This window comes from Mercurialis annua, linkage group LG3 (genome assembly GCF_937616625.2).
Source record: "Mercurialis annua linkage group LG3, ddMerAnnu1.2, whole genome shotgun sequence".
Classification (NCBI taxonomy): Eukaryota; Viridiplantae; Streptophyta; class Magnoliopsida; order Malpighiales; family Euphorbiaceae; genus Mercurialis; species Mercurialis annua.
In genome coordinates, this window is record NC_065572.1 from 11,389,158 (window position 1) to 11,461,246 (window position 72,089).

General features: G+C 32.7%; 3 protein-coding genes across 4 annotated transcripts; 1 reads left to right on the forward strand and 2 right to left on the reverse strand.

Moving 5' to 3' along the window:
- Nucleotides 1-1,401: 1,401 nt before the first annotated feature.
- Nucleotides 1,402-6,316, reverse strand: LOC126671640 (uncharacterized). Of its 2 annotated transcripts, none has more exons than XM_050365425.2 (10): nucleotides 6,172-6,316; nucleotides 5,906-6,022; nucleotides 5,334-5,492; nucleotides 5,106-5,183; nucleotides 4,180-4,275; nucleotides 3,436-3,528; nucleotides 3,214-3,357; nucleotides 2,478-2,585; nucleotides 1,617-1,668; nucleotides 1,402-1,535 (listed from the first exon to the last, which is right to left on the reverse strand). In XM_050365425.2, the coding sequence occupies exons 2-10, from the start codon at nucleotides 6,002-6,004 to the stop codon at nucleotides 1,501-1,503; spliced, it is 864 nt and encodes a 287-aa protein (XP_050221382.1). In that variant the 5' UTR covers nucleotides 6,005-6,022; nucleotides 6,172-6,316; the 3' UTR covers nucleotides 1,402-1,500. The 2 variants fall into 2 exon arrangements, with proteins under 2 accessions (XP_050221382.1, XP_050221381.1); XM_050365424.2 differs by having other exon boundaries at nucleotides 4,180-4,278; nucleotides 6,172-6,314.
- Nucleotides 6,317-32,731: 26,415 nt separating this feature from the next.
- LOC126672259 (uncharacterized) lies at nucleotides 32,732-34,404 on the reverse strand. The gene is made up of 4 exons (XM_050366208.1): nucleotides 34,365-34,404; nucleotides 33,919-34,218; nucleotides 33,528-33,795; nucleotides 32,732-33,464 (listed from the first exon to the last, which is right to left on the reverse strand). Exons 1-4 carry the CDS (start codon nucleotides 34,402-34,404, stop codon nucleotides 32,732-32,734), a joined length of 1,341 nt encoding a protein of 446 aa, XP_050222165.1.
- A 5,149-nt stretch (nucleotides 34,405-39,553) lies between these two features.
- LOC126673769 (protein NRT1/ PTR FAMILY 2.10-like) lies at nucleotides 39,554-49,013 on the forward strand. Its single transcript, XM_050368028.2, has 4 exons — nucleotides 39,554-39,746; nucleotides 39,830-40,047; nucleotides 43,113-44,513; nucleotides 48,974-49,013. Exons 1-4 carry the CDS (start codon nucleotides 39,668-39,670, stop codon nucleotides 48,989-48,991), a joined length of 1,716 nt encoding a protein of 571 aa, XP_050223985.1. The 5' UTR covers nucleotides 39,554-39,667; the 3' UTR covers nucleotides 48,992-49,013.
- Nucleotides 49,014-72,089: the final 23,076 nt, after the last annotated feature.

Sequence of the window (72,089 nt, forward strand, 5' to 3'; positions counted from 1 at the left end):
CTTTTCTTATTTAATTTTATCAATTAATAGGATTAAAATTTTTTCGAATTCATTTCAACTTGGAATAAAAAATTAAATCACCCTCTCAATTTGGCACGAATATCTTTTTTTTTTTAAATGTGCACAAAATATTAAATAAGTCATTTTCGCTGCTTTGTTACAAGCATATCCAAAACTTGCGTATTCGTACTCCCTTTGTGCTAAAATTTGATAATTTTACTTTTATATTCTCATATTACATTAAATGCTTCACCATTTTTTAAAAAATACATTTTTAAAATGTATTAATTAATAAATATAGTGTGAAAAATATTTTATAAATAGAGGTTGTTAAATAGAATGAGCACCCAAAATAGAAAATTTGTTCAATTAGAATGGAATAGAAGGAGTTATAAAAGTCCTCCCCCACCCTTACCCAAACAAATGCGCTACACTCTCCATATTTAATATTAAAAAAGTTTTATAAGATGCTCAATATTTATCTCTTAAATTAATTTTTATAATTTTAATTTTCAATTATATCTTTTAATTTTCAAAAATTCAATAATTAATTTATTTTTTGATAAAAAGTAATGGATTTTTCAAACATTTTTTCCTCCTTCCTTTCCCCTTTCTTCTCTTCTTCTTTCCTTTTTTTTTCCGACCACTGTTCGCCTCCTTCCCCGCCACCTCCTCAGGCGAGGAGCCGCTGTTCCTCGCTTGAGGAGCAGAACTGCCTTTTAGGCGAGGAGATGCTGCTCCTTGTCTGAGCGGTTTGCGATGGAATGAAGATCCGGAGGGAGGTTTTCGGCGGCGGTTTTCGGCGGTTTAGATTTAGGTATTTAATTAAAATAATTAGGCTAATTTGAGCAAAAAACACAAGTTTTAGATCTCTTTATACCAAAAGCGACGAAAGCGACGATATTGACTCATTTGCTATTTCGTTTGAGGAGGTGAATTGATCCTTTGTTCTTTCAACTTGAATGGTAAAGTTTAATAAATTTACAGCATTCATTACTAAATAAATGATGTAGATTAAAAAGGCATAATTTTAATTAGTTTAAGGTTTAATTATTTTTTAAATTCAAACATTTACATTTTTTTATCAACTACGACTAAAACTTTTAATTTTTACAATTATGTCCAATTTGAAAGCTTTTTTTGTAATTATGACCAAAACTTTAAATTTTATTTTTTAAATCGAAAAAAAAACAGAGGTTCGATTTGCCAAAGGGTGAGAGTTGATATCTAACATTGTCAAATTTTAAAGTTGATGATGTAATTGCAAATCACGCTAAATTTTGTGATTTAATTTGCAATTAACCCTCATAATAATTAGTATTTGGCTTTTGGTTTAGTATGCAAATACTTAACTTAAGCATAAATTTGCAGCTGAAACAAATATCAAATTACTCCAGCATGTAAGGAACCAAAAGCTTGTATTTTCTAAATCAGCAAATTCACAAGTTTATAGCAGTGAAAACCATACATATTTACTGCTACCTCCTAGTACTTAAGAATTTACTTTCTACTACATTCTTCTTCAATTTGGCCATCTGCATAAAAATAGAATATCTTTTGTTATGATAAACAATGATATAAAACCACAGTAATGAAACAATTCTGAACATCTTCACCTCTGAGATTAACAGCCAGATTTGCTTGCATGTCAGCTTCAGTGTTCAGTTCCTGAAAAATTACAAACATAATGTAGCCGGCAAGCAAGTGTAGCAGAAACTATATTACTCGGATTATATAATTTAAGCAAGAAAACTGCTAGTAAGAAGCAGAGTTTTAACAGCTTCGGGTGTAACCGAAAAAGGTCAAGTCAAAACAATCAATTTCGAACTCAATTCGACCCACATTTTCCGAACTCGGCAGGATAATAAGATATTTGAACTCGACTCGATCATTTGTAAAAAGAAAATTCAGATGTAATTTTTACCAAAAATGAAATAATCCTAATATACTAGGACTTGACTCACCTCTGACTTAAATCAAACATTTTTGTTTCTATATTTAGGGTATAAATGTAAATATGTATTAAGAATTGAAGATAAAATAGTAAATTATCTTAAACTAAATACTGAAACTCAGCTTGAAAATTAACTCGAGTAGCTCGAGGTCGAGCTCTACATGATTGACATGGAGTAATTTTGAATATTTTTCTATTCAAACTGGAGTAGCTCACATGTTGTCTCGACAAATTATCCCTAGTTATGTAAACAATACATAGTATAAAAAGACCTTTAAGATCATAGGTACAATCCTAGAAGAAGTACTGAATATCATCATGATCAGTGTAGATGCAATGCATAACAGACCCCCACATACACAAAATGAAACTTTAAAAATCCAAGTAAAAGAAAAAGGTCAATGGTGGATTATGACAACGTCGAGTTCAAAAGACCAGTTACGTCAAAACCGATACAAATAAAAATAAAATTGTACTGTAGCAATAAAAGAAGTGAAGTAAAAAAGTGATTATCTGCCTGTACCCTAACAATATGTTCAATCTGGAATGACAAAAACTTATCCTTGAGGTCCTTGGCTTCTATACACAAGTCGGTTATATTCTGACTTTTGATTTTCCATTGACCCTTTATCTGTAAATAAGAATAAATGCATAACCACAATACATGAAACCAAGATATTAAATAAGAATAAAAACTTACACTATGAGAAAGCCATCATAGCAAAATGATTAATTATTGATCGTATCATTTAATTGGAAATATGAATAAAATCTAGCGGTATTGATTTCGAGGCACATACTGATCATGTTCTCACATATCATAAGAATGTGTGAATAAACATAACTAAGGAGCCTGACCTAGAGCCTTTAGTTTGTTCGAATTTCGCCTTTCTAAATCTTATTCGAGCATGTACATGTTAAGGGAGCTCAGTTGGGAAAAGATTGTAATTGAAGTGCAGATAAATCCCATATGATACCAAGGTATTTTAGTAAACTAAGATTTAAAAGAAGGCGCGTACTATGTTTCATTCACAAGTTTATCTAGTCTAAAGGAAAAGGGTCAGGAATGGTGGGGTAAACGACTTTCCAAATACAATTCTATAGCTTACTGCTGGCCTATTTTCATTCATAAGTTTTTCTAGTCCAGGTCTATAATTGTTTGTCTCAATAAATTTTCCCAAAATAATAACCACCAAGAAACTATTGAATCAAGTTTAATTTCCGTTCTTAAACAAATTCAATATTAATTATTATCAAACCTGCATGCAGACAAGATTTGAGTCTCCTCGGACGCGAATATGCTTGAAACCTTTCTTTAGTGCATGCTTCAGTCCCAAAATTACAGCTCGATATTCAGCAACATTGTTTGTTGCATAGCCCAACCCCTCACGAAGTCGAAAGACCTGCCAAACCGTAGTCAGAAAGAGTAACATTTTAAAGATTCTCAACCTTAATAATTACACATAAAATTAACTGTTTACCATGCTTCCATCTTCAGCACGCAGCACGGCTCCAGCACCAGCTGGACCGGGATTTCCTTTTGAAGCACCATCAAACTCAAGAATGCAAGAGGACTGAACACAAAAACAATTGAACTGTATATTCATCACAAATGGCAAGCTATTGGCAGAGGAAGTACTAATTAGAAATCAGTTCAAAAAAAAAATCTACTAACATAATACTATGGATAATCAACAAAAGATCCATATAAACAAAGAAGATGAAAAAACTGTCATCCAACCAAAAATAGATCAAAAGAGATCATCTAATGTATTCCTGAGATTGGAGATGAACTACCTCTACATACCTTTACTGTCTCATTAACACACACTCATGTGCAAGGGAAAACATGTAATATCCTAAATTGTATTAAAGATAATAAAATTATAATTGGACCCTCATCTAACAGCTGAAACTTTTGGGTTGATTGGTTATTTGACATTATATTAGAGCCTCTATCTAGAGTTAAATTCTTGGCAAGCCTCATTTAGTTAACTAAATATTTGAGCACAAGGTAAGGCAAACTTGTGTTAATTCACGCTTCAAAGTTCAAACTTAATGTAGCATTTCCGTGCCACGGTGTATTAGAAACAAGTCTATAGTTGGAGTCTCAACTAACAACTTTTGGGTTGATTGTTTTTTGACAAATAGAAAGCTGATTAAGGCATAAGGTTAGATATGCACACAAGGAAGTAAACGTTTTATGTAACAGAACAAAAACTCACACAACGAGAAGACATCACTTTAGTTGCAGCACTATTATCCCATTTCAGATGCTCTTTCTGAGTATTTGTTGAAATTGAAGTTGATCCACTTATTCCCTGCTGCATAACATCGTACAAACAAAACAACATATTGAGCAGAAATGTAGGTCCTGGTGCTCAAGTGTCAAATACTTGGATCATCCTTCCAAAATCCAAGCAACAAAGTATTTTAAGGTTGTAACTCATAATTAGAAGCAATCACTTCAGTTTCAAGAATAATGTCAAGTAATACAAGAAATAAAGTAAACAATGTCTATGACAACACATGTAGAGCAGAAGTGTATGTCCAAGTTCACCACTGTTAAATTATTATATCATCCCTCAAAAATTTGTACAAGTATCTTAAGATAGTAACTCACAACTAGAAACAATTTTTAGTCTGAAAGTCATCCAATTTCAAATGCATTCTGTGACAACCTTTTATAAAGAAGACTGGTTCGCAACAGCAACTAATCAATGGCTGAAAAGAGCAAAAAGAAGAGATCTAGATGTGCAAGTTCTAGTGTCAAACAAAGCTAATCCCCTTAAAACGATTAAGGCAAGACCTTCCACATGCATCATATGCCTAATCTCACTTCATCCAAGGAAACAAAGATGGTACAGTAACCAAAATCCAAAAACATTCATAAAAAAAATAACCAAAATCCAAAAACAAGCTAATGAAATAGAAATGATGAAGCAGTAATAATTAAAACAATCAATTTTTAGTTCAATCTACTTCCAACTGAACCAGAAATTGGATTTGGATATCAATATAGTTTTACAGGGTTGAACTTTATGAATTTGTTAAGCATTAAAGATCCTTCAAATGACTCTCATCTAACTGCGCTATGTTCTCGTATAAAATAGGTAGTTAATAATGATCCAAGCATATAGTTCTAGCATACCACTAATCCAGGCATTCCTTGGAATCTCTTCAGTGGAAAATCCTTCTCTATTGCTTTGACCCCATAAAAAGCCGGTTGCTGAAAGCATTTAAAAATCACAAAACATACTAAAAACAGAAATTCCGCCATAAAATAAGAAATACGGTTGTGTTAAATTGAATTATTTATAACAACATCAAATCAAGACATTTATAACCACGGATGCAAAAAAAACTCAGAAAAACGAACCTGGAAAGGGCAAGGAACAAGTTTTCCAAAAAGTTCAGTTTGAACATCAGCAGCATGGACACAATAGGCAGCATTCTTAAGGCCGCGCGAGACTAGGTACTCCTCAGCTTCTTTAGGCAAACCATAAGCCTTGAACACACTTACAGAAGGATCACATACCTACAAGAATTACAAAACACAGCAGTTAACCATTATACAACATTCACATATCTGATTTTTCAAGTAAATAGGCAATAAATCCATATATTTTCATGATAAAAAGTCCAAAAGAAAAAAAACCGGCACAAGTTTGATCTAGTGGTCTAAGCCTCAGCCATTTGGGCGCCAAGGTTGCGGATTTAAACCCCGGATTTACCAGGCATGTGGGCTTGCGGACAGTCCACATCCCGGGGTTTGATAATGATATTGAGCCAAGAATAAACATAACACAGCAAGAACTTGTACATTAACGGACCAGAACCAACATGCAAATTAACTAAATAATTAATATTTAAAGCAAAAGAAATAAACTTTAAATCAAATTTACAAAACAATTAATGAAACTAAAGAAAAGAGAAAGAATTGATAATTACCGAAGATCCAACTTGAGCTTGACAATCAGCTAGGCTTTTATAAATGCCAACAACATCTCCTTTCCGTACAACATAATAAACATCATTTTCTTCCTCCATTTCTTTGATAATTAAGACCTGCATCACATAATATTCAAGAAAATACCAACTTAACAACAAAAAATTGAAAAAAAAACGGCATAAACACGATCATTTCCATCATTATGATCACATGATTCTGGTAATTCATAATAAGCTAAAGAAAAATCATTACATAAAAGAAATACCTAACAAAAATTTGAACAAACTGAAGCGTACAGGCAGCGGCAGATAGAGGGAGAAAAGCACGCTTTGGCGGGAAACAGTAGAAATCTTCTAAAGAACGCTTCGTCTTAAAATTCGGGCCCCTATATTATTATTAATAAAATACTTTCAAAAAATTTATTTATTTATTTTTACTCTTCTTCTGTCAAAAATTTGTATTCTTAGTCTAATTATAGGAATGTTTTTTTTTTTTTAAAAAAAAGAAATTAACCGTATATCTTTCTACACTTATTTTGAGGAAATGTTTTAGAGTATACTTTTTAAAATGTTATTTTCAATTTTATATTGTTTTCAATAATATATTAGGTCGTATTTTTTTTACTTTTTTTACTGATTTATGCTTATTTTTATAAAAAAATTCTGATTTTTTTATCGTATTTTTTTGTATGGTGTTTTTATAATGTACCAATAACGTTTTTAGTGTAATTATAGTATTTTATAGTGTATTTATGGTGTGTATATAGTGTAATTATAATATTTTTGTAGTTTATACCACAAAACACTGTAAATATACCAGAAAAATATAGACACAACAGAAAAATATCACAAATACACTATAAATACACCAGAAATACACTATAACATAAATACATCATAAAAACAATGCAAATACACTATAATTAAATTCATTTTACTAAATTAATAACATCAAAATAAAAAAACAAATTCATTAACAAGAAAAATACATAACAATTATATGAACAATATAAATTTTTTATATAAAAATAATAATAGGTATACAACAATTTCTTTATAAAAATCTAAATTATCATAAAAAAACCTAAAAATTATAAAAAAAATCTAAAAACATACAAAAAACTCCAAAAAAAAAGCGACAACGAGAAAATCAATGAATGAATCGCGGCGATGATAAATCACTGAAAAATCGTCAACGAGAAAACCACAATGAAAAATTTACCGAAAAACGTGCAACGATGAGATAAAAAAAAGCGATGTGTGGCAGAAGTAGACGAACGGAAGAGAAGAAGAAAAGAAGAGAGAAGAAGAAAGGAAGAGATAATTTCGAGAGAAAAAAAGTCAAGAGAGAAAAGTGCGGCTGTGTGTTATACATAACCTAAAATGAGTATAAGACTTCTATATAATATGGTATTTTTGTAATTAGGATAGTGAGGGTAATTATGAAAAGATGAGTGAAAAAGATGTAAATAAATTTAAAAATTAGGTATTTTAAAAATAATCCCTTTAATTTTTGTTTCTCATAACATAAAATATTTTTCCCATTAAAAACGTTATTTCTAACTTGCATTTTGATTAAAACAATTTTTATTTAGTTTTGAAAAAGTTTCTTTTAACTCGCAATTTGATTACAACACTTTTGATTTAATTTTAGAAAAATCCGCTTAACTTGTTGTTTGATTTAACTATTTTTTTAGCTTTAGATTAAAAAAATTAAAGCAAAACTTATTTATGCATTTTTCTTTTTTTTTCCTCTCGAAACTGTTTATATCTAACTCGTAATATGAAAAAAGTCAATAAAATTTAATTTGATTCAATTCTAGGATGTTTGTTTCATTTTATCATTAATTATGAATTATCATTTTAGTTTGATATATAAAAATTTGTAGAAAAAATAATTTTCCGCAAGAAAAACAGTATTCAACTTCCTAATAATAATATAAGAAAATCAAAAACTCAGATCTGAGATAGGTTTATTAGATTTTATTTTAAACAATCAATAATCTTTCTTACATCTTGAATTTTTTGATCTAGTGGTTCCTTTAAAAGTTTTGAGAAAAAGGTCATTTATACTCCTAATGTTTGTTTATAAGATCAAGTGAGCCCCTAACATCCGAAAAGGTTTAAATATGCCCCACGTCTTAAAAAATGAACAACCAGACCTCTATTTTGACTTATAAATGAGACGTTGGTGGCCTAATTATCAATATTGAAGGGCATATGTTTGTTCAATTTTTAAAACATTAGGGGTATTATTTAAATTTTTCTGTATAATAAGCGTTTACTTGATCCTAAAATCAAACCTTAAGAATATAAATGACCCTTTTTTAAAAAGTTTTTGATATATCACATTTTCTAGCAGTCTAGCGACCTTAGCTTTGTTGTATTTACTAGCTAGCATTTAGGGTGCAGTAAATCATGCCGATGGATTTGTGATTAGTTTGAACTATCTTCCAATTGACTTCTTGTATTTTTTTCATACTTAACTACGGGTGAGCAGCGGTCAGTTTGGTCACCAAACCACACCAAAATTACAAACCGATCGAACCGAATTAATTAAAATTATACTGAAACCACATTTGACCGAACCGAAATATTTTGATTCGGCTTGGTTCGGTCGGTTACGAATTTTTCTTTAATAAGCCAAATTCTCAACAATCCATATTAAAGGAGTAAACTGATTTAGCACATCAATTGTATTCCCCATCTCAAATTCCAAAATCAGACACAAAAATAACATGAATTAGAATTCTCTCAAGTTCAAAATAAACTTGAGGGGGTCATGTTCACGATCTACACCGTTCATTGTAATATGAACGGTGCAGATCAAAAAGGTACAATTTTAATCAAATTAATCTACACCATTCATTTTACAATGAACGGTGCAAATCGTGAACATGACCCCCTCAAGTTCATTTGAATTTGAGAGAATCCCAATCCAAATAACATTCATAATTCAATATTCCAAAACATTAAAAAAAGACATAATGCTTTAAAAAATCTCGACCTCTTAGCCTCTTTACAATCCTATCCTGTCAATGTTGAAAACTTGTCAATTTTACCCTATTTCATATTTTCTCGTTTCAACTGTATCCCAATTTTTCAATTTTAACATTTTTTTTACTTAAAGGGTAAAATCATTCAATTAACTAAGTTTAAAGATAAAATTAGATTCATTTCCATTCAAAAAAGTACAAATAAGTCCTTTATTTTGAAATCTAACTAAAAACCATAGTCAAATTAAAACTAATTCAAATTTTTAATTGATTTAACTAAATCTAAATAAATTTTAAACATATACAATTAATATATGCTAGACATGGAGAACGTTTTTGAACTTTTTTTAAATGAAAAAGACGCGAATTTAACATTTCAGAGTACAATTGAAACGAAAAAAATACGAAATAGGGTAAAATTGACAAGTTTTCAAGGTCAGGGTAGGATCGAAAAGGGTTTAATAAGTCGAGGTTTTTTTTAAGGCATTAGGCCTTAGAAAAACTAATAATACAAACTGTCAGTTTTTGAACAAAACTAATAAAATCAAAACCAACAAAAAATACGGCAAATAGCAGAAACAGGCAACAGACGACGACATCAACAAAGAAAGACGGTAAAAGGCGGCAGCGACAGACTACAACGGCGAGAGGCGGCAGTAGAATCGGCATAAGATATGGAGAGCAAGGTTTCAAAAGATATGAAGATGAGATTATTGATTAAAGAAATTGATAGAAATATTTATATTGAACTTTTAATAGGAAAGTAGAATTACACTATATATTGAACAGTACTTTCTCCTTCCTTTTTAGCCCCTCCTCCTTTTTATTTTTACAACTCTCAATGCATGGCATTTCTATTAATTAGCTTATTCTATGCAGGACTCTCTTGTTTTAACACAGCAAGCAACTATATTTTCTACTTTTTATAGTCACGTGCATAAAAAGAAAGCCACCTAATATGTGCTATCCTTTCAAAAACACCCTTGCATAATCTCATACAAAAACTAATAATACATTGCCATTTTATAGGCTTAATACATATACGTGTCTCTGCACTTTGAACTTTTTACACATAAGGTCCCTACACTTCAATATCCCTATTATAAAGCCCTACACTACTTAAATCAGTAGCCCGTGATCCCTCAGTACAAGCGAGTGTTAACGCCGCTAGAGATTCCATCCAATCTATTTTGAAGTCAAATACATCTCCAATATGGCATATGACTTGGCAAGTTTTAAAGTAATTATTAGGTAAATTTAAATTTTAAATTTAACTTGAACTTCTTCTTCTTCTTCTTCTTATCATCATGTTCATTCATTTTTCACCAGCAACCTTTACTGCTTCCATTATATTTTTGTTCTCAGTTGTTCTCAGCAAGTATACCAACTCTTCGTTCTTTAGAAGAGGAAAAATCATAATTAAAAATCACACACAACACCTTATGATTAAAAAAAAAGCAAAAAGCTTGGTTCACTTTCTATAAGCAAAGCCAGAAAATCATTTTCTTATCATCATGCGATTTTTATGAAACCGGATTAGCAAGAAACTGATAACTTTTTCATTCTCTTTTTTCATATTCTAAATTGAACCCATTTCCAATTCTGATTTTTTTATCAGATTTTCTACATATATTTCTTCTGTATGAATGAAACGCAAACCTTTTGTCTTCGAGGGAACTTAAGTCAAACTCTCATTAACAAGATAATAGTAGGGACTTCTCATTGTACTTAATAAGACTTTTAGCAGGTAAACTTGAAAGAAAAACAAAAGACTATCATTTTCTATGCAGTTGGCATCTATAATTTGAAGATAGTAAGTTGATCAAATAGAAAAGTTGTTAGCTAAAAGTTGTTGCTTTTGGTAAGGCAAAACCGATAAAGAAGATTAAGATTATGAAAATAATAAAATCTAATTGTTAACAAAATGCGAGTTTTGAAAAATAAAGCTCAATATCTTTATTGATAGATAAGTTAGTAACTAACTAGTATCTGTGAATCAACAAGAATTACGGCTGGAAATTTAAAATACATAAAGCATAGATGGTGATAAATAAGTTGGTTATTCTGTTAATTTTCCTAAAGTTTGTCCAACTTGAACAATTGAAGATTAAAAAACAAATGTAGGAAAAGGTTTGATGAAGCAATTTGCTCATTGGTTGAATGTTACACGGGGCTTTTTTTGTCAGAAATAGTCTATTTTAATATAATCTCTTTGGGTAGGAATCTGGTAAATGGTTGTTGAAAGTTACAGAGAAAAATGAAGCAGGCTTTCTTGACTTTTTTGTGAGATCAAGTGATAGTATATTTTAATTTGTTTGTTCATTCATTGGATGATTGAGTTTTCTGCAATTATAATGGCAAAAAATTATCACAGTAAAGCAATGTTGTGAAGAGGAGAATTGCATGTCTTTTAAATGGTGGTCGGGCAATCAAAAAACTTATAAAAGAAAGATGAGTCCTTGTGAGTTGCGCGTGGGACTGTTTCCTCCACTTAGGTTTTGGTTGAAAGTTGGGCGTGGGACTGTTCATCAACTCCACATGCCTCAATGGTATATAAAGGCTGTAGATGAGAAGGTTATTGAAGTTTTTCAAAAGGCTATAGATTTGAAGGCTGGTCACGTTGATGCTTTGTATAATTTGGGAGATAAGTGCATGAGAAGTAGTGGAGAAGAAGTAGTGGAGAAGAAAAGATGAGGTGGCATTTTTATTTGGCAAAATAATAATGATGTGACTGAAGTTTATATTTATTATTCGCACTAATAAAATGTGTATTACACGCGTTAACAGAAGATAATAGAAGGACATCAGGTTAACAGATATTTAAAATGTAGGGCTTTATAATAGGGATAATAAAATGTCAAACCTTATGTGCAAAAAGTTAAAGTTCAGGGACACGCCTATGTATTAAACCCCATATAAAGACCACAATAGTTCTAAATTCATATGGTTGTGCAATTATAATAAATGACTGGTAGGACATTCTAAACAATAAGAGTTGCCTTTCACCCATGATTAGGCATGGAAACTTTTATCATAGTTAGCTCTCTGTGAATTGAATTCAATGTCTTCACTTCTTGGATTGGTCTTCATTTTTCTTCTAACGGGCTGGTTTGGTTATATTATCAATTCAGTTAGAGTAGTTGGGATTGGCCAAAAGGGAAAGGAGGTGGTTTTATTTTGAAATGAGAGTTCCTTGATTAGTTGGATTAAAGACATATGGTAGGATCTATGCACAACTTCTTCATGAAGGAATAATGATACTATAGTAAACACTGTAGTTCAAGGGAGCCCATACCTCTTGGGGCACATGTTCTTCTTCTATTTGATAATTTTTGAAACTTGTGGTGAAATGGCGTGGTCATTTTCAAACCACATCTTTGATTTGCAAGGTTACTCCTCTGCCCTTGAAAAAGGGACATAAAAAGCAGTCACTATAAGAGACAATATTCAGCTTTTAGTCTAAATTCTTGTTCTTGGTAGGGTTTCAGTTATTTCTTTCCTATTTATGTATAAATTTACAATTAAAGCTTAAGCTGCCATTATTGTTACTGACATAAAGTTCTTAAAATATTTCAAGAAAAATAAGAAATAAATATTGCAATAACAGCCTTTAAAAGGCCAGTCTGCCATTTTTGATTCATCTTTAATATGCAAAACTATGTGTCCTTTACTAATTCATGTTCTCCTTTTTAGGATTCCAAACTGAACAAGGAGAGCTAAGCTTCAAGGTGAGCTCTTCTCTCACTATTTTATAATACTTACTACCTCTTTCTAACCTCAGAATATGCTGTTTATTTCATTAGATGCCTATTGTTCCCATTAGTTTCGACTACCTTTTAGGTCAGACCCTTTCTTTCTTAGGCTTGCTAGAGCACCATTAAAAGAATATTCAGTAAACATGCACCCATAACTACCAGGACATCATTGTTTTCACCTATGATGACCCTATGGTTGGTCTTACAACATTTGCGTATGTTGGACAGTCCTACGAATTTTCCTAATGCTAAGGAGATAGTTGTACTATATGCAGTGGAGCTTATAAAGAACCGTTACGGTCTCCATAATGATGACTGTAACAAGTCTAGACTCGACCAATTAACTGTTGCACTAGCCACCATGATGCATGAAAATGGAATTGCTAATGCTGACAATGTAGAGCTCATGTTAAAGTACATGGTTATGAAGGAAAAGTTAGAGAAACTTGATAACCAGATGGCAAAAATCGCCAACTATGATAATCCAGTGGAAGGCAGATGAGTGATCCTATTAGTCTGAAATTAATGTATAGTAGGTTTAGGTTCTTGATCAGACAACTTACACTATCTCAACTTGCTATGTATTAGTTGATTTAGTGTTAGTGAGACATCAGTTGGGGGGAAATTAGATTTCAGTGGGACTTTTGTGTGATTACAGATCTGTTGTAATATGCTGTCATTATTAAAAAAGCTAATATAACTTACTCACTTATTTATATCTAACCCATGTCTTGATGTGTTTATAGAATTGATTTTATACTTAGCTTATATGTGTCTCTTTACAAGCTTCATATACTCCTCTATGTGTTCAATTATAGAAGGAACTTAATTAAAGAATCCTATATAAAAGGATAGTGTTTAATTTAGCTAACTGACCCTTGCTAACTTATAAATGGCTTATCCAAGTCACACCTCTTTCGCTACGTGTTTTATTATTTTTACCTCAAGCAGTTTAAGTCATTCAAAATTTTCAGTATATGTGCCTAGAAGAGGATTTTGTAATTTTCGGCACAAAGCTTTGTGGTTAGTGAAAAAGGAGGATTGTGTCTGCCCTTAGCTTCTACTCAAGGTATTAACGCCTAAAAAATACACCTTCTACATGTGCTTACTAAGGCATCCAATAGGACAGCCATGTACGATAGTTTAGTTGTACAATTAATCGTTACTCTTGTAATATTACTACAACTTAACCAAATAAATGTCGCCACAACTACAACAGGTAGAATAGTTCACTTGCCATTGCTATATTTTACATTTGATAACTTGTTGACTTTGCAATACATATATTACATGAACATACCATGATAGTTGCAGCACCTACTGGACATGAACACCAACAGTTACAATTAAATCAGATTACCAGTAACACAAATTCGACAATTTTCATAGTATAAACATTCCTTACATGATGCAATCAAAAGTAAATGGACTTATGTTGTAGTCCACAGTTACCTAATAGAGTTAGGATACTAATTTTTTAAAGACTTAGTTTGACAATTAATTTTGTATTACTAAATAAATAGGAATGTGTTCACTCATTACACCAGAGGCACATACGTATCAAACAACAGGGAAGCGGATTTTTTTAAGCAACTACTTATCATTGAAAAGTGCACTTAGAGCTTCAATCACATATGGACTAGCTTAAGTATATGACCTATTAATGCAGGTAATAAAGGAGGTGTACAAAACTTATATAGTAGCATGTCATAGATTCTCCACTTTTTTATATTTCTTGTGATTTTTTTTAATCACAAAATTAAGCTTCAGCGTTCCTAAACATTTTTTCCTGGTCATCTCATCCTTGTGTGCTTCTTGAGACGGACACCCCTTGCTTGTGACATGATTAAAATAACTCAGATTGTGGTTGCATGTGTTCCACATTAGGCTTTTTATTGTGTGCCACCGCAGTCTTTGAGTTGCATATATGCTTTCATGTATATCTACACTTTATTTGTTTCAAATTCATCTGCCTGCCTCGCCATTCTACCGTAACACTAGGTTAGGTAATGCAATTTTTTGATGACATGCAGTCTGAATAATCATAAATAATTTTATTTAAACACATTGACTCTGAGAATAATAAAATACCCAAACATAATCACCCTTAATAAATAAGCCCAAATTGTTTTTTTTCATTACAGCAAAATAAAAATTGCCAAGCTGCTTTTTATAAGCTATTATCAATTCAAATATTTTATGGCGTGTTGTGTATACGCATCCCTACTTGATTCAACTTATTAAAGTTTTTTTTTACAAAAACAATGAATTGTCTTTTTTGCAATTCAAATTTTTAATTTTTTTTTCTAAATATAAATATGTCTTTAATTTTTACAAGTATGTTTACTCATAACACGGCTCATAATAGTAATGGCATATTTTTTTTTTCTTCTTTTAAACTCAAAACATAAAATTTACAAATTTTTTTAAAATATTTTTTTATAAAAAATACTTGTAAAAACGATTGTGCAAATATTTTAAAATAAATCCACTGTTTGTACAAAAAATTAAAATATTCCACCCGAAGCATTGAGAGAGTCCCATACTAGTATAACAGTGAAAAGGAAGAAGAGAAGAGAGCATGAATGATGAATATACTGGCGGCGAAAAAGGAAGAGAAATGAGAGGCTTAGGAACTAGTTTAGTAATAAGGTTAAATGTGTTTATATATGTGCAAACAAATCTACGTAGTTATATCGGTTATTTTTTTTTATCATAACCATAAACTGAACCGAATAATCAAATTTTTATTTTTAATGACAATAGCCGAACCAAATTTTCAGTTTATAAATTCGATTTGGTTAATTCGGTTCGATTCAGCTCGGTTATGATAAAAGAAAGTTACGAGTTCACATAAATGCAAAAGCAGAGTTAGATCAACCTAAAAGTTAATAGTAGTAATAAATAGTTTATTAAGTTGATAATTAGCCTTTGTTTTTGTCCTTTTTATCTACCCTTTACCTTAGCCACGTTACAATCCAAATAAAAGACCATATGATTTTTGTTGATTACCGAATCAAGTAGCGGAGTCCGAGACTATGAGCAAGCTTATGGTGAGTATTCATGTTCTCAATTGTGAGTCTTTCTTCGTTATATACCTTATTGATATATTGATGCCATTAGCTCGGTTTTTACTAATTTGTGCTATGATTCGCCTAAATTAGAAATCGATTATTTTCCATGTCCCGCAAAAGATAGTGAAGCTTGAAGTGTGATTCAATTTGACCTTAGGCTAATGAATTAATAACCGTTGTTATATTGAATTATGTCATGAAACGATTGTTGTTATTTGATTGCATCATTATTTAGCTGTCGGGTTTGGAAGCTTTGATTGTTCATATTGTTCATAGGTTGGGGATTTCTTTTATTGATTCATTGTTAAGTTATGTTCTAAGAATTTCTAACATATTTTGTAGAGTAAGATTTATTTCTTGTTTATGGACAAGCAAAGGTTAAGTGTGAGGAGGTTTGATAGGAGTATTTTACTCATATAATTAGGGTCGATTATACTCGGTTTTATCACGTTGAGTAGTAATTACATACATTATTTGGCGTTTTATGTGCTTGATAGCGTTTGTTAGTGTTTCAGTGAAAATTAGGTGATTATCGAGTATTTGGAGCTAAATCGACAAAGGATTAAGCGTTGGAGTTAAAGCGTAGCTTGAGGATGAAGAAATCGAACTTCAAGGGGAAAATAACAAGAGTCTCGAATGAGACATGTGAGTCTCGAACGAGACTCATGAAGAAATATGGGAGTTTCGAACGTTCTTAGCAAGGATCATCGAGACTTTGCTCTCGGAAACTCAAGGATACGAACGGGAAAGGAAAGACCGAACGAACCTTGGGCAAATAAGCCTTGGTCTCGTTCGAAATAGCAAATTTCGAACGTACCATGGATATTTTGCCTATGTCTCGAACGAAACCCCCCAGTTTCGAACAGTTTCGAACGAGACATAGGTGAAATTTTCCTAATCAGTTTTTGATTTGAATTTAATTTCCTCCTCCTACTCCAACCGAAACTCCTAATACGAATTCATTTTGTAAAACGAATTAGAAGACTTCAGGGCTTCCTCCTCTACATAAAGACCTTGTAATATACTAGATTAACACATTAGATTACATTAGATATATTTTAGTTCTCGTTAAAATAGCGTTTTAGCTTCTTTTTCCAGCAGTTTATAAGTAGTTTATAATTAGTTTCTGCAAAGAACGATTGTGAAGATTTTAAGTTTAATCAAGACGATTCTTCCGAAATTGACAGCTCCGGTATTTATTGTTTTAATTATGTTTAATTCTTCATCTTATTCTTTATTTAATTTAAGTTTAAGCATGAGTAACTAGATCACTTGTTCGGGGGTTGATATGAACACTTAGATTAGTTTTAGAATTGGATTAGGATTTATTAAGTGAATAAATTGTGTTTTAATTACTACAATTAAGGCTTGAATTGAATTGATCACTTAGTTCATGATTTTGTATTTAATTAATTAATTGAGAGATTGTTAATTAAATAGACATAGGTAATTAAGAACTTAGAGGAAAACACTGTGAGAGCAGGTTGGAATTTAGGTAGTCATTGAGTTTGCTTCAAACTTGTAATTTAATTATTTAATTCAGTTTTAATATTGTGAGAGCAAGTTAATAATTGATTAGTTAATTAGGTTGTGATTTTATTCGAATCTTTGAGGCTTGAGAGAGCGGGATTCGGTGCACTAGAATAGCTCGATTACATTAAAATCACTAAATAAGTTTTAAATCCATTCTTTTACTAGTTTATTTGGAATTTTCAATTCTTGAGCTCTTTATCATTATTGTTTAAATCTTTATCTGTTTTCAATTTATACTAATTTACATATTTGAGTTAATTTACTTTAGATTTAATTTTTTGTAACTCCGATTGATTCTTCTAGATAACCAATTAAAAAGTAATCTAAATTAGTTGTTTAATCCATTACTTCTTTAGGATCGATACTTGGTCTTCCAAATTACATTACTTGCGATTAATTGCTAGAGGTAGTGATCACGCATGTTGAGTTAACTGCCATATAATCACATTAGCAAAATAGTTAATTTATAAGTAAGAAAATTTTGCTTTAATACTAAAGGTTTACCACCACCCAAAGTTATAGATAGGATACAACTCTTCCTTTCTAACTTATATTAAGCCAAGTGCTATTATTCAAATATAATTTAACCCAACTTGACTTCTGCTACGAGACTATTTCTAGACTAACATAGCCAAAAAAAATTCATTAAAATGATTTAAACGAATTTCCATTAAAATAATTAAACCTAAGCTAAAATTTTCATTAAAATGAATTTAAATAAACTTTTATTAAGATAATTAGACCTAAGCTAAAAACTTCCATTAAAATAAATTTAAACAAACTTCTATTAAGATAATTAAATCTAAGCCATCATAAAATATTATATTTTAATAGTAACATTTTCAAAATATACATCAAGCGTGTGTTTAAGAGAATAAATTATTATCTACACACCATATTTTTACTGGTAAAAGAAATTATATTAGTATGAATACAATAATATCCATGTTGATCTAAAAAAAAGGTTAATATCATAAACATTTACCAACACGTTTTATCATTTTAATCACGCTGTTTAAAAATTGTCATTTTCATACACGAACTATTATTTTTTTCAAAGGCTTAATATATGGTTTGACCCCTGAACTTGTACCCTTTTACCTATCTCAGCTCTAAACTTAACATTTCACCTATCGAACATCTGAACTTGTTAAATAATCCGATTTGACCCCTGAACTTGATAAATACGTAAATATTGAACCCCTATATGTCCACTTGTCACTTGAAACATTCTAGCATAAATTGTGTACGGAGGGTTTCAATATTTACGTATTTATCAAGTTCAGGGGTTCAATCGGGTTATTTAACAAATTCAGAGGTTCGATAGATGAGACGTTAAGATTAGGGGTTAGATGGGTAAAAAGGTACAAGTTTAGGGGTCAAACTATATGTACAACCTTTTTTCAAATCCATACACCGTTCAAAAATTCTATGAAAAATTGATGAGTTGGCGACCGGATAATGACATGTTATAACGAACCAGATAGTGGGCTAATAATCACCCATCCCCCTCGACCTTTAACCTAACCTTCACTAAACTTCCTATACTTTCAAAACGGTCACTAAACCCCCCGAACTTTATGGCGGCTCCACCCACGACCCTTTTGACAACAAAAAACGCAAATCGTGGCGCCGCCGATTTAATCGTTTTGCACTCCTTTCCCACGCCACCTGTCCCCACACGGCCCTATCCTTTTTCAATTTGGTCAGTCCCTCCGTCAGACATGTAGGTTGACTTTTCAAATTTACATTAACTGCTCAATAACTTTTCTCTTTCTATTTTATCACTTTCTGACATACACTTCCTTGGTCATTTCTCTTCGTCTTTCAAACCAGTCTTTTTTTTATTTTCCCCTATTTTCTATGTGTCTGGTCTAGCATTTGTCCTCCTCATTTGCGGCTCTTCATTTTCTCTCGTTCTCGTGTTCGATTGCGTGTACATAACAAGGAAGAAAATATCCTGGTATGAGAAAAATGGCTTTTCAATTTTTTTAGAGTTACTGTTAGATGGTCTTAGTTGGTTAACTGATGGATCTTGACACTTTTTTTCCATTCACATGTTTAAAGCGTAAAACAGTAAAAAAGAAGATAATGGGAAAAGAAAAAATCTTTGACACTGATGATACGAAAGGGAAGAAATGGCCAGGTACGTGTTTTATTAATGGAAATTTTACTTTTTGGTTTAGGGTTAAATTTTTGGGTTTTGGGTACGTTGTTTTCAAACAATTAGTCTTAAATGCATGATTGCTTTGTTTATTGTGTGTGAATAGATTATTGTTTGTGTATTATTTGGTTTGTTTTGTTGGTTGGTTGTATAATGTGTTAATTCATTTTGTATAATGTCTCTGCATTGGTTGTTGTTGACTCTCTGTAATGGAATCATATTTATTTTCTTTGTTTGTTGGAACAACGCCTATTGTAGAAGTAGATTCTGAGATCCTGGAGACTATACTGCACTACAAGGGATAATTTGGATAAGGGGGTTATTTGAATGGTGATGTGGCTGCAATTAGTCCAATTTTTAGAGTTTTATTATGACCCCTTTTGATTTTTATGGGTGTAGACACCTATTTTCCAGATATGTAAAAAATGATATGAGACTGAAGCGTGCAATTATGATTTCTAGAGAAATTCGTCCGGATGACGAGCTATTGATTTGCTTTGGAATCCAAGCAGGCGTAATCAGTGCACCACTGCAATCTTGAAGGATTAAAACGTAAATAGTTGTAAATAGCCTATAAAAATCCAAAGAGATTGATGTCTTAAAAGTTTACAGGCTAATTTGCAAGCCTAATAGGCAAACATTGACCATACCTAAATCTATGGGATCCCCAAAGCCTTTTTTACACTTATAGGAACAAAAACTAACTTTTAGCACCTTTCTACTTATCTAGCAAGTCAAAATCCAAATTTTAAATGTAAATTTCTAAGTGAAATTATGTAGAGATAATCATAATCTTAATAGTCTATCACTTACCATTTCTTCAACCTTGAATCAAACTCTATCTAGGTAAATAGTAATTTAAAACTAATTTAACTCCTAGAAAACCCTAGGTCATCCCTCCATTCTATAAATACCCCTGCTAGGCAGCCTAGCCAGTGATCGGAAAATTCATCTTAGACGTAGCACCAGAAACCATAGACAAACACCTACTCTGACCGAACCCCCAAACACAACACACACATACACACACATACACACACACACACACACACACACACACACACACACACACAAACACATACACACACTCATCAATCAATGGAACAAGCTAAAGACGATTTAATTGATTAAGAATGCAACCGTGCACAGTATTCGAAGCTGGATTCCGTATCCACTTTGCCAGTAAACGAGCCAAGGACTTAGAAGGGTACTTCTAAGGACCCCTTTTTATTCATATATCATTAATATACCATGATGCTTATATCTGCTGAATTTGTATGTACTGGGATGCATATTAGTTGTTTTGATGATTTTGCCATGAAAATTGTCATTATAATCAAATTTGACGTTCTTAATAAAATCTCCATGAAAATCGATATGGAGCATGTAAATAGATGATTTAACGTGTTTTGATGCCATACCAAAATTTCAATTAATTATCACTCTTAGAAAGAATGCTAGGATGGTTACTAAGATTGTTTGCCATAAACTGAATCTCCAAGAAATTGTTTTAAATCGCTATTAGTGCTTTAATTCGCTTTAAACACTCCAAGAATATTCTACTTTCATTCTTTGTTCTGTTTTATGTGTTTTTACTTGTCTTAGCACGAAAATCGGAACCGTAAACGACAAAAACGAGTTGCTGCCTCAACTTGCGTAGACCACCGCCGCCGCTACAATCAGTACCACTGCAGTATGAACCAGCGGCGCTGGCACTGCAAATGACTCCGTGTTCTTGATGCCCCTACTCCCCAGAAACGCTTCCAGATTATCCAAACTTTAATCATGGTTTTCGGGCTCGTTTGAGCTCAGAATTAGGTCCAGTTTGAACCCAGACGTAAGGAATTAATGTACTTTACTTTTATGCTCTGTAATGGGCAGACCCAATGTAATCCGGACCCTGGACTCCAAAAATGTAATACAAAGCATAAAGTTGGCCCATGAGCCCACAACCGGCAAACCCAGCCACTTCCAGAACGAGTTTTGGGTCCACCCAAACTCGTAATCAACCCTGGTTCAAACTAATAGAACCGTATATGTGAGACGGACAACTTCCATGTTCTGCCTAATAACCAATTTTGACCACACCGACGATCAAATGCACGCGAGTTTTAGGCACTCAAAAGTCAACGAGGTTTACAAGTATTCCTCACCTTATATGCATATCAACTGCTCGTGAGCACATTTACAACTTTCCAAAAGCATTCCAATTCAGTATTAACAGGCTAAAGGACAAGCCACAATAATTAGCAATCTTATCAATTCCAACCAATCACCTAGACATCTTAGGGTTGCATGTAAAATGTAGGGTTAATTTCATAAAAAAATCATGACCTTTACACGAAGTTTCATTTTAATCATGACTTTTAAAAGTTGTCATATAAAACCATGAACTTTTATTTTTTTTTCAAATCTATCACCAAATTAATTTTCAGTGTATTTTTGCTGATGTGGCAATCATAATCTGGTTGATTTGAAAAAAAATGAAAGATAAAAATACACCGGAAAAAAATCGGTGATAGATTTGAAAAAAAATGAAAGGTCATGATTTTATATGGCAACTTTTAAAAGTCGTGATTATAATAAAATTTCGTGTAAAGTTCGTGATTTTTTTTATGGAATTAACCCTATGTAATTAGAGGTTGTATAGGATTTCAAGAACCGCCTAATAAAATCAATCAAAACTTAAACTTTTGGTTTACGCTTTGTGCATGAAAAATATCCAGACCAGCCAATACTTGTTACTTGTTAGAAACTGCCAGGTTTAGATGTATGCTAGGAGTAATTGCTACTTGATAGTCCAGATCGAGTTATATACGCGTCAAACGTGTTTACTGTTTTCATAAGTGTTTACATTTCCGGCAATATATCATGCAAATTGCAATATATGTCGAGGTGATATAGATATATCTAGTAAGTAAAGAAAATAGAGGTTAATAAGTCAAATTGCACGAGTCTCGGGAGGTCCACAAACCCAAGTCTTTGGTCGGCGTATTGAACCTTACTCATAATCGAGTATGGTTATCGAGTCCATGTAAAAGGCATTTTCTAGCTGAGTTTGGTGGCGACTCCACACCTTTTTAAAACCTGTCCAGAATAGAGTCCTGGCATAAGTCTGGGTGAACGGAATCCCGAAACTCTGTTTCCGCTCACAATGGTTTATTTGCGGCTAATTACGTTTTAATTCTTCAAGTTCATCACCATGCACTGAGCTAGCTTGCTTGAATTCAGACATGCAGATCATTAGCTCATTACCCAGACGAGATTCTGTAGAAATCATCATGGGGCGCTTCAGTCCCTTATCACTTTTTACCTGTCAGAAAACTAGGTGTCTAATATATTTTTATTAGTGAAGACATAATTAAACTATAATTATTTGATCATTTATGCAAGATGTATACTAATACGGAGGTATGGAGAAGATTATTCAAATTGTATTTTTTTATTATTTATATTTGAATGTGATCTATATTTTAATTTTTAACCATTATAATTTTATTTATTAATAGGTTTAGTTTTTATTAATAATTTATAATTAAATATTATATAATTATAATTATAAATATATTATTTTAGTATCAATTGAGCGTTATTAATATAAAATATATGCGTTTAAAACCCCAAGTTTTTAAAGCTTTCTCCTAGTTTAAGTTAGGTCGTGGGTTCGAACTGTATTCATGTATGCAGCCATTTAAAATATGGCATTAGAAGTTTGTCTCTCGCAAGAGATCTATCCGGATCTAGTGGGATTAGTTTAAATGTGGAAAATTTAAAAGTGTTCACTCATATCCGTTTAGGACACCTCATGTATCCGTACCAAAAATATATATAGATATAGGTATAAAATGGTAAATGCGGGCTTAAATACAATAATATTGTATGCAAAAAAAAAAAGAAAATAAAGAAAAATATATGCTTTGTGAAATATAGTGTAATAGATTGGAATAAACATACAATAGAAAATATAAAATAATGTGAAATATTTTATGTTATTTTGTATTGGAGTTGCTTCTGGAGCCTTCGATAAATGATGGTAAATCTTTCAATTTCATAATAATGGATTCAATTAATCAAGCATCAAGTTGCTATATAAGTATATATTTCTCACGAAATTGTAGCTTTCATAGTTCGTACAAAAGTCATTATTTTCCAGCTTATAATCTGCATGTTTTTGTTTGGACATGCACATACAAACTCAATTAAGGGACTGGAACAATTATTCGGAGTCGCACCTGTTTAATAAATATGTTTAAAATCATTGTAGCTGTGATCCTATATCTCTAATTTAGTTAGATAATAATTTGTTCTTTTCTTTTTGTCCTTTTCAGCAGGGCTGGCAATTATTTACACGACACAACACGAAATGAAATTAAGCAGATTCCGGTTGAATTTATATTAATTAGTATCATAAACGGTTAAATAGCGAGTTAAACAGGTTAAATTCGCCTAACACGTTATGACATGTTTAAATCTATTTATTAATTAATTAATTAAATTATCATATGTGATCAAATATATTCATATAATACATATAATTTATTAATGGCCAAATTAACAAAAAAACCAAATCTTTCATAACAGTTTCACAAAAGTCCCGAACCTTTACCAATGGGGGTTGGTCCAAGTGGTAAGCGGCTTGGTATCGCTTAAGCAAGGTCTCGGGTTCGAGTCCTTGTGAATGCAGAAAATTCCCACTGGTAGACTCACCCACCATGTCAGGTGCGCGACACGGGTCGGATCCGGATTAGTCAGGGCGAAGCCTTGAAAACCGGATGGGCTTACCAAAAAAAAAAAGTCCCGAACCTTTCAATTTTATCCAATTTGTCCCGAAACGCATGATTTCATTTCAATTATATCGAATTACACAATTGTGTTTATTTGGTGCTGATGTGGATAACGGTGCCACATGAACAAAATTACATATTTGGACATAATTGAAACGAAATCATGCGTTTCAGGACAAATTGGATAAAAGTGAAAGGTTTGGACTTTTGTAAAACTTTTATGAAAGGTTTACCCTTTTTTTTGGTCATTTGGTCTTTATTAATTGTTGTTTGTTTTATTGAGATTTATGGTTATTTTAAAGATTGTTGTTTGCTTATACTCATTTAATTAAAAATTGTGTTAAACTAATTAAATGGGACATTAATAAACGTGTTAAACATGTGATATGTTATTATCTATTTTAATAAATGAGTTAGAAAATTCCATAAGTGTTAACTCGTTTAATAAACGGGTCACGTTTAAATTTGACATTTTCATACGATTAGTTAAATGGGTCGTGTTTTGATGAGGAAATTTCTCTATTTTTAAATGAGTACACGACATATTTATGACACGAAGACACGAATTGCTAGCTACTTTTTAGTGATACAAGTACGGGTGAGCATTCAGTCGGTTGGGTCAAAACCAAACCGACAACGCCTTAACTAAATTAACTATTCAACCGAATAGCCAAAACCGAACCAACCGAATAAAACTTTTTAATGAAAATTGAACCGACCGAATAAAAAAAAATTTCAAAACCAAACCGATCAAATAGCTTGGTTAATTTGGTCGGTTCAGTTAAAACAGATAAAAATATGAATAAAAATTTTAAAAATTTAATTTTTTGACTAACTCGGCCAGTTCGATTAATTTAATCGAACTGAACTGACAAAAAATCATTGGTTTGATCGGTTTCGGTTGGCCAGTTTTGTTGCTCCCCCTAAATACGAGTAGGATCTAAAGTCTTTGTTTTTCACTGAAAATTGAAGTGATAGCGAGGTATGAACCATTTTCAATGTATGGTTGCTTTAAACTTTTTCGAAATGATAATGAAGAAATCATTATGATTGTAACTCTTTATCTTAATATAATTAAGTTTAGAAATATTAGTCTAAATTTATTTTTTGAATAATGCTATTTAATCCAATAAATCTACCCCATTTTATTGTACTTGACGTAACGACAAACGAGTGGATCAATTTAAAGTGGAAAATTGAAACATACACTTTTAGATAATAATTGAAAAAAATAGAAGCATTGCCACGTAAGACGGCATGCTAAAATGGATTAAATTTTTTAGGTTAAATATCTTTTTTTTTATTCCTTTGAGTTTACACTAAAATAAGGATTTTAGCATTATGTTCATTTATAAGGGTAACCCTTATCAGTATTTTCTAGCTGTGTATATTTGGTTCAAATATAAATATGATCGAATCAATTTTATATATTTTTTTTTTAAATTGTACCAAACGGCCAGTTTAGGTATTTTTTAGTTTAATTTGTATCAAAATTAACTTAATTTTTTTTCAAAAATTTCAACCAAATAAAAGAAACTAATTTTCCTTATATCTTCAAATCAAAATTGAAGTGCATTTTTTTATTCAGTTAATCGGGTTTTGATTTGGTTGTGCACGCCCCTAAATTACTGACACCATAAAATGACATATTTTATTATAGATTTAATAGCGTAAAAAATCACAAAATTTAGCGTGTTGTTTACATTTAATATAAATTTTTAATTTTAGTAAACTAATACACAAATTTTTATGGTCAAAATTATTTTTTTATTTTTCATTATGGTTAAGCCTAAAGTCTTATTTTCTGAATTTGATGAACGTTTTTGGAGAGTTGAGAATCAAAAATTAATGCTTCAAAATCGTCTCAAAGTTGAGGCAAAATTATCTCAAAAAGCTCACCAAAAAGATTTAAAAAATTTAAAAATACACAAAAAGCCAAAGGGTGTAGATGTTCTAGAAGATGAAAATAATTCAAAATCTGCTTCTTCCCTAAAACCTCTAGCGAACCCTAATTTCCAAATTAACTCATCTTCACCTCCATTAATTGTCAACACCCAAGATCTATCAAAAATTCGTGAAGAAAAGGAGCCACAGGCGGCCACCACCACGGTAGCGGAGATACCGGTGGCAGCTGCTCCCTTGCTCAACAAGTCCTCTTTAGACCAAACAGGTCCGACGGTCAGCTTCTCTGTCCAGCACCCCTGCTGCCCGCTCGTCGCCCCACCGGATCCAGCTGTTTCCTCTCGTAGCTCCGCCCAGCTCCTTTCCTCGCCCATCTCGTCAACGCCAACCACTCGTCTCAGCTCCTCAACCAAAGCAATAGGTGACGGTGGCTATACCAACTTCTCTATTTCAACAGTAAACCAGGCGGACCCAGCAGCCACGGTTTCGCCTTCACCACCGCCCATAAACTCTTCCAATCGCGTGTCGCCCAGTTGCTCACTCCAACCAGTGGATCCAGCAGCTTCAGCGCTTCTAGGCCGCGCTTCTCCTTCGCCAGCCGCTCTCAGCTCCGCCCAGCTGCTCGTAGCAGCTACACTATCTCAGCAATTCCACGGCATCAAACCCAGCAGCCGCTCACCGTCTGCTCCAGCAAGTCCTTTGTTGCTCAGCGTGTCCAACCGTCCATCGATCTTCTCTTTAGCGAACCCAACCACTGCAACAACTTCCATGTCAACTGCTCCAGCGGGTTCCTCGTCCACCTCCATCACAGCAACAAATTTGGACAATACACTAGGTTAATCTCTTGATCTTGTGAAGAATATTTGTGTTGTATGTATAATTTTTGACCATGGGTAGGATATTTGCTAGATGAATTTAGGTTTCATTTTCCTTACAGTTGTGTCAAATAAACAAGTCTAGAGGTTAATGATCTTAACAGTAGTTTCAATTTCAGAATCTACCACGGCTTTTTCATCTCAAAAGCCGTCGGTCTTTTACTTCTCTGACGGGAAGATAGCTACTCCTCCCTTCAGACCCACTGTAGCAGCTAATTCAGCTTCTCCAAAAGTTGTAGAGGTACCTATGAATTCCAACAAATCTGGAGAGCTCCCCAAGTAATCCTTTGCAAAAGGATTTATTCCAATCAACGGGTAAAGATTTGAATTTCAGAATCCTTAGTAGTATCTTGTCTATTGATTTTGAATTGTTGAACATGTTTGCTTTTAATTTTGCAAGTTCTCCTAAATTGGCAACCACAAGTGCCAATTTTTCTAGTTTTGCGGCTCAGAAGCCAGCTTTCAATGATTTGCCATGGAATTCACACTCACTCCTTTGACAGGCATATGTAAGCAAAATTGAATTTCAGTTGTTTTGTGGATTGGTTGATATGGACTTGGCATGGTACTGTTTGTTGGAATGGACTTTTACATGCAGGTGTTGTTTTTAGAGGTTTAGGATACCTATAAAACTAGAAATCTTGCAAATTCTTCAGGCTATGAATTTAGTTAAACTATTTTAAGCCTTTAGAAATCACATAATCCCTAAGTAGTTAAGTTAAACGGAATTTAAGGCCATATGAAATTTAGGCCTAATCTTTGTTTTCCGCTTGTACCATGTTCATTCGGTTTTCCTTAAACCATTTAAAAAACAAATTGTCCAGGTAATTGGTTTAGATTTGTTTGTTTAGAAATGCATAAGAACCAATTACTTTACTCCATTTTAGCCAATTTTAAATAAATGTATATATTGCTTAAAAGTAAAGCTTGTACTTACAAGGTTTGAGCCAATCACAAAGGCTACATTCCAATTTCTCTTATCCTCGCCATCCGAAAGAAAGCTATTGAGAAGGTATATATCTTTGACTCCTTTCTATCTTAAGGCCATGTTCCATGTCTGAACAAATATGTTTCTTTCAGGAGTTCTACACACAAATTCTGTACCCATCCGCTCTTGCTTCTTTTCCTCCTTTCATCCTTTTCGAGTAACCTTTGTACTAGATCTTTTTATCTAATCACTGCATCAAAGACTTTGCTTATTCAAGATCATTGTTCTTTAAAGGGAAACCTCTTTAGCGCCTGTTTCAAACAAGGGCCTTATCATTCAAGGAGTTGGCAATAAAATTATCCCATAATCTCCTCCATTTCCTGTGCACAAGGATGATCTAATATTACTAGATCATACAGTTACAGGTGCCATAGACTCTACAGCTGCGATCAAGTCATGGCCGCGACAAACGGTTGGATGGTCATCATGGATATCTCGCCTGCGTCCTCATTTCCAAAAAGATTGGCGAAGACTTGGTTTGCTTTAGTTGATAGAGATGAGTCAGAAACCCCTTGAACTCCATGCTGGTATGTGCAGGTTATTTCTTCTTCATTGGAGTTATTTTGCCAATTGTTTCATCTTCCCCTATGGTTCAATGTCCATTACTTTGAAAGATATCTTTATGCTCACCGTCCTTCAAGTCATTGGGTTTGATGCTCCCTGCTTATATGAGGTAGAACATAAGGACTTGTTTTCTTATCCGGAATACCCGAGTTACAAGGCATGTGTCAACAAGTGGTGTGCCTTAATCGAGACTCCTTCGTTGAGAGAACATACAGAGTTTTTGTGGGTTTTGATCTGTAATCTGTGTACATCTTCTAGCGCTCTTACCAAGGAACATCTAAAGTTTGCAAGAAATTTGGCTAATGGAACTTTTGTGGTTTTGGGGCCTGTGCTTCTAGGTTCTCTCTATCATGCTCTTTAGCGGTGTATTACTAACCATTGTTTTGCCAAACTAGGAGGTCACATGTGGTTGCTACAAATGTGGATTTTTTCTTATTTCCCTGAACTTAAGGGGTGCAGTGGTAGGTCCTCTCATTACTCCTATTGTGGATCTTCTATTGGTAAAGTGTTGCCTTGATGAAGATGCAGTCCTTGACTTCTTGGCCACCCTTACTACTAGAGAAGCATCGGCCTTATCTGTTTTTGATCACTATTCCCATATGCCTCAGTGGATGTCTATCTTCTCAGAGCACCCCAGTGTGCTTCTCCTGATTAAGAGAAAACTCCTTTGCGCTTTTACTACTTCTAGAGTATTGTTTGTGGGAGGATCACAAGCCTTTTTTGCTCGTCCTGCCGGCTAGCGTTTCGTGTATAAAGTGTATATGAGTAGTCTTTGGAGTAGGCAGTTTGGACTCGACCTTGCTCAGATCCAACCTTTCCTTGCTCCTTATGATCATGTGAAGAAGTGGACAAAATCTACCGTGGAGCAATTCTCAAAAACACATGCTCATCTTCGCTGCCCTTTGGTAGAAAATTTGTTGGCCCTACATGATTTCGCTTCTTGGTGGATGGAGCGGTTCCAACTCATTCGATCAATGGATGCAGGTAATGATCTCACCTTTACACTCCTTTTTCCTCCTTTTTATATCTAATCTTTTACACCTTTGCTGGAGAGGAACCAAAGTTGCCAGGCAAATTTTCCCAGAAGTCTACTCCACTAGGAAAACCTAAAAAAAGGCCAAAAGGAAGAATAGTGACACATCTTCTAAATCCGCCAACCCTTCTAAAGAATACTATGATGATTCTTCTGTAAAGATGGAACAGCCTAGGTCTAGAAGTTCTGGGAGATTCCTGAAGGTAGCTAAGAAAAATGATGGTCCTCCGGAAACCGTGGTCTTAGAAGATGGCCCACCAGATATTCCTCTTCATGAACTACTTCATAATCTTTTTCACTCATGTTTCTTCCACCTTTAAATGATCTATCTATCTTACATTCCATTTTCATTGGTATAGAAGCTGCTTTTGGTATGGAAGAAGCAACAGGAAATGTTGGCACGGAAGTGGCCATGGAAACTGAGGATGATAGAGCTTTTGAGGCTCATGGTAGCTATTCTTTTGGTATTTAACATTTATGATGAACATCCAGGTTATTTTGTTGAAAAAAAACTCTTCAGGCCAAGAACATCAACCGGAACAACAAGGCACCAAATCTACAGCCTCTGGTTCAGCTTCTGGCTCAGCTTCTGGTTCAGCTTCTGTTTCAGCTTCAGGCTCAGCTTTTGCCAATGTATCTGCCACTTCTAGTGAATCTGAGGTAAGTGCATGACCTCTAATTACAATTAGTTCTCAACTCTTATTGGACTGACACACTTTTTATCCAAATGTTCATGAGCCCATACCTCATATCAAAAAGCTCTCTTCAATCATAACAGAAGATGAAGATCTAGTGGATTTAAGCTTCTTAGATAAGATGAACACCCCAGAGACTAGCCTTCCTTCTGTTCCACCTCCAGATGATATCAAAAATGCTCTTGCTCTTGTCAAGCAGGTCCTAAGCCAAGACATTTTTGCCATCACAGGCTCTTAGAAGGAGGAGCTCATTTCTTCTTTCCATGTCCCGCGCCTTGTTCCTGATTTCATTATCAATCATGAAGTAGAGCCAGAGATTCTAGAGTTCTTAAACTTGTGGAAGTCTAGTGTGGAGATTGAGTCCAGTGATCTCTAAAGTTAGCTTCTTCTAAGGCAGACAATGCTTTATACTTGTCCTTGGGATCCGAAAAGCGGGAAGTGGCACAGAAGATCCGGGACATTGAAGCCAGTGGTGAAGTTTTTGAGGAGGAGATTCAGAAGCTGGAGGATGCCATTCAAGGTTTGAAGACTAAACAGCTTCATCTCCTAGAGGCAAACAAGCCTCTAACTGCCAGGTATCACGAGATCACCTCCCAGTTCTGACCTATTCACACTACCATCCAGAAGAAGAGGCAGGATATGGCTACATGTGTTAGGAATTGTGCTATGGCTTGCCAGGACAAAGCTGTTTTGCCAGTCCAAATGGAGCAAGTTGCAGCATCTCTTCTCAGATTCTTCTTTTTCCCCAATGCTTCTGTCTTACTCATCTACAACAACAACAGCTCCTTGATGATCTTTCTTCATTTTGTGTATGAATTGTTTTTTAGGATAATTTGAATTAGACATTGCGACTTTTGTTAAGCCATAGGACCTTGCCTTTGGCTTTTTTTTATATGTCAGGACATGTTTTCTCACGCGGCCTTTGGCCACTACTTGCTTGTTTAGACACGTACACTTTCACATATTTCACCTGGTCATGCATTGCATTACAGAGATGCCATACAAGTACTTTTTAACTCCAAATGTCTTGGTGTGAAGATGGCTCTCCAACCATTTGTTTGCTTTCTTGTTCCACACCAAGATTCACGTGTAGGTACAACCATGCATTGCATTACACTATGTGTTTATACTCCTGGTATGAAGATGGCTTTTTCCATGTATTTTTTTAGTGATGTGATGTCCAAACCAGGATTTGCTCCACGCGAGCACATGTGTCACTTAGAGTCATGCATCTGCATTTACTTGGCCGTTTCTTTTTATGTATGAATTTCTTTTGAAATTTTAGCTTAAGTAGCCATACAGTAGTTAATTTTTTTTTAGGAAAATATCAAAGGTCAAAAGTAGAAAGTGGCCAACTCTTCATTAGGGAAAATCACTGCTTACAGTACAACACGATATTTACAACACAATACAAAAAAGAAAAAACTAAAAACAAAAAACACAAGTGAGCCATTCATTTGGATGTACTATTCTTTCCTTCCCCTTTCCCATATAGTTGGTAAATACTTTTGCAAATAATTCCCGTTCATAAATCTCTTGTGGGGATCTCCTGACAAACTTGCCAACTAATAAGCAATACCATCTAGAAGACGATGTACCTTAAATGGTCCTTCCCAATTGGGTGACCATTTTCCAAAATTTCTATCTTTACTTCCTGGTGGCAAGATCAGCTTCCACACCAACTCTCCTTGGATGAAACTCTTATTTTCACTCTTTTGTTATAGGCTCTTGCAACAATCATCTATTCAGAGCTTGCAACCTCTCTTCATCCACTGCTTCTAACTCCATCAACATAGCCACAAAATATTCATCAGATGTCAACCCATTTTGCTCAGCCACTCTTAATGAAGGAACAACTATTTACATTGGCAGCACTACATCATGGCCATGAACCAAAGAAAAAGGACTTACTCTAGTGGCTTCCCTCTTAGAACACCTGTATGCCCATAAACTTTCAAACAGAACTTTGTGCCAATTCCTAGGATTCTCTTCCAACATCTTTTCCAAGATCTTTATTATCACTTGGTTAGATGCTTCTGCTTGACCATTGGCTTGTGCATAATGTGGCGTGGATTTTAACAACCTAATACCATAATCTTCTGAAAAATCTTTCATCTCTTGCCTTGTGAACATAGTACCTTGGTCAGTGGTAATCGACCAAGGAATCTCAAACTGGTGAATAATTTATTCTTTGATGAAATTAATTATATCCTCTTGACCATTATTTTTCAAAGGTTTAACCACTACCCTTTTTTTGAAAATAATTATGGACAACACAAGGAAACTATGCCATTTTGAAAAAGCGGGATGAATTTTCCCAATAAGATCAATGGCCCACCCTATGAATGGCCATGGTTTGACCAGGGAATGTAATTCATCTGCTGGAACTCTTTGGATGTTGTTGTACTTCTAGCATTGTCGACATCCTTTGGCATACTTGATACAACCTTTCAAGATTGATGATCAGAAATAACCATATCTTCTGACCAGCCACCTCATCTTGGTTCCAGCTTGGTGCGCTCCACATACTCCTTCATGGACCTGCTTCATTGTTTCAAGAGATTCTGGGTGAGAAAGACATCTTAGCAAGATGCCGTCAAATCCTTTCCTGTATAATTCATCCTCCATTAAGACATAATTGGTTGCTTGCACTCTCACTCTGTGCGGCATTCTTATTCCAGGATTCTCCAAATATCTTTTAATGTCATAACGCCAATCAACCACCGCGGTGACTCCAATATCAAGAACCTCTATTTGGATTCCTTTTTCTTGAATCGATGGATGACATCTTTTTTCAACCACTAAGAACTTGTGGGTTAATGCTCCTGACATTTTTAAACCAGATGCAGTTTGAGCTAGTTCATCAGCTTCCCAGTTAGATTCCCTGGGAACATGCACAAAAGATACCTCATCAAAGCAACCAAGCAACTGAATTGAGGCAGTATAATAACGTGCTAGAGATAAACTATTGTATTTATACTCCCCTGATAATTGCTTCAACACAAGTTGAGAATCACCCATTACGATCACATTTTTAGCTCTAAGCGATTGCAAAATCTCCAAATCAATCACCAGAGCCTCATACTCCGCCTGGTTGTTGGTACACTTAAAGTCCAGCTTAAAAGATAAAGCCGTCTTAGCGCCTGTAGGAGATCTGATAATGATTCCTGCTCCAGTCGATCTCTCAGTTGATGAACTTTCAAACTTGAATTCCCAGACGCTCTCATCAATTGCATAAACATCCCAATCTGCTTCTCACAAAATCTCTGTGGTGGGGTGATCGGCTACAAAATCTACCACTGCTTGTCCCTTCACAGATTTCAGAGGACAGTAAATTACTGTAAATTCGCATAAAGCAAGCAACCATTTACCTATCCTACCACTTAACACTGGTTTATTCAGCATGTAGTTTACAATATCCGTTTGAGAGATTATGTAAACTCTTGACCGTACTGGATAATGCCTCAGTTTTACAAAAGAGAAATACAATGCTAGAGGCAGTTTTTCTATGGGGGAATATCTAACCTCTGTAGGTATTAAAGACCTACTTAAACAGTAAATAGCCTACTCATGACCTGATTGATTGTTTTGTGCCAACAAATAACCAATAGATTATGTAGTGGCTGAAATATATAATTTCAAAGGGATACCTTCCTTAGGAGGCATTAACAAACGAGGTATAGACAGATATTCTTTAATTTTCTCAAACGCTTGTTCATGTTGTTTTTCCCATATAAACTCGGTAGCATTTTTCAATTTCAAAAGGTTGACAAATTCTTTGGTCTTTCCAACTAAATTAGAAATAAATCTTCTTAAATAGTTTACCTGACCAAGGAACCTCTGTAATTCTTTTTTGTTAAGAGGCGGCTGAACTTCTAGGATTGCATTGGCTTTATTTTTATCAATCTCCACTCCACGTTGGTGAACATAAATCCTAAAAAGTTTCCAGCCTGCACTTCAAAAGCACATTTGAGAGGATTTAGCTTTAAATTAGGTGTTCTCATCCTTTAAAAAGCATTTCTCAAATGAGCCACATGATCTTTAGCTCTTTTAGATTTCACAACGATATCATCAATGTATACCTCTAAGTTCTTGCCAATCATGTCATGAAAGATGGCATTCATTGCTCTTTCCATATGGTTGCTGTAGCTGCTGTCAATTCTTATGTAGTGTACTCAATCATCAAATTCTTCTATGATTGGTTCCATCGGCTAGTAGTAATGCAAGATGGTGCTAGGAGCAAAAATCGATTGTGTAACTTTCTTAGTGACAAACATATCTTCGCTTCCCATATAAGCATATTTAGGATTGCCATTATTTTTCTTCTAGCAAATTCAATTGTGCCAAACTCACTATCATAAAAGCATGCATCAACAACATCTGCATTGGCTCCAAAAGGTTTGGCTATCGGCCCATACAATCTCTACATCATCTTCATTCCATAAAATTAGAAATTGACGGAGGGATGACGGTACACACGAATTCACATGGATCCAGTCTCTCCCTAATAAAGCATTATAAAGAGCAGATGTATGGACAACAAAGAAAGCAGTAAAGGAAGATTTGGTACCAACACGAATCTCCATGGATAAAACACCCAATGTTCTCGTACTTTTTCCTGTAAATCTAGTAACCATAAATTCTGTTTCTATAAGATCTTCTTTTGTTCTCCCAAGTGATCTGAGCATCCGCGCAGGTAAAATGTTCACAGCTGATCCATTATCCACCAAGACCCTTTGGATTGGCTTACCCTTAATGTGAACTTTGACATACAAAGGTTTGATGTGCTTTGACACTTGAGGAGATGGTTTCTCATGTCATTTTTAGATTAGTTCCATTTTTTGTACAACTTGCATAATTGTAAATATGGGTGTGTTAATTTTAGGCTTAATTACTTAAAAACCACCCAACTTGAAGTTTTTTTTCGTTTATACCCTGACCTAGGAAAAACTTCATTTATACCCTGACGTATGTGTTTATGTTTCACCTCTACCCCGAGGCACTAAATTAACCTCTTTTTATTTTAAAAAAGTTAAAAATAGTCCTTCATTTATAAAAAAATTCATTTCTAATTAAACTCTAATTAGTTTAGGTTAAAAATGAAGAACTATTTTAAACTTTTTTCTTAATGAAAAGAGGTTAATTTAGTGCGTCGGGGTAGAGGTGAAACATAAATACATACGTCAGGGTATAAATGAATTTTTTCCTAGGTCAGGGTATAAACGAAAAAAAAGTTCAAGGTGAGTGGTTTTTAAGTAATTAAACCTTAATTTTATTATATTAGGTCTTAACATTTTTTGTTATACTATATATAGTATAGCTGTATAGGGCTATAAATTGTATAAGCGTTAATTTTTTTTGTATGATAGGCCTTTAATATTTAATCTTACGTCTTATTATCAGTGTATTTATTTATGCAGCTAAAATTTAAAAAATTTAACTTAAATTTTCTTTATTTTTTTTGCGAACCGACCGAACCAAACCGAAAAAATCGACATTTTGGTAAACGAAACCAAATTAATCGTGTACCGAAAGTGGAGAATTTAGTTTTCAAAATAGTTGGGGTGGTTTGGTTTGATCTCAACATTTTGCACACCGAACTGTAATCACCCCTACTCATGCATATGAAATTTTGACTGAGTTGATCTGAATATAAACAGATAATAACTATAACCTCCTAAAATCAGGTCACACTAAGTATGTAGTGTGTATGTATGTATGTATATATATATATATATATATATATATATATATATATATATATATATATATATATATATATATATATATATATATCATGTTTAGAGAATATAAAATTTTTCCTTGGCGTTTTATAAAATTAGTTTCGCATTACGTGCTACGCACGTGGCTCCTAACATGACTCGTTAATTTTATATTAATTAAATTAACATTTATTATATTAATTTATTTTATTTATAAATCAATATTAAATTAGTTAGAGTTTTTGTTAGATTTATATAAGGAGCAATAAATAAACTCAAAATCTTTTTAATTTTATACGAATTTGATAAAAAAAATTAATTTTAGCTGACATGTACCATAATGAACGAAGGATCACTTTACCCCCCGAACTTGGCACAAAATATCAAAAACGTCCAAATTGAGAAAACCGGATCACTTTTACCCTGAACTTGACAAAACCGGCTCAAAAACCCCCCTTGTGCTGACGTGGCACTTAATTGGAGAGTGAGATTTATAAAAATTATAATTAAATTTTCAGATATCTTTTTAAACCTTTTTCAAATATTCTCAATTTTTTTCTTTCTCTTCAACAGCTCCACCTTCCTCCACCCTCTTTCTCCACTGTTCACCACCCTCTCCTCCACGGTTCACCACCCAAAACGACCAACCACCGCTAAAATCCGACCAAGCACCGCCAGAATCCGACCAAGCCGCCAGAAAATGTTGGATCGTCTCTGTTGAGAGACGAACCCATCTGGGTTCGTCTCTCAACAGAGACAGATCTGTCTCGTTGAGAGACAAACCCAGATGGGTTTGTCTCTCAACGGAGACAACCGTCGTCTCCGTTGAGAGACGAACCCATCTGGTTCGTCTCTCAACGGAGACGACGAGTTTCGTCTCTGTGAGAGACGGCGAGATCCGTCTCTCACAGAGACGAGTACGTCGTCTCTGTGAGAGACGGCGAGATCCGTCTCTCACAGAGACGAGTTCGTCGTCTCTGTGAGAGACGGATTTCGCCGTCTCTCACAGACGGCGATGAGCAGCTGCCGGAGAAGAATCCGACAGCTGCTCATCGGTTTTTTAAAAAAAATTAATATTTTTTGTAAAAAATACATAAAGATCCCTTATATTTTTAGGTAATAAAAAATTGATATATGAAGTTTTAAAATTAATTTGATTTTTTAATTATTATGGATTAATTTGAAAAAATAAATAAAATTTAGGATCATTTGAACCCTTTTTGCATTAAAAAATCACCTAATACCGGAGAGTGTATCTCACTCTCTTGGGTGAGAGTGGGGAGGGGGGGGGTTTGTACCAAATTTAACAAGTTCAGGGTAAAAGTGATCCCGTTTTGCTAATTTGGACGTTTTTGATACTTTGTGCCAAGTTGAGGGGCCAAAGTGATCCTTTGTTCGTACCATAATATATTAAAAATTAATTTTGCTAAATCATATATGTGAAACTATAGAAATAAAATAAAACTACAAATTAATTTATTTATAATTTTGAACAAAATTTTATATAGTTTCACAAGGTTTTAACAATTTCACATGGTTCCATAAAAATTCATAGAAACTCCATTTAGTCTCATAAGATTTTATATGATTTCAATTCGTTTTAAAAGGTTTCAAATTCATAGGAGTTAATTCTAATTTAGTTTAATATAGTTTTATGTAATTTCACAAATTTTTATATGACTTCATTTTATTTTATAAAAATTCCTATAAATCCATAAGAGTTAATTTCAATTTATTTCGGGAAAAGGTGCAAAAATGACCCTAATGTATAGCCCGTATCTCTTGTTGGCACCTCATGTATTTCGGATCTCAAATATGACCCTAACGTTTTAAAAAAGTATCAAAAAGAACACAATAAATAAACAGCCGTTAGTTTTGTTGTTAAGTGTGTGATGTGTAATCTGAATATGCCACATGTACAATGAAATGGTCTTATAAGTAGCCTTATATTTGCCACATAGATTTAATAGAAACCAAATTAATCTTTTTACAATTAATTAGTAAAATTATTATTTAACTCCTTAATTTATCTTTTCCCTCCTTTCATGTGAATTCAGTCTTATCCATACACTACACACAGACCCATCTTTCTTGTTTGCTTCAATTTATTAGAAAAAACATAGCATCTGATGGTTGTTTGAGCAAAATTTTAGAATCATAAATCAACTATGGTTATCAAACTCCATAATATTCCAACTATTCTCTAATAAATTAAAGCAAATGCAATATGTCAAATTTAATTCATGAACTCTTGTTGTAAGAATGAACATTTAAGAAACCCAAATCATCAATTAATACAGTAAAAATGGAAATTCTATAAAATAATTAATCTCAAACCCTTATTTTTAAAATTTACAGATACCCAAATTCCCTAATCAAAAGAATGGTGTCAATAGCAAGAAAAATTCACAAATACAAACAAAATTGAGACCACGTTGCCGATTATGAAGTTTCCATCGATGGAGAAAAAGGACGGCGGTGCCGGCAATGGAGAAAGGGGACAGTGGCGATGGAAGTGACCGGGATTGTTGCACAAAGAAACGGCGTGAATAATCAGCTAATCTCATAGTAAAAAGAATAAAGTAGCATAAATAATACAAATTAAGTAGGGTAAAACCAAAGAAGAGAAACCTGTGTTGCGGATAAGGGAAATGGGTACTGTTATGAATACAGATGAGGGAAGAAGGAGATGAATCAATGAGTTAAATAGTAATCTTACCATTTAATTGAAAAAGGATTAATTTGGTTCCTATTAAATCTATGTGGCAAATATAAGGCTACTTATAAGACCATTTTTACTGTACATGTGGCAGATTTAGATTACACATCACAAACTTAACGGAAAAACTAACGGCTGTCTAATTGTTGTGTTTATCTGATACTTTTTAAAGACGTTAGGGTCATATTTGAGATCCGAAATACATGAGGTGCCAACAAGAGACACAGGCTATACATTAGGATCATTATTGTACCTTTTCCCATTTATTTCACAAAATTTCATACAATTTTTTTATTATTTCATACAATTTCACATAATTTCATACAAAACGACCCCCGTTCTTAGTGGCTGAAATATAAAAGACTCGTATTGGTAACATGTTAAAAGACCCTATATGGCTTGGAGTGAGAAAAAATGACATATTTTTATGTAAAGAAAGTGAATCGATCAGATGGTATGTTCTACTAATAAATTTTAATGATAGGTATTTATCTAAACAACTCTACAAATTGAATAATTATTTAACGCAACGGTTATGTCATGCGTTTCATGCAACAAATCAATCAGACACTCATAAAGTTAAGATATTTAAAATAAAAAAACAAATAATAATTAAACATTCCCGATACTCGTTGTTTTGATATAAAAATAATGTGGCAAAGCCGCTATGTGAAATAACGACTCATATAAGTTTGTTTTGATATAAACGAACCTACGCTCTCTATCCGGACAATGCATTTAATTTCTTTTTCGTCAAAAGGCCCCGCAATTTGTAGTTTAGTGAAAAATACATTGACAATACCAGAGTCTCATAAAAACATCTAACTCTAAATTTTTGGATCATCTCTCCCTTTAGAATTTTCTCCTAAACTTTTCATATAAAAGAGTATATACTTATAGTGTTTTTATATACAACTTAAGCTCCAAAGAACAAAATCATATATACATACAAGTATCATGGAGAAGAAAACTGATGCAAACTATGAGCAAGAAGTGATAAATTACAGAGGAATTAAAGCCATGCCTTTTATCATTGGTATATAATTCTGTATCATAGCCTATTTTTTCACTGAAACATAGTCTTCTTGCATATATTTATGCATGATTTAAAATATGCAGGAAATGAGACGTTTGAGAAGCTTGGCACAGTTGGGTCCGCGACGAACCTTGTGGTGTATCTGACGACAGTTTTCAACATGAAGAGTGTAACAGCCACCACTGTAATCAACATCTTTAATGGTACTGCAAGTATAGCTACCTTGGTTGGAGCCTTCCTTTCCGATACTTATTTCGGACGTTACAACTCCATAGCTTTTGCTTCTGTTGCTTCTTTCTTGGTATATCTACTCTCTTGTTTCTCTCAATTTACTCTGGCATAAACAACTCATTAATTAGTTACCAATAAACAAGATATTATATAGTTGCAAACTAGACCTGATCATGGCCGAATCTGTGTGGATTCGGACAGGATCCAAGTCCAACTGAGCCTGAACTTGGTACGAGTCTACTTTATTTTGAGGGATTCCGTCTCATGCCTGACTCAGAATTAAAAATAAGTGTCAGAAATCCGCCTAAGCAGGGCGGAATTGGATGAGTACTAGACTCATGCACATGTCTAGTTACTGCAGGGACTCAAAAATGTATGTTTGTACTAATTTTCATGGACTTGGTTCTAGTAAAATAAGAACTGAATTAAAGAGATCGATTCAGCTGATTTTTCAATTTTTTCTGTTCAGTTTGTACCAAAAGTAAACTTATATCCTTTTACTTTCAAAAACAAACTGAATCACAAAACTAAATTTATTATAATTTCAAACTGAATACAAAGTGTTGGAATATGCCTAGATTCTAATTCCTATTTGGATTAGGACTCTATTGTGGAGTATTTAGGTGAAGGATAACTTTGTTGTCATTGAGTAATTAGGAAGTATAAATCCAATTAGGATTAATATTCCTAATGCCATATAAACTATTTATTCACTATATATACACTACCTTATTCACCTTTTAGAAGACACCAAAACCAAACACACAATGTAGACATTGATGTGAATAAGGGGAAAGGAGGTGTGTGTGATGTGAGGAATATAAGTTAATTCTTACCCTTTTGGGTACTTCTTGTAGAGAGAGAAACACTTTGTGGGTTTTTCTTCTAAGGGCATATTTACTAGAGATGTTCTCTATTTGATGATTTTCCACCAATTTTGTACTCCTTTTGATGATTAGTGGATGGCTCGAATCTTTCGCCTGTGGATGTACGCTTTAAAGCAGAACCACGTAAATCTCTTGTGTTATTTATTATTTTGCTATATTATTGTTTGTTGATCAAATCCATAATTAAATACCTACCAATGGTTTTGATTCCGCTGCGCATACCAATCCGGTCAAGAACCGGTCACGACAATTGGTACCAAAGATTCAATAATCGGTATCAATGTTACAACAATTGGTATCGGAGCCAATTTGGTTTTCAGATTTAATTTTGGATTATGATTATTATGGCAAAGTATTATTTGGAGGATTTCGCAAGGCGCAATTACTTGACACAAAGAAGATTATTTGGAGATAGAGAAGCCACCAAATTTGGAAGTGCCGAAAGTCGTCAATTGAAGACAGACTTGGGTATTAAAATTCTTAAGAAGATTTTTGTGATGGAGATTAATATGCTACTTTAAACTACAAAGAAAAAGGTATGACTTTTCTAAACACACAACTATTTGAGGATTTTATAGAGCCTTTGTAAGATGAATGATTGGGGTAATCTCTTTATACTCTCATAAAATTCTATTAGTAATATAAAAATTGCTTTTAAGAGTTTGTTGAATGAAGAGTTCGTTTGGGCATAATCAGATTTTGATAAAATCATGATATTGCAAAAGAGATTTTGTTTTGATTAAGTAGCAATCTTAGACACAAGATGGATTACAACGTTTGTAATTTGAAACGGCGTCACTATTGAATCGCTCATAAGCCAATTTGTTTGGAGATAATTAGATGAGGACTGAATGCTAGCGATTACAGGCGAATCAGGTTAGAGAACCAGTCTACGCTTAAAATTGCAGCATAATTGTTTTTTTTTTATCCAAAATTTATGCAGATTCAGGTTGTTCATATCACATATGTGCCAATTTCAATTGGTTTTCCGTCTACAACTGAGTTGATAGTGGAGTGTAGTTATGGGTAACGGTCAATACATGCAGAATTTTGGGATATTGGTTCAGTCAAGGGCAAGATGCATAATGAGACGGTTAGAGCAATAATGAATGTTCAACATGGTTTCTATATGCACATGTCTGGTATCTCAATATATAAAACTACGAGTTTTATGGGTTATTTGGCGATGAAGTGAGATTGGATGCTGCACTTGTGATGTATGCTCATTGGGTTGGTCGACTTATGAAGATTAAGGGATATGCTACGACCTCAACATTTGTTTTTTGATTTAATCATTATAGGCTACTAATGACGTTTGTTTCTGGTATCAGTTTTAAGACCAACAAAATTCGAAGCTTCGTGAAATTTTGATTGATACACCCGAAGATAGTAAATCTTCAAGTCATTTTGGTTTCAGCAAGTTCAAGACGTTCTTGAAACTTGTATGGTCCTCCTCAAAGAACCTCTTTTGGAATAAGTTCAGTTTGGACTTAAATGGAGAAGGTGGAGCACAACAGTAATCACAGTTTATTGGAGAATTCAAGTCAAGGTGGAGATTGTTGGAATATGCCTAGAATTCTAATTCCTATTTGGATTAGGACTCTATTGTGGAGTATTTAGGTGAAGGATAACTTTGTTGTCATTGAGTAATTAGGAAGTATAAATCCAATTAGGATTAATATTCCTAATGCCATATAGACTATTTATTCACTATATATACACTACCTTATTCACCTTTTAGAAGACACCAAAACCGAACACACAATGTAGACATTGATGTGAATAAGGGGAAAAGGGGGTGTGTGTGATGTGAGGAATATAAGTTAATTCTTACCCTTTTGGGTACTTCTTGTAGAGAGAGAAACACTTTGTGGGTTTTTCTTCTAAGGGCATATTTACTAGAGATGTTCTCTATTTGATGATTTTCCACCAATTTTGTACTCCTTTTGATGATTAGTGGATGGCTCGAATCTTTCGCCTGTGGATGTACGCTTTAAAGCAGAACCACGTAAATCTCTTGTGTTATTTATTATTTTGCTATATTATTGTTTGTTGATCAAATCCATAATTAAATACCTACCAATGGTTTTGATTCCGCTGCGCATACCAATCCGGTCAAGAACCGGTCACGACAATTGGTACCAAAGATTCAATAATCGGTATCAATGTTACAACACAAAGCGAATTATTCAGTTATTCAATTAGATTCAGTTATTGAACACCTAACTTACAATGAACATACCTTCAGGGAATGATGGTATTGATGCTAACAGCAGCTATTCCCAATTTGCATCCACCAAAGTGTATAGCAGAAGAGAATAAAAACTGCACAAGGCCAACACCTGGGCAATTAGCTTTCCTGTTAAGCGCCTTCGGATTCCTAGTCATCGGTGCCGGTGGTATTAGACCCTGCAATCTAGCCTTTGGAGCTGACCAATTCAATCCCAACACTGAATCAGGCAAAAAAGGCATCAGTAGCTTTGTCAATTGGTACTACATGACCTACACATTTGCAGTAATGGTCTCTGTCACAGCCATTGTGTATGTGCAATCTGATGTTGATTGGGCTATTGGGTTAGCTATCCCTGCATTTCTAATGTTCCTTTCTTGTACTGTTTTCTTTCTGGGTACAAGAATTTATGTCATTGTTCAACCTCAAGGTAGCCCCCTGACAAGTGTAGTTCAAGTGCTCGTCGCTGCTGCTAAGAAACGGAACCTAAAGATTCCGGAAAATGTTGAATTTTCGCTCTTCGATTACATTCCTCCCGGGTCTTTGAATTCCAAGCTTTCTCATACAACTCAGTTTAGTTTCCTTGACAAGGCAGCAATCCTTACGAGCCAAGAAGGCGAAATCAACTCCGACGGATCAGCTTTGAATCCGTGGAGGCTTTCGAGTATCCAACAGGTTGAAGAAGCAAAATGTTGGGTAAGAGTAATCCCAATATGGTCATCAGCCATAATTTTCAATATTCCGATAGTACAACAACAGACATATGCAGTTCTTCAAGCACTTCAACTAGACAGAAGCTTAGGCAACAGTAACTTCAAAATGCCTGCTGCAACCTATGTCATCTTTACTATGCTAACGTTAACTATCTGGATTCCTATCTACGACAGAATTCTAGTCCCGTATCTTCAGAAGCTCACGGGGAAAGACGGTGGATTCACATTGCTTCAAAGAATGGGGATCGGTATGGTTCTTTCAATTCTCTGTATGCTGGTTTCAGGGTTGGTAGAAGAGCACAGGAAAAACCTTGCAATTACTAGGGAAACACTAGGAATAGCACCGAAAGGCGGTTCTATATCATCAATGTCCGGTATGTGGCTAGTTCCACAACTTGCACTCGCAGGACTAGCCGAAGGTTTCAGCTACGTTGCTCAGATTGAGTTTTACCACAAGCAATTCCCCGAAAACATGCGGAGCATTGCGCAGTCATTCTTCTTTGTTAGCCATGCACTTTCAAGTTATCTAAGCGGGTTCCTTGTTTCTATTGTTCACCAAATTACTGTAGGGACAGAGAGTGGAGATTGGTTGGCAGAGGATCTTAACAAGGGAAAATTAGATTACTTTTATTACATGATTGGTGGGTTTGGGATTCTTAACTTTGTTTATTTCCTGGTAGCTGCGAAATGGTATAGATACAGAAGTGTTAGTTAGGTAGAGTGGCAATTCTTATTAAAAAAAATCCCACATGGAATAGTATTAAAAACGGTGATTTGTTTATAATAGTATGCCTAAACTCTCGTAATCGCCGGGCTCAGTAGCATGAGCCTGTAACCGAGCGGGGCATTAAAATGGTTCGAAGTTGTGCGACCCTCTAGCCGAGGTGCTTCGACTTTGAATGGGTACGATGGCGTGCGTCTTCTACCTTAGAATTTAAGGGATCCCTATCCTTAATGGGTAGGCAGCAATATAAAATATGATTTCATCAGTCCATATCATGGACGCCTTTCAAAGCTCGTACCCATCTCAGACGCACGGCTAGTCTAGGCTAGCCCAACCACAACCATTTTTTGCCTTTTTAATTTCAATTAAAGCCTATTTTTTTTATATTCATTAGGATATAGACTTTATTAATTTCTTTTAATTAAATGAAAATTGGATTGTCATTTTGTTTTAAATAATTTAAAATTTAAACCAATTTAAATATATACTACCTAGTGAGTAGTGACTAAATAATGGTTCACAATAAAATTGAATTCCTTGTTCATCTCTTTTTTCACCCATTTTTTTTTATTTTCTTTCCACCCATTTTTAAACCCTAAGAAAAGGGAAAAAACTTAAAAAAAAACAGCACCCCATATACAAGGGGGGGTGATTTAGTTTTTTTTTTTTTTTAAAATAACCAAAATCATCCTTTAATTTTTCTCATCTAAAATAAAACAAATAATTTTATATCATATATAACCAGTTCAAATGCTTTTTTTTACTAATTTTCCAATATATATATATATATATATATATATATATATATATCAAACTCTCCAAATACAATTTTTTGACCAGAGATCGTCTAGAAATCATTCCAAATATTGGATCGCGAATCAAAAGTATCTCGCGTTTCGTTTGCAAGATCGGTTTACAGATTTAGAAATTTTACGACATGATTAAGTCATCTAAGATTTTGTTGTTGTAATTTTTTAAACTGGTTAATAGCAAAATAAACTCAAACATTTGTGGCTTGTTGTAATTTTATTTAAAGCTTTTAATTTTGCAATGATATTCCGATTTTATTATTTCTTGCAATTCTAAACAATTTTTTTTCTAATCAATTAAATTATTCTAATTTTTAGTTGAATTTATAAATTAACTCCGTGATTAGCAAAACCTATTTTTCAAATATTAAAATTTAACTTCTATTTAAAAAAATAAAATAAAAATAAAAGTCAAATTTAATTCTAAATTCTCTAACTTTTTTGATGGTTAATGCAAAAAAATTGAATCTAAGAAAAGGCAAATAAATTAATAGATATTGTATTGAGGTGAAAGATGGAAAAAAGATAAATTGATTGAAAAAATGGCTAAAATTGCAACTATAAATCAGACATTATATAAAAATTAAAAAAATTAGATAAAATTTCAACAACCCGCAAAGATTTGGACTTAATTTTCTATTATGTCTTTTTAAAATTGTAAATTATTTGTTCTTTTGTCTAAATCTATTTATTTTTAGGTTTAGATTGTTTTGGGTGGCACTTTAGATAGCCGAAAAATCCTACTTTGTATTATTTATCTAACTCGATATCGTGGTTAGACTTGAAACTCTTGATAGTCAGTTTGAACTTGTAGTCTATTTATTATTCATAATATCTTATCTTTGGCCAAAAAAAAACTTAATGACTAAAGTATCTAACATTGTCAAGACTTTGTGACTAGGAATCATACTTTTAAAAATAAAAGAAATCAAAATGTATGTTTGTACTAAAGTTTATGGGCTTAGTTGTAGTTATATCTTAAATTTAGGAGTGTGCATGCGGTTCTAACATAATTAATTTGTTTTTAAAAAAAAACAAATTTTATAAGAATCTTAAATTAGAACTGAATCGAATCAATCGAATCAATTGATTCAATTGATTTTCTGATTCTTTTTCTAATCAATTTGTACCAATAACAAACTTATCTTTTTCATTTTTAAAACCAAAATCAATCAAAAAAAACTAATTATTTTACCGAATTGAAGCGAATTTTTTTATTATTCGGTATGATTTGGTTTTCGCATGCCCTACTTATAGAGAACTTGTCTTTGAGCTTTAAATTTAGGTGTGTATCTTCAAGGAAAGATGATGTTGATGCTAATTGTTGGAAAATGTCAAAAAATATATTAATTTCACTTTGGTTTATTAAAGATTTTATTAAGGTTTTGCAAAGTTTCTGGGCTCATTGTGTCAATAATCGTATCTACAATATTTTCTATCCAGGTAACCTATTAGTAAGTTTAATTGACCTCCTATTTTGTGAAAGCAAACTGGACCTAGAGCTGGTTCGAAACTAGAGCTGGTTTTTACACAGCGTATTTGATGAACTGGAATCATTAAAATTATAGGAGGTTTCAGATGTGGTTGACATATTGCAAAGACAAAAAAAGGAGGAAAAGAATAGAGAAGAGAATTAAAATTAGAGAGATATTTTAGGTATTTTTGCTCGAAAACCATATAGAAAGAGTGCGTATTCTATGCATTAAAGACTGGAAACACCCGTATATGTATTGATATACATGAGATACAATTATAAGAACAATGACAGAGATAGGGGAGAGGCGTGGGAGTGTCGTGACCCCTCTAAAATTTCAAAATTGTTAAAATTAGCATCAATTTTTTTATTCTTTACAATTTAACACCTTCTAATTTTTTAAGATTGCATATTTCATATATTACATATTGTAATTTGGCCGCCCTATGCTGAAATCCTGGCTCTGTCACTGTATAAGAATACCTTTATACAAATAACACAACTAGAAAAAGCTATTTAGCGACATATTTTTCCGTGCGACAGATTAGTCCGTCGCTAAATTCCTCGCCGCACACTTTATGGCGACATAGTAAAAAAAATTGCGACGAATTTAAAAAAAATTAGCGACGGATATAGCGACAAATTTTAATCAGTCGCTTATTTTTAAAGGCCAAATGACCAAAATAGGCCAAATCTTTTCATAAACGTTTCACAAAAGCCAAAAACTTTCAATTTTATCCAATTTGTCCTGAAATGCATAATTTAGTTTCAATTTTGTCCAACAATAAAATTTTGCTTATGTGGTGATGATGTGTGGCATTGCCACATCAGCGCTACGTAGACGTCACATGAGCAAAATTACATAATTGGAAAAAATTGAAACAAAATCATTCGTTTCAGGACAAATTTGGATTTTTGTGAAACTTTCATAAAAGATTTGGCCTTTTTTTAGTTATTTGGCCATTTTTAAAAATTAAAAAAAAATTAATTTTTTAATTGAATTTGTAAAATGAAATATTATTTAATCAGTTGCCCACCGTCACCCACCCACCCGCTATATACCAAACATTGTCACCCACCTGCAATTTTCGCAAAGTTTCCAACTTCCCAGTAGTTCACCCATCCTTCACAACCTAATAGTCTTTAACCCTGTACTTCCTCGCACGTAACTTCATCTTATACAACTCAGATTCTTGTCATATATCTATGTATATTATATTTAAATATAACTGAATGTAACAAAAAATTACTCTCGCAATCTACTCCCGTATTATAAAATAATTATCTTTTCATAATAAATATTTTTAAATAATTAATAAATAATTATTTAGGAAAAACAAATTATTACTTTTACACTTTACAGTTTACTCCCACATTCTAATATAATAATTTTTTTTATAAATAATTATTTTGTTTATTTTTTAATAAATAATTAATTTTTTGATATATAATTATTCTTTTAATTAATATTATTCTAATAAATAATTATTTTTTAATTAATAATTATTTTTTAATTAATAATTATTTTTTAATTAATAATTATTTTTTAATTAATAATTATTTTTTAATTAATAATTTTTTTAATAAAAAAATTTGTTGCTAAGTAAGCATTTAGTGACGGATGTAATAATTCGTCGCTAAATGTATTACTTTTAGCGACAATTATAAATTTGGTCGCTAAATGTATTACTTTTAGCTACAAATTATAAAATTCGTCGCTAAACGTGAAAAACAATTGACGGGGTTAATCCCGCCACTGTTAGCGACGGAATTTCCGTCGCCCCGCCAATTTTTTTTAGAATTTACCCGCCAATTGGATGAGTACCTACACTCATGCACATGTCTAGTTACATGGGCATGAGCACGACGGAATTGGACGGGTAGCCAGACTCATGCACATGGCTAAAATCACTACATGTAGTCCCTAATAATGAACAAAGCTCAATAGTTAACAGGATCAGGAGGAGTGAATTTAGTGACTAAAGTATAAGTTACATTACATGTATATAAATATTACATAACAAATGAAGGGACTAAAGTATTCAACATTGTCAAGCCTCAGTGATTAGGGATTGTACTTTTGAAGATACAAAATATGATTACAGTAGGGACAGAGAGTGGAGATTGGTTGGCAGAGGATCTTAACAAGGGGAAATTAGATTACTTTTATTACATGATTGGTGGGTTTGGGATTCTTAACTTTGTTTATTTCCTGATAGCTGCTAAATGGTATAGATACAGAAGTGTTGAGAATAGTATGATCAAAAAAACAAAGGAATCCTTGAAGCATACTCCCTTTTTTCCATCTAATAGGTTTATGCTCATTATAGGATAAAAGATAAAAAAATGATTAGAAATCCTTTATTTTTTCAAGCCAATCGCTCTTTTGATTTTGGAAAAGAAAAATATCTTTATCAACATACTCTTTCTTCTACACATTTATCCCCCCTTAATAGAATAGTGGGGAATGGCTAATAATTAGGACTCATTAAAATTAAAAGAAAATCCAAATTTGCTGACAGAAAAACCTTATCCCGCATTAGGCACTAATTTTTTTTAACGTCTAATTAGATCGGATAATCATTCAAATTAAGAATGTAAGCTCGTTGCTTTTTTGTTTCCCTATAATTGGAACCGTAGGGCTCTATCCATTTATTCACTCGACCCCACCTTGAATTCATTTATTATGTTCCGCACCAAGAAATCAAATAAGGTCTGGCCTGATGCTGATGCTACAAAAATGAAATATTCTCTGAATTCTCCATTGATACGACATGCTGTTTTTTCCATTCATTCCTTTCAGGATCAGTCGTGGTCTTTCAAACTATACCTATACCGATGGTATGGATGAATCCCTTTCTTCATACAAATGCGTAAAAGATATTAGCCGCACTTAAAAGCCGAGTACTCTACCATTGAGTTAGCAACCCCTCAAAATGAACAAAAAATGAAATTCTATAGATACAACCGGAATCAAAATAAATAAAGAGATTGAAGCACATGACACAACCAAACCATTAAACTAGCATAAAATTAGCAAGAAATGAAAAAGAAAATAAAAAGAAATCAAATAAAAAAATTTCTAATCTTAATATTTTTTTCTCTGTAATATTTTCTTCTAATTATTTTCTTTTATTATTTCTATTTTTATTCGATTTTCTACTTATGTCTTTTACTTAATATTCTACTTAGATTTTAGATTTCTTTATTATACGTATAGATATAGATTTTTTTCTTTTCTATATTCTCTAAAAATAACTAAAAAATTAAAAAGATTCTTTTATTTGAGAATTTTTGATTTTTCAATCAAACAAAACGTTTGTATGACAACCAATTTGTATCACAACCAATCTAAAAAAACCTTGAATGAAGAAAAAAGCCAAATCTATCGAACAGGAATAAATAGATCCACAGAAAAGATCCAATTACCTCAGATCGGATTATATTTCTTTGATACACTGTTGTCAATATAAATATGAATATATTGAGAAAAAAAAATACACAATGACGAAAACAAAAGAATGAATTGCATTCAAATAAAAAAGATCAAATAGATTTTTTATCCTTATGTTAGTATTCTATAAGTAAAAAGTCAAAATAGATAGATATAAATAAAGTATAATATAAATAGAACAAAACAAGAATTAAGGGGGATAGTAGAGAAAGGGTTATAATATAAAAAGCTATATATATATATGAATTACCCGGCACCCTACATGTCATTAAGTAAATTGCCTTTGATTAAGGCGAGAAGCTCCGTAAAAACCTAAAATATCATGACCGTAGGTTGAGCTACTTTTTCAAGGAAATATAGAAGAGCAGGAACATTTCAATAGGTTTGATTTTTTAGAGGATCATAAAAACCCACTTTGCGAAGATCTCTTCCTTCTCTTCGGGATCGAACATCAATTGCAACGATTCAATAAACGGCTCATTGGGATAGAGGTAGAACCCCCCGTAGAGACGTATAAGAAGTTTTCTCCTCGTACGGTTCGAGAAAAATGATTTGAACTTCTGTATAGATCTAAAATTCTAGTGCCAAATGGATCCATAAAATCATCAAATCAATTAACCTATGATTTAAATCCTTTTCTTTTTTTTCTTTTAACAAAAAAAAATCTGCACCCTCCTAACTCAAGTTGGATAACTTTTAAATAGGTCAAATGAAACCCTTTAGGCGTTTCATTTTTCACTTATCACTTATTGAGTGATCTCTAAGACCCTTTTCTTTTTGTTTCTTTTAGATAGAATGTATTTTTATTCTTCATTCTGATCTAATTAGTGAGACGATTGAAAACGCTATTTACTTGTTCCGGGATCCTTTATCTTTTCCTTGAATCATTTCGAAATGGCAGCAACATACCACTTTTTTTGATTTATTTATTTCTATTTTTATTTCTATTAAAGAATCAGACTAACAATTGATCCCTGTGTGATACACTTTTTTAATCAAAAAAATTTGGTCAATTCTAACAAAATTCTTGAACTTGAAATTTGCTCGAACGGAATTCTTTCTATTTCGACATTAAAAATATACTTACGAAGTTGTTCCAACTTAGTGATTAGTACTAACTCTAGATTCTTGCTCCTAAATCAATACTTTCTACTCGAGCTCCATCATGCACTATTTACATTATAACCAATAAAAAATAAAGGTTCTAGTGTATAACAGAACAAACGATGTCGGGCTAAGAGCATCTTCATTCCTAATATGCTATATTATATATATATATAATTATATATATATATAATAGGATGGATGTAAGAATCCACAGTCGATCATGTCCTTCAAGGCGCACGTTGCTTTCTACCACATCGTTTCAAACGAAGTTTTACCATAACATTTTTTGAGTTTTAAACTAGTCTAGTATTAATTGATTCAATTATGAAATCATGAATAGTCATTGGTTCAACGGGCACATAGTAATCTACATTTTTAACTTCTATGGGGCAGTTTATGAAGAAGTGTCAGAAAGAATTCAAATGAATCCCATATTTGATTATTCTATGAATACTTTTTGATTTTCAATTTTAATTTAGAATAAGACAAATAAATAAACGGATTCACTTATCTTACATTTCTTCGAACTCCAAGGACTCATAAAAATCATTAAATTAAAAATATTTAATTAAAAAATGGCCTACCCCGGTATCAGTATTTAACTAAAATTTTGTTTTAAAGTAAAAAAGACATCTTATCATTATAAGATCAATCATTATAAAAGAAAAGAAAAAACTTAGATACAGATTCGGATCAAGGATTTAAAATAAATAAGTAAAAAAAAAAAATAGTCAATTTATCACAGAGACTAAAGAATTGTCACTGAAATTCATTATCTAAATTGTATGTTAAATATTCAAATTAAGATTAATTAAGGGATGACAGTTTTTTTTACATTACAAAACCGGAAAGGAAACAAGGGTATTAATAAAATATAAAATAAAATGCTAAAAAATAAGCACTTCCCCATTTTATGAGTAATTTATTTGGTTTGACTTGATTCTTTCTAAAATTTGTCAGTAAAAAATGAATAGGATATTATGAATCAATCCCGTTTCAATTGTTAGATAGATTTCGAATTATTCATTAAAGCAAAAGACAAAATATCTGAAAAATGAGATTAGTTAAATGAAACTACATATGAAACATATGTAGTTTCTTTCTTTGTTAATGCGATTTTCATTTTAACAGGCGCAAACATTGAAATAGATCTTAATACTAATTAACTCCTATCTATTTCCCGAATTCAATTATTGGAGGATACTAAATGATAAATCAAATAAAGATCCTCTTAATATATATATATATATAATAACTGGGACGGAAGGATTCGAACCTCCGAATAGCGGGACCAAAACCCGTTACCTTACCACTTGGCCACGCCCCATTTGAATTTCTATTCAATACTAATAAAAACTAATATCGATAGACGACCACCTATAGTGAATACTCTTCTTGTCATATATTCCGTAAAGTAGTACCAATTTTCCATTTAACTGAAACATAGAATGCAAGGAGATACGCATTCTCTAATGAAATACTAGACGAAACAAAAACGTAAGGCGAAAAACCTAGTAGTTACTCCAAAGATCCAGGGGTGTCATTCCATCCTGAATTTGAGCCAACAATGTCAATTTGCTAACTATAACTTATATGGACCATTCGTTAACAGAACTTTAACTATATATCTCTTCCTAGTTTGCACTGCAACTTGCAACTTCCTACAAGATGGTTTAAAACATATTCTGACAGTCAATATTAGCCGAAAATAGATTTTGCTCTAGACCCCATCTTTCAACCCAATTTTTGCTCTAGACCCCATCTTTCAACCCAATTTTTCGTCCGAAGATGAGGATATGCATTGTAAAAATCCAGGAAGTTTTCCTTGTGAAATATCATAAACTGCCATAACATCATATCAGTTTTATGAGAATTACTATCCCAAATGATTTTAATGCAGTTTAGATTAAAACATAAATAAAATGCTTCCTCCAAACCAATGGTGAACCTAATTTTGTTTCATAACGTGGACAGAATAGTATTGAAAGTTTATAAGATGAAAAAAATGGCAAACTTCAAACAGTTAAGGTGCGTTCGGCTCATAAAATACAAGCAAAAAAAACCAAGAACTTTTATTAAAAAATCCCACATGGAATAGTAATAAGAATGGGGATTTGTTTATAATAGTATGCTTAAACTCTCCTAATCGCCGGGCTCAGTAGCATGAGCCTGTAACCGAGCGGGGCATTAAAATGGTTCGAAGTTGTGCGACTGTCTAGTGGAGGTGGTTTAACTTTGAATGGGTATGATGGCGTGCGTCTTCTACCTTAGAATTTAAGGGATCCCTATCCTCAATGGGTAGGCAGCAATATAAAATATGAGATTTCATCAGTCCGTTGGACGCCCTTCAAAGCTCGTACCCATCTCAGACGCACAGCTAGGCTAGCCCAGCCCAACCACAACCATTTTTTGCTTTTTTATTTCAATTAAGGCCTAATTTTTATATTCATTAGCAAGTAGTGTCGCTTTACGTGTTTCACACGTGACTCGTAGTGTGACTCGTCAAATATTATATTTATATTTAATTAATAATTATTTTTATAATTATAAATTGTTTTTAAATATAAAATATCAAATAATTATTTAAATAGTAGTTAGTTATGAGTAGCCTATTTTATTTATAGATAGAAAATACCAAATAATAATTAAATTACTAATTTATTAGAAGCAATTTATTTTAATGAGAATTTTAGATGATTAAATATAATTGAAATAAAAATTATTAAATATTAAAATAGTCTATTCTAGTTAGTACCCTAGACAATTATCTTAACGTAATATTATAAGATGTTTATTTTAGTTAGTATTCTAACTCTAATTAATTATAATAATTATCTAAATAGTTTTTAATTAATAATTACTCTCTCCATCCCAAAATAAAAATTCACTTTCTATTTTTCACACAGTTTAAGAACATAATTAATGCTCTAACTTTTTACAATTTTATCTTTATTTTTTTAATCAATGTTGTCACTAATTTACTTTTAAACTAATGATAATAAATGATAAATTTTAAATAAGCGCAATATAGAAAAATTAATACTTTACATTGTGATTTACAAGGAATGTAGATAAATATATGGGACCAAAAAAAGAAAAAAGTTGACTATTGGTTTGGACCGGAGGGAGAATGCTTAAAAGTATTAATCATACTTTAATAGTATTGATACCTAAATCTAAATGGCCTCAATATGTTACTGATTTTCGACCAATCAGTCTATGTAATGTGATATATAAGATTATATCCAAAATTTTCACAGCCAGATTACAAGTGTGTCTTCCTCATCTTATCCATCCAGCTCAGAATGCATTTGTTAAAAATAGAGTTATTTCAGATAATGTATTGCTGGTTCATGAAGTTTTACATGCTTTCAAATCTACTAAAGGTAAGACTAATCAGCATATGGCCCTTAAACTTGACATTAGCAAGGCATATGACAGAATTGAGTGGCAATATTTACGACATATCCTGCTAAAATGGGGCTTTCATGAAATTTTTGTTGGTTGGATTATGGAAACAGTAACTACTGTGTCATACTCAATCCAAATTAATGGACAAATGACAGGGTTTTTTCATCCATCTAGAGGATTGAGACAAGGGGATCCCTTGTCCCCTTTATTATATGTACTATGTGCACAAGGCCTTTCATTTTTGATTGATCAAGCAGTCTATTCTAATCAGTTTGCTGGAATTCAAATTAGTAGACAAGGACCTGTTATCTCTCATCTTCTATTTGCAGATGACTCCATGATTTTCTCAAATGCAAATAGTCAGTCTGTCCTAGCTATTCATAATCTTCTCCAGCATTATTCCAGAATTAGTGGACAGCTTATTAACTTCTCCAAGTCTGGCCTGTTTTTCAGTTCTAATGTATCAGAATCATTGAAGTTTCAATTAGCCAGTATTCTCCAGATTAGTAGTATTGATCCACCTCAACAGTATTTGGGTCTACCATCTTGCATTGGAATATCAAAAACTAAGACCTTCAGTTATATTATTCAAAGAATTCAACAAAAACTGAAGGGCTGGAAGGAAAAGTTTCTATCGATGGGTGGTAAAGAGGTATTAATAAAAGCCATCATTGCTGCAATTCCTATTTACACAATGATGTGTTTTAAGCTTCCTGTTTCATTATGCAATAAGATAAATCAAATGATAGCCAATTATTGGTGGGGACAACAAGATGAAGAAAGAAAAATTCATTGGGTTGGTTGGAATAAATTGTGTCAAAGTAAATGGTCTGGAGGGTTGGGATTTAAAGATTTAATTTGTTTCAATCAAGCCTTGCTTGCAAAACAAGCTTGGAGACTATTCCAATCTCAGGATACCTTACTTTTAAAAGTACTTCAATCCAAATATTTTCCTCATACAGACCTGTTGAAAGCTTCAATTGGTAAGAACTCTTCATGGGGATGGAGAAGTTTACTGTATGGAATGAAATTATTGAAAACAGGGCTTAGATGGAAAATAAATTCTGGGAAACATATTATTTGTGATCAAGAACCCTGGTTGCCAACAGAGTATCCATTTATTCCTACTAATATTAACACTTCTTCTAATATTCCCATACCTTTTACAGTTGCAGCATTGAAGAATTATAATGCATCTACTTGGAATACAGGTTTGATAAAACAAATTTTTACCATACAAGATGCAGAGGCTATTCTGTCCATTCCCTTACCTTTATTTGAAAAGCAAGATAGACTGTTGTGGCATTATAATAGCTCAGGGATTTATACTGTTAAATCTGGTTACCACTTAGCATTGAAAAAGAAATCAAATAATGATCAGGATCATTTATCTTATCTTAATGCAAAACAGTGGCAATATTTATGGAAGTTGCATATTCCCACGAAGATAAAAGTTTTTCTTTGGCGAGCTATTTCAAAAGGATTACCTTCTGGGGTTGCATTACAATACAGAACTGCTAAAACTTATCCTTGCATCCATTGTGGCAATATTGAAACCATATCACATATGTTGTTTCTTTGTCCTGCCATAGCTCAGGTATGGTTTATAAGTCCATTGGGATTGAAGGTTGATGAATATCCCTCTTTTTCATTTTCACATCTATGGCTACTTTATTCTTCTCAAATACAGCAACTGGATTCATCCACTTATAGTATTCAGTTATTTTGTTTTCTTTTGTGGCATATATGGAAAGCCAGAAATGAGACCATATTTAATCACTGCTTAATAAATCCTTTCGATATTTGTAATAAGTCAGTACAAGCGTGTTTGGAATATGCAGGTTGTAGTAAACTGCTTATTACAGAAGAGAGTGATTATGTTAGGCCATTAGCTCCTACTTATCATAGTTTAGCTCCTTCTGAAGGTACCTTAAAGATAAACTATGATGCAGCCTCTTATGCTCCAGCTAAATTTGGTACGATGGGATTCATTGTGTCTGATTATTTGGGAAGAATTATAGCAAGGTTTACTGCATTTGTGAGACATATATGGGATCCAGGGATTTTAGAATGGATGGCACTTCGAACTGGTTTATCTTGGGCTATATCAAAGGGTTGGAAAAAGGTTATATTTGAGGGAGATGCCTTGCAAATACCACTTATACTAAATCACCAACAAATCTGTTCATCAAATGTATGGGGTATTTGGTTAGATATTTTGCATCTTCAAGAATATTTGCAGGAGCTTACTGTCATTTATATTCCAAGAATGTATAATTCTATAGCACATAATCTAGCTCAATCTTGTAAAAAACTGGTTCTATCTTTTTTGTCTTAAGATTGAGTTTAGAAAAAATCTGTAATCACTGAATTATTGGAATACAATTATCTTTAGATAAAAAAAATAAATAAATAATTTTATATCATATATTATCAATTACTTTTCTGGGTTCAATCAATTTTTTTATTGTAACTTAATTTATTTGATAACTTGATGCAAAGATCAAATCTTTTTATTCTTTTGTTTTTCTGGGTTCGGTTGATTTTTTAATTTAGCCATTGACAATCACAGGGACAAGCATTTGAAGAAGAAAAACACCGTGTTTAATAAATTTTATTTCTCTGTTTAATGAAGCTTTAAATAATAGAGTGGTACCAATTGTTGTGACCGGTTCATGACTAGATTGACATGCGCAGCATAATTGAAACTAGGGTTAATTACATATAAAATCATCAACTTTACACGAAATTGCAAAAATAACACGACCATTAAAACGTTGCAATTCAGGGCACCACCATTCATTTCATTTCAAAAACAACACGGGTACATTTTTAGTGGCGTTTTTGCTGACGTGGCATGACATGTGACACTCCTATTGAGTATCCAAATCAGCAAAATTTTATCTAAAAACGTGCCCATGTTGTTTTTAAAAATAAATGAAAGGTGATGCCCTGAATTGACACATTTTAAAGGTCGTGTTATTTTTGAGAATTCGTGTAAAGGTCGTGATATTATATGTAATTAACCCTTGAAACTATTCGGTAGGTATTTTAATTATAAATTTGATTAACAAATAAAATATAGAAAAGTAATTAAATAACACAAAAAATTTACATGGTTTAGCATTAAAGCGTACATCCATGAGCGAAGGAATCGAGCCTCCACTAATCATCAAAAAGAGTACAAAATTGGTGGGAAATCACCAAATAGAGAACATCTCTAATAAATATGCCTTTGGAAAAAAAACCTAAAATGTGTTTAACTCACTACAGAAGTAACACAAAAGAGATAGGATTAACTTATATTACTCACATCACACACACCCCCTTTTCCTTTTATTCACGTCAATGTCTACAATATGTGTTCGATTTTTTGGTTCTTGGTACTCTAAAACATGAATAAAGTGTTAGAGAAAAAAAAATCTATATGGCATTAGAAGTATTAATCTTAATTGAAATTATACTTTCCAATTAGTCAATGACAATAAAGTTATCCTTTATCCAAATACTTCACAAATAGAGTCCTAATACAAAGAGGAATTCTAAACAAATTCCAACAATCTCCACTTTAACTTGAATTCCGCAATAAACTATGATTACTGTTGTGCTTCACTTTCACCATTTTAAGTTCAAACTAAACTTATTTTAAAAGAGGTATTTGAGGAGGACTATACAAGTTCTAAGAACGTCTTGAACTTGCTGAAACCAAAATGACTTGAAGATTTATTATCTTCGGGTGTATCAATTAAAATTTAGTGAAGTTTCAAATTTTGTTGGTCTTAAAACTGATACCTAACGTCATTAGTAGCCTATAATGATTAAACCAAAAAATAAATGTTGAGGTCATAAATATCCTTTAATCTTCATAGCTCGACCAACCCAATGAGCATACATCACAAGTTCAATATCCAATCTCACTTCATCAATAAATAATCCATAAAACTCGCAGTTTATATACTGAGATACCAGACATGTGTATATAGAAATCATGTTGAACATACATTAGTGTTCTAACCGCCTCATTATGAATCTTGCCCTTAACTGGACCAATTTCCCAAAAATTCTGCATGTATTGACTGTTTCCCATAACTACAACTCAACTATCAATGTAACACCCGTATTTTTCCGACTAGTTCCGATAAGCTTATCGATGACTTTGAGATTCGTTTGAATGGTTCGACCGCTTGGAATAGTGGTTTTTGAGTTTCACACCTTTTAATATATGTTTTAAGATGTCTTGGTGTGGCCTTGGGGTTTGGAGCGGTTCTGATTTAATTTTCAAAAATTAAATTATTTTCAGATCCAGTGGCTTTTCGCAGGCACGACAGGGTTGAGTCGCGGGTGCGACTTATGTGTCGCGGGCGCGACACATACGTAGCGGGCGCGACGCGTAACTGTGCAGATCGTAATTTTTCTATTCAAACACCCTTAACTCGACCCTAATCACTTTCTAACCTTTTCTAAAAACCCTAATTCGGCTATTACACTCTGAATACAATCTCCTATTTATCTTTGGTCCTACTTTGATCCTTGGTAAGTATTTTCCTTCGTTCTCTTATGGTTTAATCAATCTCTTGGCTTATCTAGCGATTGTAAACCCTATAGCTATTGTGTTGGTTGATTGTAGGTTGTTTTGGGTCACTCTAAACTATGGGTATTATTTATTATTGGCTAATTAAAAGGTATGTGGCTCTAATATCTTGATTTGATATGTAAAAATTGCTACGTTGTGATTTGATTCAATGATTGGCCGTTATGAACTTTATTTCACTGTTTTGCTATTGTTTAAAAATCTAGAATTAATCTTGATGTGTTGTATGTGGCTATTAGATGTTGACTATACTTTGGGTGATTGAGATACTTGATTGAATTGCAAGGTTATGCTAAGTTGTAGTTATTCTTCTATCAAATTCTGTTTTGAATAAAAACTAAAAACTGCAAATGGTTAATATGGATTAGCTTTGGCTCATAGAGGTTGTTATTACTTTGGGTGGTTTGAAATCGTTGGCTAAATCAAAGGTTGTATTTAATATGGCTTTAGAAAGATTAATTCGCTCTTTTGATTAACTCTTAAAGGCTGAAAATTTTATACTTAGGTGTTTAACAAATCGTTGGCTAAAACGTTGATTGAGAGTTAATTGGCCTAAGTTGCGTTGTTTATTTTGAGTGATTTGACCAAGTTATATAGGGCTGGAAATGGGTTATATTATATGTTTTTAGCCTATAAAGAGTGATAGTTGTACCTTAGGTTGTTTAGCTATAGCTTGGTGAAATGGTTGATAAACTATGCTAAGTTTTGCCATGGATTGCTTTTCTTTTAAATGGATATTCAGATCTAAGTTTAGTTGTTTTAAAGTGATTGAAATCATGTTTTAAATTCCATTTAAGGTATTATTTGAGATGCATGAACTCCGGGTGAAAATTGCCAAGTGTTGAAAATTTATTGGCTTGTTATTGTTGCTTATGGTTTTGGCTTGATTGGGTTAAGTTTGATGAGTTCTATGTTTTCCAATACGATGGTTTTGTTTTAAGGATTTAACTTTGGATTTTGCTTTGGTTTAAGTTGGGTCGGGTTAGACTTGTGTCGCCTGACATGTTGTGTTGAACATATAATTGATATTTAGCTAACACACTACTCTGGCATTCCTTTTGATTATAAAAAATGTTATCTAAATTTAATAGTACTATGGATTGTTTTAAAACGAGAACTCATCTAAGCTTAACTGTTTTGTTTAAATGGTTGGATGTATCTGTATTTTGGCTTGTATTTTAGTTGTGGTTTGATGGTAGTCCTACATGGTGTCTAGTATTTCTAGAGTTAGGTGTTTGGATGGTTTTTAACTTGTACCTTGTTTCTAGAGCCGCCGTCTGCTCGTGCTTCAGAGTCTACACAGGGTTAGCTTTCTTGCCAAGATTAGCACATGGATTAGCAAGCTGTGAGTTTGTAGTGCTATTTACTGCTTTATTAAGTACCACAAATTATTTTAGTATTACAATTGTTTATGAACTGTTTTTAAACGATAATAGATCTGGATTGGAACGAGCTACTCGATAGGCATTATCGAGACTATGTGCACTGGTAAGTACTCTGTGATCGGCAGACTAATGTCTTGCTTACGTTGGTATATGACGAGGATTCGTTCCCGTTGAAATCCCTAAATAGTTACCTTAGAGGGGGGGGGGGGTGAATAAGGTTTAATGGGTAATTAAAATATTAGTAGGAGTTTAAGAGAAGAGAAATTGACACAGGCAATTTAGAGTGGTCCTGATCACAAATCGATCCTACTACACTACTCAATCAAAGATTGAGATTTTAGAATCCATTAATTAGGATTGTGCTTTAAAGCTAAACACAAACTTTACAAAGAGATTTTTAAGAGATAATCTCAAACTCACAATGTGCATTTCTAAGGCTAAAGACAAACCTACAACACTAATGATTGAATCACAAAGATGAATCAATCTACAAAGAAATTAAACAATCAATAAATGATGCACAATAAATTTACAGAGAATAAATTGAATGCTTGAGAATGTTTGTTGTTGCTAGAGTGTCTAATCTCATAAATGAGGTAGACAAGGAATATTTATAACCCCAACAACAAACTATTGAATCTTCTAGAAGAAAACTCAAGATAGTGCTAAATCATTGTCTGTCGCACCCGGGATACATGGTGTCGCGCCCGAGATTTACAAACTTCAAGGATTCAGCCAATGGTTGAAGGCCACTTGTCAAGCAATGAGAAGGAGGCTCTGATATAGCCGTTGGACCTTCAACGGTCATATGCATCGCGTCCGTGATGCATATGTAGCGCCCGAGATCTTATTTAAAACCCTAAGGAGTTTGGTTGACTACTCTATCGCGCCCGTGATACATGTTTGTCGCGCCCGAGATCAATGAATCTCGCTTGTGATGCTTGAGGCATCTCGGGCGCGAAAACCTACTGTAACCTATTCAAAATGTCGTTTTTTCGATTCTCGCTAGAAAGCTCTGATTCGACCCGGGATGGTTTATATATGTTCCTACACATTAATAAACATGATTAGGCTCTTTAAATTGATTGTCAAACTCAAAATTAGGGTTCAAATAGGACTTGGTCCAACACCCGTCCACTTCAGAATTCGTTGTGATACGTCATACTTACCCTGAGATCATTTCAATATTGTTATTCCATAATCTTATGTATATTAGTATAAAAGGATTTGTTTTTAAGATTTTAAACTTAATAAATGTAAATAGTATTATGAACTCATCATATTTGACCCCGTTGTTTTCCAAATTTTCCAGATTTATGATTTGAGAACTTTGAGTTTTCTCTGATTCCTTGATTCCTTGATTCCTCGGAGGTTCCTTATTTATTTTAAACTAGTCAACTGTTTTACACTTATAATAACCCGAAATTTTAAGGGATAAAATATTGTCACGTGTCTAATATTTTATTAGACGGGAGTAGGTAAATTAATTTTAAAGATAAATTTAATACAAGTGTCCCTAAAAGTATATTATGGCAATAGGATTTCAAATTTAAATTTTAGATATTTAAATTTGAATATTTATATAGTTAACGAGGATAATATAAATTTATGAATTGGGTGCAGAATAATTCATAAGTCCGTGCGAATATTTTTGGTGTCAATATTCGCAGAATATTTCAAAAAGGTTATCGTGAAAATTTGATAAAATTTGGGAGTATAAATTTTATCAAGCGCAGTTAATGCGGACTTAATAAATTGAAAATGATTTATTAAAAATAAAATATAAGTCGGATGAGAATAAAAATTATGTTTTCATTTTTTTTATATTTTATTTGATTTTTGGGTAAAGTTTCACGAAATTTGGAAGTCGTTTCCGTTCGGACTACGGACGACTAGTTTAGAAGTTGGTTTAAAGTGCATGATTGAACTAGTACAAACGACACTTTAACCATTATTATATATATAACCCATTTCAATTCAGAATGAAGCTAGGGCTTCATTTCTTCTCTTTTGCTCAATTCATTGAGCTGCTTGTGCGCAACAGAGGTGCAACATTAGGGTTTGGTGATTTTTCGTCCGTTTCTCGATTCTAACTCCGTTTCTTCGACGATTACTCAAGTAATCGAGGTATTAATCCCGTATTAAACGTTTATTTTGATGTATTTCGATATATTTCGAATATATATTCGTTTATAAACGGTAACCGTATCGAATCGAATGTATACGTATTGTTTTTTTATGTGAATTTGGATAGATTGGATTGTGTATACGTGTTAGGAGCGGAAAAATAAGGTTGTAACACGTCGGAATGCCCCAGGAATCGAGTTTTCCCGGGGCTGTGCACGTTGGTGCATGGACGTGCACATATGGTGCACGAACGTGCACCAATCTGGAGGTGCACGAACGTGCACCATCCAGGGTGCACGATTGTGCACAATGATGCACGATCGTGCACTAGCAAGGGGTGCACGAACGTGCACCAGGCCGACACCGGAGGAGGATGGATTCTTTTAGGGCTTTTTGCCCTATCCGTTTGACGTGATTTCGTCGAACCAAAAGTGTTTAAAAACTGTCACACCCATACTCTAATATTAGATTATGCATTCATTAAACATTCATTATCATGCATTAAAACGCTAGAGTTTATTTAGCATGTCAATTGAAATGGGAGTTCGTCGGTAACTAAGTTGATTTCGTGAGTTTGAAACGAATTGAATCTTTAAGGTTTCAATTGAACTCTTGGAATTGTTAAAGTACTAAAGGTAACATTATTCATTTTCTGATTTTAAACATTATAAATATCTTAATATGTTATGTATAAGGATAAGTGTTTACAGTAAGTTAAAAGCACCTCTTTATTCTTACATATAATGAAACCTAAAACCTAAGAGAGCAAATTCGAAATCCTTCAATCCCTAATTTCATTTCAGAAGATAAACCTCAATTATCAATGTTCTAAGTCATTATAAGGTGTGGGAAAACAGAATTGGTAAGTTCTTTCATCTATTTATGCTTTGAACTATAGCATACCTAGTTGTGGTCTTAATCTGTTTTGTGACAGAAATTTTAGCTTCTGTATTTTGCACATAAGTCAAGTTATATAACTCCAAATCGAGTAATTCTTGATTTCACAGAAACTTTAGAGTGTCTACTACAACTATTTTTCTTTGAGTGTGATCTGATTCTGTCGTTTTGATATCTAACACGACCGCGACAGTTCATTGCTTTAACTGTGAAAGCAGTTTGACCTCACCTCACTACAACTGGAATAATTCATTTCTTATTTATTAAAATTATGAAATTCTTTTTGATTTGGATTCTAGATTCAAAGGGATAAAAGTTCACCGAAGGGTTTGTTAAAATTATGTCTATACTATTTACAGGATATATTTGAATAGAGGCTTAATGTTCTGCCTACTAAGGCAGATTTGTTGCCATGTTTATAATCATGCATAAACCATATAGAAATTCATTGTTAGGAGCTGAATTTAGGTCAAATAAGTATTAGATATCTGTATAAGTATGTTTATGTCATTGTGATGGTGTGTTGTGATTTACATTACTCATTTAGGTGCTCGTTTCGGCAACGACGGTGCAACTAGGAAGTAAGGCAGCTTTTGACGATATTTTGGACTAGTTTGGTTGTTATGTAGTGAGTAGATATACTAGCCCTTGCTACTGAAATCAATATGCTATTTTGATATTCAAAATTTCAAGGTTTATTGTGTTTTAAATGGTTGTTTTGGAATGCACGAAAGGTGTTCGATGAAATGCCTTGTTTAAATATTTCAAATACTACCTTTGGCAAATGTTGTATAAAATGAAAGAAGTTTTGAATTGAATCTATATAATTGTTTGATTTTAGTAAAACTTTGATGCTTTTGATATAATGAGTATTTGTTTATGAATGTGTAATACCTTCGGCAATTCAATAGTCGTTTGATTTGGTTAAGTTTTAAATGAGAATTTGAAATGGTTTTCCTATTGAATTGTATTGCGTTTTGATGCAATGATTTGAGATTTCTTTTTATATGATATGCTTACTCTGTAATGGTACATATTTGAGTGGTGCTGAGTTGTGATATGCACCTGGTTATGTGCTGAGTTAGTTATATGCACATGTGAGATATTGTGAGTGTCTATGCGCATTTGACACAGGCCACTTGATTGATGGTCAGTGAAGGGAGAAGGGCTGAGCCGTGCTAATGATGGAGAAGGGTTAGCCATCAAGTGTTCCTAGATATGTTGGTTAGACTGTAGATCAGAGTTGTGTTCCTGATTACAGGTCTATGGTTTATATTATTGTTACAAGGTAATATATCAATGTTATAATTGATGATTGATATAAACTACATTTCATATTTAAAGTGAAATTGTTTTGATATTGTTTATATTTGTAAATGCTTTTGAGATGAACTTTAAAAATGTTTTGTGTTGTAAGTATTCGTTACTATATGATATATTTACTTTAAGTATATAAATGTTTTATGTTTGTTATGTCTATTCACTGAGCTTTCACCCATTTTAGTTGTTTTAAAACCTTTTCAGTTAGCAAGGCAATCTACAATACAGTTGACTAGAGAGGGAGTTGGGCTCAGAGTTTGGGCTTGAGACATAGAAGTTGGCCACATCTCTGAGTTTTGAGATGCCTTGATGTTTTTGTTTAGAATAAACTTATTTGTACCTAAATATATATTTTGAATTATATGTATAAAAGTTTGTAACAATACTTAGTTTTTCATACAGTGGTTTAATTAAAATGTTGTATAAAAGGTTTTTTTATATATTTGTGCTTAATTATTTATAGAACATGTTTTAAAATGTTGATTTGGAGATAAATTTATTTTATATAACCGTCAATCTCGTGCTAAGTAAGGCGAGGTATGACAAAAACGATATTTGCTTTTAAATTAAAATGAAAAGAGATTTAAAGCTAAATCTAAATACTTTTAAAATGAGATTTTAAAAGTAAAATTAAACATTTAAAAAGGACTTTAAAAGAGTTAAAGTCGATGTTTAACCGGTTTAAAAGAATTAGCAAACGATGTTGCTAAATAATTAGTATACGACTGTGAATCGTTTTGGCAATCAAGTCGATACTATTAAGTGATTTTAATTAGGTATTGATATACCTAAAAGGACTTCTAGAGCAAAGTCTAAACGTTTTCTCGAGATGAAAACGATGCAAATGGTTTTTAATAAGAAAAAAACCATACATGTTAAGTGTTACATGTTAGCCTAAACCTATGTTTCAGAACCTAGATATTTATATCGGAAACAAGTATTGATGTGTTGTCTTGTGTGTTTTGTATGTTTGATTCGACTAGCTGTCCAGCAGTCAGACAAGGACTCCAGGGAGTCTGTCACACATACGGCGGTGCTAAGTAATAACTTAGCAGTACTGTGAGTTTACGTGTTTACTTTTGAATATCAGTATTCAATTATTTTAAATTCATAAATCGCAGTAGTATAAACTAGCCAAGAGAGGTCCATTGGAATGAGCTACCTATTGGGCGGCAATAGGGTTGCGTGATCACCAACACTGATTCTAGATGTACTTCTGTCGAGGTATAGAGGTATGCATGTCGTGTAAGTCATTGGGAAAGTAAATGTCCTGACTTCACGGGTAAACCCTGAGACGACAGTAATACAGTTACGGTCGCGGGTAAAACCGCGATGACAGTTTCATGATTACGGTCCAGGTACCAGAGATACAGAAGTGGACAGCAGTGGCTCGGGTCACGTTCTTTTATATATATAACTGTGGACTAGGGTTTCATATGGATCAACATATTGGTAATATTTTATATATATAACTGTTTTATATATATTATGCGATTTTGGTATTTATCTGTAAACTGTCTACTCACTCAGAAATATTTATATTTCTTCCCCGTTTTTGTTTCCCTATTTTCAGGAAACGAGCTTTGAGGTCAGTCGAGCTTCCACATCCCTTCTTTGGGAAAGCTCTTCTTTGGTAATGTACATAGGATTTTGTACTCTTAGTATGCTGCAATAGTATAAGTGTAATGTGCCAGCAGCCGCGCCACTAGTCCTCTGTTTAGATACTCTGATAGGATCTAGTGCATGTGTAATATTGTATCTAGTTACCCTCGGCCTCGTGTGTTTTTGTGAGGGTCAAAAACAGTATGTTTTATATACGCCGGCTATGTGTAACCGGTGCGCTGTGTATTTTAATATGTTTAATACCACCGTTGCTAGACGCAAAGGTGTCCGCACTATTTTATTGAACATATTAACGGTCGTGTGGCTGGGAACGGGGCTGCTTGTGTGTTAAGGCAAGCGAAAGATAAGTTCCTAGTTTCCAATGACCACCACGCCAGGTTTTCAGAAGGAAGTGAGGGTTGAGATAACGAGGTTATCCAACTAGTACTTCTGAAAACCAGATTTCGCTTATATGTATAATTTCAGAAATGTATTTGCGTTAAACGGGAAATGTTTTAACGGTGTTTTTTGAAAACGGATCGTACGCGATGTACGTTCCAGTAACAATATTTGCGAAAAATTTATAGAGGTTCTAGGCTTGCTACGGGTTTTGGAACAACCATTCCCATTCACTAGCGCCGGTCGTGACTTGGATTAGAGTGGAATTTGGGTCGTGACAACACTCTTAGACCGCAGTAGAACTAGCTTACCTTTTGGTTTATTTATACTCTAGTTTGTCGGTTAGTGTGACTGTTTATTTATGTCTGTTGGCATGTTATACCTTGGATGTTATTATTTATATATAAGGCATATTGTTGGAGTGTCGGGTTTGAGCCGAGCATTTTACTATTTAATTGTTTATATAAACTGCTAGACTTAGGTTGGAGTCTCGGTTGCTCCCAAGCAGTGGTTTTCATGCAGGTTTATATGATTGTATGTTTATCCGCGAGGCTTGCTATGAGTTTCGCTACGAACATACCCATACCCTTAGTGTCGGTCGCGATCCTTTAATTTGGATCGTGACATCAACTCAGTTTTAGTCGGAAAACCAATCGAAATTGGCACATATATTATATGAACAACCTGAATCTGCATAAATTTTGGACCAAAAAATATTATGCCTATCTCCAAACAAATTGACTTATAAGCGATCCACTAGTGACGTCGTTCCAAATTACAAACATTGTAATCCATCTTGTGACTAATATTGCTACTTATTCAAAACAAAATCTCATTTATAATATCGTGATTTTATCAAAATCTGAGTAATACTCTAACAAACTCTTAAAAGTAATTATTAGATCCAAATCACTTATTGAGTCTCATGAGTATAAAGAGATTACCTTAATCATTCATCTTTCAAAGTCTCTATAAAATTCTCAAATTGTGTGTTTATAGAAAAGTCATACCTTTATTCTTTATAGAATAAATTAGCATATTGATCTCTATCACAAAATTCTCCTTTAACAATTTCCATATCCAAGTTTGTCTTCAATCAGAATCGACGACTTTGGACACTTCAAACTGGTGGCTTCTCTATCTCCAAATAATTTGTGTCAAGTAAGTATGACTTGCGAAATCCTACAAATAATATTTTTACCATAATAATCACAATCCATATTGAATCTGAAAATCAAATTGGCTCTGGTACCAATTGTTATAACGTTGATACCGATTGTTGAATCTTTGGTACCAATTGTTGTGACTGGTTCGTGACCGAATTGGCAGCGAAATCGAAATCATTCGGTAGGTATTCAATTATGAATTTGATTAACAAACAATAATATAGCAAAATAAATAAATAACACAAGAGATTTACGTGATTCGACATTAAAGTGTACATTCATGGGTGAAAGAATCGAGTCATCCACTGATCATCAAAAGGAGTATAAAATTGGTGAAAAATCACCAAATAGGGAACATCTCTAATAAATATGCCCTTAGAAGAAAAATCCAAAAGGTAATTAACTCTCTACAAGAAGTAACTCAAAAGGGTTAGGATTAACTTATATTTCTCATATCACACACACCCTATTTTTCTCTTATTCACATCAATGTTTACATTGTGTGTTTGGTTCTTTGTTTCTTAGTACTTTAAAAGATGAATAAGGCGTGGTATATTTAGAGAACAAAAAATGGATATTAAACTCTCTAGGTCACTAGGGTTACCTCAAATTACAAAATGATCACTAAACTTCATTTTGTTACAAAATGTTCACTAAACTATACCTTTTGTTACAAAGGGGTGTCACTTATATAAAACGCACCGTTTTCAAGCTAATATTGTTACAAAAAGAATACTAAACTTTTCATGAATTACAAAAAAGTCACTGAATTATACTTTTTATTACAAAAAGGTCACTGAACTATGTCCCTTTTTGTAATTTTGGTTTGTTACATAAGCAAAAACATTGTGTTTTATATGAGTGACACCCAATTGTAACAAAAGGCATAGTTCAGTGACTGTTTTGTAACAAAATGAAGTTTAATGATTATTTTGTGATTTAAGGTAACCTTATTGACCTAGAGAGTTTATTATCCACAAAAAATCTATATGACATTAGGAGAATTAATTCCAATTGGATTATACTTTCTAATTAGCTAATGATAAAGTCATCCTTTATCCAAACACTTCAAAAATAAGTCTTAATACAAATAGGAATTCTAAGCATATTTCAACAGCAACACTCAAGGAATTTATGATGCCAATCAGATTAAAGAGAAAAAAGATGATGGTAATATAATCTATTTTATATTACAACATCTTCATTGAATTATAATTTTGTATGAAATAGGTCCTCTTGATGCTCTAAAAATTTAGAGAGATTTAAGAATTTACCTAAAATAACAAAATAATAGAATTTTATACCTCAACATGGAAAAGTCAACACAAATACATCAAAATTTTAACTGTTTTTGAATTTTACTTCCCGTGTACTAAATATTTGTCATTATACTCTCTAAGCAATTTTCTCTCTCACACTCCCTTTCTCTCTCTGCGCGTCAGCCTTTACACATGCAAGTCATAGTTTTTTTTATTCTTTTTAATTACCAATTTTTTTACTCATGTTGGTGTTTTTTTTTTCTTTTTAAATTATTTGTTGACATTTTTTTTATTTGTTCAATTTTTTCATTTCTTTATTTTGTTTCATTCTTTAAACTAATTATAAATATTTTTTTAATTACATGATGTCTTTTTTTCCTTTATCTTTTTAACTTTTCAAAATAATATAATCATAATATTCTCACAAAATTAATATAGTTTATTTTTTAAATTTTAAATTTTAAATTACTTAAAAAGGATGTTAATGATAAAAAATAAATTTTTATAAAATATTTGAATATATTTAGTATAAAAATATTTAATTTTTATATTTAATAATTATATATGTAATTTGTTTTTAATGCATGTATCATATTATCATACTATTATCATAAAATCTTATCATACTATTATTTTCACATTATTATCTCGTTATCGTAATTTTTTGTTCATGCAGGTATCATATTATCATACTATTATCATATAACCTTATCATAAAATCTTATTATCTTCACATTATCATCTCGTTATCATAATTTTTCTGTAATTCTTTTTTCATGCAGATATCATATTATCATACTATTATTATTTTATTATTAACATTATCAGTATATACTATTATCTTCACATTATCATCTCGTTATCATAATTTTTTTATAATTATTTTTCATGAAGGTGTCATATTATCATACTATTATCATTTTATTATCATATTATTATCTTCACATTATCATCTCGTTATCATAATTATTCTCGTAATTTTTATTTCATGCAGATATCATATTATCATACTATTATCATACTATTATTTTCACATTATCATCTCGTTATCATAATTTTTATGAAATGTCTTTCCATATAAGGTATCATATTATCATATAACTTTATTATTTTATTATCATCTGGTTATCACTGATATCACAAATCTTTTTATAATTATATTTTCACGTACGTTATCATCTAATTATCATAACTTTATCATACTTCATTATCATATAGTTATCATACTGCAGTACTATTATGATTACGACATGATAATGTAGTGATATTAACATGATAATCGGACACTATTTTATCATACATTATCATAGATATTATCATAACATTCAGTGGCGGATACAGGAATTCTTTTCAGCCCGGGCTAAACGATATAGATAATAACTATAAAAATATCATTTTTGCATAAAATTGACATTCATAAAAAATAATAGTAAATAGTACAATATTCTTCTATAAAAAATAATAGTAAATAGTACAATATTCTTCTAAACTAATTTTGATTAGCTTTTGTTCATAAAAAAATTGATTAGTTTTTACTACGACATTTTTTAAAATATTTATAAAAAGAATACAAATAACAAAATTCATCAATCCATATAAAAATATTAATTACAGAAAGATAAAATTTACTTATTTTTTGTAGTCTAACCAATTATTTCACTTTTCAATGATTAAATCAATTTAAATTATCTAAAAGTATACTTTAATATAATTATTATATAAATATATAAATGAAATAAATTTATATAAAAAATACACAACAAAGTAAAAGTAAACGTATTTAAAATTGAAAGTACGTTGATTTAAAAAAATCAGAGTATTATTAGAATTGTTAATTTGTGATGGCATATGTTAAAGATATTTAATTTAGGTTAAAGAATTAAAATTAGATTAATAATTTGGGAATTGGTTATGAAATTAAAAAAAATGGAGAATTTAATAGAGATTTTATAATTGTTGGGTTAGATTAAGAATTGTTGGGTTGGTTTGAAATTGAAAATTTTCTCTCTTCATATGTGGTGTTGGAAGAAAATAACCGATGCAAAGGACCAAACGAGTCTAAGACCAGTTTATCAAAATTACAAAGCCATTGAGGCCCTTTTCTAATCATTTTTAAGTTAAAGAAGGGCCAAAACGATTTTGGCCCTTCATAATTGAAAAAAATAAAAGAAACGATGTCGTTCCTTTTAAAGCTTAACCCTAAAATAAAGTAGCTTGTAGTTCTTTCGTTCTTCCTTCCTTCTTTCTGCACCAAGCAGCGGCAGCCATGGCTGGCAAACCAGAGAATCTGAAACTTCAACATGCCACGCCTTCGTCGCTCCAAATCTCCGACCTGTAACTTTTCTTCGGCAGCCCGGGCTCTAGCCTACCCTAACCTTAACGTAGATCCGCCCCTGATAACATTATCATATAGGCACCATAAATATTATCATCTCGATATCATATGATAATGTTATGATAACGACATGATAATGTTATGATAACGATATGACAAGCAAACATTATGTTTTGCATAAAATCTTCTTTTTGTGCAATGTTGTGATAACTACATGATAAT

Bases quoted from the DNA above. Each gene is read 5' to 3' on its own strand.
- LOC126672259 (XM_050366208.1), bottom strand. From the start codon at position 34,404: ATGGAAAGAGCAATGAATGCCATCTTTCATGACATGATTG. The intron at 33,796-33,918 runs GTATCCCTTTGA...TAATACCTACAG, and splicing joins GTTAATGCCTCCTAAGGAAG to AGGTTAGATATTCCCCCATA. The intron at 33,465-33,527 runs GTGAGAAGCAGA...CAAGTTTGAAAG, and splicing joins CACCCCACCACAGAGATTTT to TTCATCAACTGAGAGATCGA.
- LOC126671640 (XM_050365424.2), bottom strand. From the start codon at position 6,004: ATGGAGGAAGAAAATGATGTTTATTATGTTGTACGGAAAGGAGATGTT. The intron at 2,586-3,213 runs GTTTGATAATAA...TCTTATTTACAG, and splicing joins CAAATCTTGTCTGCATGCAG to ATAAAGGGTCAATGGAAAAT. The intron at 1,669-2,477 runs GTACAGGCAGAT...GTAATTTTTCAG, and splicing joins AGATTGAACATATTGTTAGG to GAACTGAACACTGAAGCTGA.
- LOC126673769 (XM_050368028.2), top strand. From the start codon at position 39,668: ATGGAGAAGAAAACTGATGCAAACTATGAGCAAGAAGTGATAAATTAC. The intron at 39,747-39,829 runs GTATATAATTCT...TAAAATATGCAG, and splicing joins AGCCATGCCTTTTATCATTG to GAAATGAGACGTTTGAGAAG. The intron at 40,048-43,112 runs GTATATCTACTC...ACATACCTTCAG, and splicing joins CTTCTGTTGCTTCTTTCTTG to GGAATGATGGTATTGATGCT.